The 72089-nt window shown below is 36.5% G+C and overlaps 3 protein-coding genes, 1 long non-coding RNA gene and 1 pseudogene across 4 annotated transcripts; all 5 read left to right on the top strand.

Annotated features, from left to right (window-relative positions):
- The first annotated feature begins 20316 nt into the window (after positions 1-20316).
- LOC114186277 (germin-like protein subfamily 1 member 7) lies at positions 20317-21155 on the top strand. The gene is made up of 2 exons (XM_028074335.2): positions 20317-20441; positions 20530-21155. Exons 1-2 carry the CDS (start codon positions 20324-20326, stop codon positions 21078-21080), a joined length of 669 nt encoding a protein of 222 aa, XP_027930136.1. The 5' UTR covers positions 20317-20323; the 3' UTR covers positions 21081-21155.
- A 15370-nt stretch (positions 21156-36525) lies between these two features.
- Positions 36526-37823, top strand: LOC146886339 (uncharacterized). The gene is made up of 4 exons (XR_014994876.1): positions 36526-36900; positions 37029-37078; positions 37171-37236; positions 37375-37823. It is a non-coding gene; the product is annotated as an uncharacterized LOC146886339 (long non-coding RNA).
- Positions 37824-41663: 3840 nt separating this feature from the next.
- On the top strand, positions 41664-45243 carry LOC146886338 (uncharacterized; annotated as a pseudogene).
- Positions 45244-45304: 61 nt separating this feature from the next.
- LOC146886337 (uncharacterized) lies at positions 45305-45784 on the top strand. The gene has a single exon (XM_085673399.1). It carries the CDS (start codon positions 45305-45307, stop codon positions 45782-45784), a length of 480 nt encoding a protein of 159 aa, XP_085529525.1.
- A 20396-nt stretch (positions 45785-66180) lies between these two features.
- LOC114186186 (germin-like protein subfamily 1 member 7) lies at positions 66181-66947 on the top strand. Its single transcript, XM_028074222.2, has 2 exons — positions 66181-66305; positions 66394-66947. The coding sequence occupies exons 1-2, from the start codon at positions 66188-66190 to the stop codon at positions 66942-66944; spliced, it is 669 nt and encodes a 222-aa protein (XP_027930023.1). The 5' UTR covers positions 66181-66187; the 3' UTR covers positions 66945-66947.
- The last annotated feature ends 5142 nt before the right edge of the window (positions 66948-72089 follow it).

Raw genomic sequence — 72089 nt, 5'->3', positions numbered from 1 at the left:
TTGTCCCCAACCAAGGATGAAGACACATGCTTAAGAAGACTAAGCATGTTTAGAAAGGAAGTTCACTAATCCTTCATCCCTTTCATTTGTGTTTGTTAATTTTGATTCTCTAAGTTGACTTAGTTGAATCAACTTTAGTTGACTTGTTGACCTTTGACTAGGTTTGACTTGTTGACTATAGTTGACTTGACTTAAGCCAACATGCTAATCTATGTTTATTTGCTTTGTAGGTTAATTAGGAGTAAGAAAGCAATGCTAGGTGGCACATGGTGATTGGGGAGCATAAATGATGTGGATGAGAGAGTAAAGCAAAGGCATAAAGCATAAAGTAAAAGGCATAAAACAAGTGTACCTATGTACCTTTGGTCTCTTTTGTTTTTAGCACACTTTGGCCACTTTTTGGAGACATATGAGACACATTCTTTGTCTCCTTTTGTGCTAGAACGAAATTAGCCTTACACACACCATAGTTGGCTCTTTTGTCTCTCATTTTTGTAACCTTATTTGACCTAGTTTCTAGAAGCTAGGGTTAGGTTTTTGTAGAGACATCCTTAGGTATCTTTTATTTGCTTAGAGGCCCCTAAACTCTTCTATATAAGGGGTGCTCCTAGACATGTAAAAGGGTTGAACATTTTGAAGTAAAAATACTCTTGTGTCTCAACCATTTGTGAGAGTTTCCTCCATTGGGAGTGAATACTTTTAAGCCTTATCTTGCATAGCAAGTGACGGCACACATCCACTCATCTTCAAGGTTGCCATGACTTCTAGCCTAGCCTTGTAGTGGCGTGCTTCTCACATTTTTACCATTACTTTCCTTTCCATTTTATGTTTTCTTCTTCCTTTAATTGTTCTTGATTTTCTATGGTTTATGTGTTTTCCATTTCCTTTTTGTTTTGAATCAATCCATCATCTTCTTCTGTTGAGCTTTGTGAAAGGAACCTTCACATCTAGATAACTAGTTATCTTAATGTCCAGTGGGGATTTCACTTAGCTTTCTTAATCAACTCACACCATATTCAATCATCTTAAAAAGGAACAAGATAATCCTTCATCAGGACATTGGGCGGAAAAATTACAATCGAGGCAAAAAAGCTGTCAATTTCACTCATATCCCTATGACCTACACAGAGCTGTTACCAAATCTCCTCCGCGACAACCTCAAAGATATTTGTCCCACTAAACTTGTACGACCTCCGTACCCAAAGAATTATGATTTAAACACAAGATGTGATTACGATGGAGGAGCACCGGGTCATTCAACAGAAGCATGCACGACTTTGAAGCAGAAGGTACAATCCTTGATTGATTCAGGATTGTTGACATTTGAAGACAGATAACTTAATGTTGAGGAAAATCCTCTACAAGGACATGAAAACACCTCGGCATGAAAAACACCATGGCTTTGTAAACATTGAAAATATTATGTTTTTCATATTGTGTTAGATTGTTGAATTACCTTTCATATTGTTATGAATACTTTGATAAGTTGCATCATGTCATCCTTCATGAATTTCAAAGCAGTTGAGATATTCAAGATTTCCTCCACAACAAGTCCTAAAAGGGTGTCAAAAAAAATGACAAATAAAAAAAACACAAAAAGTAAAGGCAAAAGGAGTATGTTATGAGTCATTTGTTTTTCTTGCTAATCATTGAATTCAAGTTTTTCAAATACAAAAAAAAGCAAAAAAAGAGAGAAAAGAATAATAAAAATGTGGGTTGTCATATCTTTTGGGGTCAAAATGCTTAATGAAGAATAACAACTTGATCTTTTCTTTTGAAAACACTTGTACATGTGTGGCTAGAAAGCGTCAACCCTTCACTCTCCCAAAATAAAAAGATTTGCCCTAACACCGTTGGTTTTACTCATATAATAAAAATTATTTTTCACACTGGGGCAAATTTGCCAATATTTATCTGTTTGCACTAGTTGGATGATCCCTGAATTCGTTGAGACAAATAAGAAACAATTTTCAAAAAAAAAGAAAAAAAAGAAAAAGAAGTCTACTAGATTGAAAACACAAGAGGGCAATCTAGGAGAAAAAAGATGAAACAAAGGAAAGAAAGAAAAAGAAAAAGTGACTCGTGTTGAAGTCATTGAGCTTTGTCACAAAGTTAATCTTTTGAAAATAAAGTAATCGAAATTTGAAATGATATGTGGCCATTTTTCTTCGTCCGAAAAAGTAAAATATCCTTTGTTACCCTGTTGAGCCAAAAAAAAAATTCTTTTAAATTGTTCCCACACAAGGGTTATCATCGTCATCGTACTAGAAGTTAGCTTGAGATGCACACAAAAAGCACTCAGTGATCAAATGAAGAAAATTCAATGAAAACAAAGCCAAAAAGCAAAAGTAATCACAAAGTGATGGCAAATGAAAAGAAATTGAAATAAAATTTGAAAAAAGCAAAGTCTTAAAAAAGTCTTGAGAAATAGTTGTTGCAATACCTAGATGGTAGCTCTTGTTTAAAAAAAATTGCAAAAAAAAATTAAAAAATTATTTGGGCCTTTATATCCTTTCTTTCAAAGCCTTTTAGCCCATAGCCACGTTACAAGCCAAATAAAAGTCCACACAAATTAAATATTGATTGTTCTGATTTTTATAAGCTTAATTTTGTGTATTTAACTGGCCAAAGCAAGTGAAAGAAAATCAAACCAACTTGGGCAATTCTTTTAGCCAATTCTTTCCATATCCATTATCTCTTCTGAACAAAATCCATATCCCAAATCTGGGGCAACTTTGTGGGTCTCACATGAATTTTTTCCACCTTGACATTCATAGATCCATTTTCCCATACCTTTTTCCCAAATACCATAACTGGGGCAGCTTTTGGGTCTTTTGTGTATTTTCAAACTGACATTCACAAAGTATATCTCCTTTGAGGAGTGTGTTTGTATCACATCGACCATTCACATGAAGTTATCCATTCTAGGCACACTTGCTATAGGTTGTGTTTGCATCACATCGACCATTCAAGGAATGGCTTGTGCAATGTCATCAGCAAAGGTGTTGGGATTGTCCTGTCTTTGTGCCATTTCCGAATTGTACACATCAATTTCAAACAACAATTATAAGAAAAACAATTCAACCAATTTTACCAATCAAGAGACTTCTTAAAAGAGACTCTACAAGGATTTATAATAAACACAATATCAATCAAAGTTCCACAATAGAAATACAACGAGCTCATTCCCCAAAGCCCCAAAAACCTTTGAAAACCAAAACTTTGACACCAACTGTAACATCTCGTCTAGGACGCCACTGATAATAGTTATTTTCAAATAACACATCCAGTAAGATTTTTCGATACCATCCTATTAAACTAGGAAAATTCAAAACTTTAAAACATAGTACCTGCCAATTTCATGCAAATAAAATCCATGCAAAATAATTAAGAATTAACCTCCATGGTTTATATTTTAAATATAAACCTAAAAATTACTAGTGGAAAACCATAACAATAAAAACATCTAAAAAGCTTTTGGAAATCATTCCAAGAAAAATCCCAAATTCCCACGCGTCTCTACTCCTCACCAAAATCACATGTATTATCCTTTGCTCTTGTATAACACAAGTTATACGTTCATCGCACAAACACAAACCCAAAAAAGGGTGAGCTAACATCAAACTATTAATCATGATTAATTCACATCATCTCACCCAATAAACATCACATTGTACAACACATCAATCAATAACAAATCCCTAGACCCAGAAGGATATGAATTCAATCATGAACTTGAACACACGCATGCATACACCATTATGAATATGCGAAGCCAATTACAAATTATGAAAATCAACATCAATAGAAGATGAATAGTAACCCTCGCACATAAGACTACACAGGATGTCACTTCCCATTACTCTCGTACCGAGCCTCGGTGAAGTATAAAACTTCCCCATACTCGTATCATAAGCGTTGACGAAACATACCACTTCCCATTACTCATCGCATGAGCCCCGACGAACTGTACCTTCCCATTACTCTTTATCGAGAGCCTTGGCCAAGTCCACATCCAAACAATTGTGCAGAGTTACATTGTGTTACCTTCGTAACCACATGTGATGCACCTCCTCGTGCTCATACATAAACACATACACACACACACACACACATATATATATATATATGAACATCATAACCTTACTTTCGTACCTCCCAGAAAATTATAATAAATTCATATAAAACCATCAACACAAAGTGTTATACCCAATGAACAATCTTATACAAGCAAATAATATTTAAACTAGGAAGAACTCAACCATTTCCCCAAAATGTCGAACAGGAAATAAAAATATGATAATATTAAAAATGATAATAATAATAATAATGAAATAAAATTAAACAATAAAAATAAAATAATAATAAAATAAAATAAAGATGGCTTCTCCTTGTCTCTTTTGAAGCTTGTGTAAAGAATGGAAGCTCTGAGGATAGTGTTAGACGTGGAAGCATGAAGGAAGGAAGCTTAAGGTATTTGGTTTGGTGTAGGTGGAAGGATTCTTAAGAGAGATGAGGCTAACTCCTAAGAAGACTAGACTAATTAGAGAAGAGTTTACTCTAAGGTGAGCTCAAAAGAGGTTTGTGCACAAATTTGGGAAGCAATTCATTACTCAATTTCAAGATGAAAAATACATGAGAGGAGACCTTTATTTATAGCCAAAAGGAGACTAAGGAGTCTCCAAAAAGAAGAGGGAAAAATGAGTCTAGAAATTTGAATTTTGGAGCCAGAAGGGAGCATATGGGAGATGTGACTTGCCACCTAAGCAAGTCATACTCTCTTTGCCAAGGTGCGTCGACTTGGAGCCTTGGAGAGCAAGCCTTGAAGCTTCTAGATCCCTTTAGCATTATGTGTTTCGTTCAAGCCCAAATCAATGCCTAATTCCCTTTTTGGTCCAAATTACTTCTAAAGCCCATTTTCCTTTAATGGCCCAATGCATGGCCCAAAGAAAACCGTATTTTATTGGGCCCAAAATACAAAGCCCAAAATAAAATCCTAATCTAGTATTTACAAGAAAAAAGTTCTAGGCTAGGTCTTCATATCTTCCTTGACCCATGTGAAGTTCATCTTGGGCCTTTGATGTAGGATTATCTTGTTCCTTTTAGAAGATTAATGAATATGGTGATGATTGGTTAAGAAAACCAAGGAAATCTCCATTGGACATTAAGATAGCAAGCTATCTAGATGTGAAGGTTCTTTTCCAAGGTTCTAGAGAAGAGAAGAATGGATTGATTCAAAACAAATAAGAGTGGACAACACATAAAAGAGTAAAACCCAAGTTGTAAGACCCGAGCAATTTAATTAATTAATTAATAAATGTGGGTAGTGGGAGCCTTTATGACATTTAATTCTGACTTGTGTGATGTGGAAAAGTACTAGCTTAAGTGGTTGAGAGTACTTAATTGTGTGAGAGGACTTGGGTTCAAGTCCTATGTATGTGATTTATATGTTATTTAATTTATTATTATTTTAATAATGTGTTGGAGCATGATGAGTGATAATGTAATCCTATATTTATAGGAATTATCATGAAACATGAATTCGTTGAATGGTTGTGTAGTGGTTTGACATTAGCATGGTTATGGGTTTGAACCTTGGTGAACCCAAACTAAACTACCTTTTTGCCAAAACTTCTTTTGGCATGAATGTGAAAGGGCAAAGAAACCCCAAGAGGGTTGGAAAAACAAACCATAATGTATCTTGAATAGCAATTAACACAACCTTAATGCTATTTTCGTTTTTTGATTAATGATGGTTGATTAAGTGAGTTTAGAGTGAGGGAGAGAAGAGAAATAGAAAGAAAAAGCATATGGCAGCCTAGGGAAAACATCTAAATTTGTTTTGTGAGCATTAGAGTCGCGTCCAGAGAGGATTGAGGGTTGTTGCAGAAGGTGTTAAAGGAAACCATTGTTGATCAAGAAAAACCTTGGAATTCTCAAGCTTTTAGTAAGGAAATCAGGTTAGGGGAGTTCCTCACGTATATACATGCTTTATGATTGTTTTGTATTGTAATGTATGATCATGATGCCTTGCATAATCCCAAATCATGGTGTTTTCAAGTTTCTGGAAAAATTCCCAAAAACCACCTGACGGCTTTGAATGTGCCGCCAGGCGCATGAGTGATAACCCAATTCTAGGTTTTTCTGTGATGAACAGCCTAGCGGCAAGGGTGACTCCGCTAGGCGATGCGAACACTATGCAAAAAAGCTATTATTTGTACTTTTCGCACAACAAGAACCACCGGGCGCAGGTTTTATACCCAGGCGCCAAGCTCTTCAATTCTGGGTGCTAGGCGCCACAGATTTTTCTAGTTTGCACAGTTTTCGTAAAATTGTGTTTCCCGATTCGTTAACCGTCCGATTTAGGTGAAATTTTGACAAGTGATTCATAAAATGTTGTTATTCACTTTGAACGGTGGAGATTGGTATTGGATATCTTCAGCTAGAGATATACATCACTCATGATTGGTTAATGGATGATTAAGTGTGCTTAAGTGTCGGTATGGCCTTGATTGGTAAATGTAGATATATAATATATAGATGTGTGATTGATGAGTATGTTTTTAGTAGTGCTTGCTGAGCCATGTTGAATATATGAACCTATATATGTTAGCTCGAATGTATGATGTTATAAGTGTGTGAAAAAGGCCACTATTGATGATATCACTATGATCGAGTGTTGCATGATCATGACGGATTTTGGGCAAATATGGGAACATGATAATCATACTTTAAATGTAAGGGGAGATATTCATTGTGTTTGGACTTATGTATGAATAAATGTGTTTTGCCATGTATAATTGCATGAGAGTTTACCCAATTCCACGTCGTTTTTCGTAAGTTTCTGACTTTCCGCCTAGAAACCGCCTGGCGGGCATGATGATGTCGCCAAGCGACGCGTTAGTAGTGACCTAGTTACTAGGTAGCATCATGAACCGCCTGGCGGATAATGAATTTCTGCGAGGCAACACGAAGCTATTTTGGCTTTTTTTGTGTTGTTTGGCGCAGGAGTTATCATGATTTCTGGAAACTTGTTTATGTACGTTGCGTATGATGATTTATGCTTTAATCTGAATAGGATTGAGTGTATAATGAAACTTTGGACCAAGGGTGTATGGGTGATCATGGGATTATGAGAAGGGTTGAAAGCGGACAATTAGGAAATTGATTTCAACGTCTAAGAGCTATTTAAGTTTGGCATTATTCATGCATGTGTAATTTTGGGAATGCGTATGAATTATGTTTAGTGTATGGCGAGACGAGATGGCGGAGGAGCGAATGGGACTCATGCAAGGAAGAAAAGGGGAATTCTTCCAAAATTTGATACACCACTTGGCAGCGCATGATCTACCGCCAGGCGATAGCTGGAAATTTCAGCTTGGCAATGGGCAACACTGGATATCGTGGTTTTGGGTCTGGTCCGTGAAGTGAAAATTGGAGGGATGAGAGTTTTGTGCTTAAGTTTTAATGAATTAAAATGTAGAAATTGATAGTGTATGAAGAATGTTTATATGAGGTGAAGGGAAAGATAGTAAGGATATGTAACTTAAACCAGAATGAAGAATATTGATGATTTGGATGGTAGGATCTGAAAAGATCTGATTGTAGGGTATACTAGACTTCGAGACGTTGGAGAATTTTAATGTTATAGGTTAAGGAACTCATCATGAATTGTGTAACTTAATTGGAAGGCAATGAGTGATAGGTTTGGTATCATTACAGTGCAATAGTAGTAGGTTGCCTATTTTCAAGTACTCGATTTGATGGTGATTTACATATAATTGATTAAGCATTATACAATGAAGGAACACTTGGTGAGTTAGAGTCATTAAATTGAGGAATTTGCAATTGAGAAGCCTTAGGGTATTATTGGCCAAGAACTCACTAGACTAAATTAGTTAGGTAATTGATATTATTAAAGTATGTGTTATTTTTATTATGAGCTCACCCTTTCTGTTTGTGTTTGGTGATGATCGTGTGATTCGTTACATAGGAGCAGATGATATTACAAGTCATGATGGCGATGCATAAAGACGGAGAGAGGGCTAGCTTGGGGACTTGAGCTAGGAAATGAATTATGTTTTCTTCTGTTTTGTTGGATTTTGAAAATTGTAATAAGATTATTACTTTAGCTTTAATCTAATTTTAGCGCATTGAATAAAATTTTAAATTTTCCCGCGTTTGGAAATAATAAAATTTTGTCGTTTGATCTTCATTTCTTATTTATTTATTTTAATTAAGTAATTTCCAGTAGGGACGCTACACAAGTAACACACACAAAGGAAGAAGAAAGCATAAAATGGAAAGGAAAGGAATGATGAAAATGTGAGAAGCACGCCACTAAAAGGTTAGGCTAGAAGAAGCCATGGCAATCTTGAAGATGAGTGGATATGTGCCGCCACTTGAATCAAGATTCAAGATAAGGCTTAAAAGCATTCACTACCTAGGGAGAAAGACTCTCACAATGGTTCATACACAATGGTGTTTAATTTCTCCAAAATTTTCAACCATTGTACAAGTGTTAAAGGTCCCCTTAAATAGAAGTGTCTAGGGGCCTCTTAGCAAAAACAAATAAGCTAAAAAGGATTACAATGAAAATAACAAAACCTAAAGTCTAGAAAGTAGGTCAACAAAGGAGCACATGGTCACATTCTAGAAGCCTTCTTGGCCAAGGCAAGGTGGATGTTCCTTCTAGATGTTTCTAGACTTCTTTGTTGCCAAGGCATGTGGTCATCCTTTCTAGATGTTTCTCCCAAAGCTTTGCTCCTTTTCTTTCCTCCACATGTGCTCTCCCAAAGTCATCTAAATACGCCATTTGTCCTTCCTTGTCTCACCTCTTAATGAACCTACAAAACAAGTTAAATTTGAATTAGCATGTTGGCTTTAGGTTAAGCTAATCCTTTGGGTCAACAAGTCAACCCAAAGTCAAGATCAACAAGTCAACTTAAAAAAAGTCAACCAAGCCTATAACACCCCAATTTTGGGATGTCACGGAACGTTAGAATTTTTAATAGTGGAAAAGGAAGTAACATTGAAAATGTACTTAATAAAAACTTTTAATTTAATTTAAATTACATGGTTCAAAATGTCACTTTGTGAAAAGCTTCCAATAATAATTGCGAACAAAAGAAAATTACATAACTTTTAATATCTTATTTAAAACAACTAAATAATTATAAAAACTCTCGAGTTCACCCCAGTCTCTCGTCGATCTACTCCATGCCAAAAGCTTTTGCATTATCATTTGCTGTCGTATAACACACACGTTATACAATCATCGCACATGCAACAAACATACAAACAAATAAATAGAGGTAAGCTAACCATAAATAATGATATTCATAAAAGAAATTCATAAATAAAATATGTCCAATAATACCCAACATCGCATTCAAGTAACACTTAATAAAAATCCAATCAATTATGCCAAACCAAACATAACATCACATTCATCCCAATTATTCAAATATAGTGATTATAATCAATCTTTGGTTTTTCGCGGCCTCTCACCCCACAACAACATCTAGTTTCCTAGAACAGATAGTTCGATGTGTCCCACTTAAGGCAGTCAGACGGTCTTCCTTATCCCTCAAGGAATTATGAGTAAAAACGTTGATGCATTGCACATCGGGCACTATACTGGCAACGAGTCGAAATAAGGTGAAACATCTATCCCCTCCCCATTGCTTCACACAGGCGAGAGAGTACAACACTCGAACCAATCCTCTACCACTGCTTCAAGCGAAGAGGACCCCTTTCCACTGCTTCACAAAGGCGAAAGAGTCTTCACTGGGTTCCTAGGTACGGAAAAGCTCACACAACATTTAATTCCATCAAGCATTCTCAACAAGGCAAAACACTTCCATCATGCAACCCATGAAAATTACATATTGCCAACCAGATATACACCATCACATCATGCTTGAAAAAATAAAGTCTCACAACCAAACCAAATTCATATATCACCCGTATATTTAATATACACCCAATATTCAATCAATTACAAGGACAATAAAAAAGAATTACTTAATACTCCAAGTGCATGTAAACCCTTTAAAGAAAATAACAAAATATAACTTATCATGCATACAATTTACAACTCGTTGTCCCAATTCTTTTTACGCATAAAAATAAGAGGAAACTAAGGATTGTGTACCCTTCATTCACGTGAAAACTAAGCCAAAAAGAGAAAGGAAAAGTATGGCACGGTCTGCACCAATGTTAAATACTACAACCCCTCAAAAGTGATATGAATGGTTTAAAAGATAAACACAAAAAAAAACATAAAAACAATTTTTATGATTAAGAATAAGAATAAAAAAAGTTTTATAATAAAAAATAATAATAATGAATTGAAAATAGAAAAATAGTTTTTAAATAATCAAAATAGTTTTATAAAATAAATTTGAATTTATAAAAAAATGGAAAAAAATAACGATACAAAAAGCTATAAAAAATATTTTTTTTTAAATATATTAGACTAATAAGTATATAAAAAAAAACTAATAAAAATATAAAAAATAAAAAGATATATAGTGTCTACTAAAGAAAGAAATAAAATTGAAATTAGGAAAAGTAAGAAAAGTCATTTTTTTAAAATAATTTGTTATATAGTACCGTTATTCTTGAATGTTCTTCCTTTCCTCCCCTCAAAATGTTAGTGAAAAGATGATCCTATTCCTTGAATGTTCTTCCTTTCCTCCTCTCAAAATGGCAGTTACTCCCTCTATATTAACGTGCTCTTTAAAAACTGATGGAACTTACACTATTATCAAAACATCAATTGTTCCCTCCCATTAATCAAAATCGTTTTCCTTTTTTTTTAATTTTTAAATTTCAATTAATTAAATAAAGAAAACATAAAGACAAATGAATTTATTTTTATTTTAATTCAATCTTTAATTTGAAAACAAAATCTTTTTTATTATTATTATTTAAAAATAAAATAAAAATTTAAAGAAAAAGTTTTTAATCAATTTATTATTTTTTAAGACAATTTATTACCACTTATTTTTTTTGGATATTTCGGAAATAATTTTTTAATACCCTGGACGAAATTGGGTGTTGACAGCTACACCCTCTTTTTTTAGATTTTACTCGATAATATGAAAATTTGACATTTTCATTTTATCAAAGTAAAAGACAAGAGAAGACAGAAACACTAATTTCGTACGGGTTCTAAAAAAACCACATCAATGCAAACATTAAGAAAAATCAATGACCATTCCATTGGAGAAGGCCTTGATATGAAAGATCGATGACCATTGCTTTTGCAAAGGGCCTCGATATGAGAGCGTATGGAAATCAATGACCATTCCATCAAAGAGGGTCTTGATATAAAAGATCGATGACCATTGCTTTGCAGAGGGCCTCGATATGAAAGATTAATGACCATTGCCTTTGCAGAGGGCCTTAATATGACAGATCGATGACCATTGCTTTTGCAGAGGGCCTCAATGTGAAAGATCGATGACCATTGCTTTGAAGAGGGCTTCGATATGAAACATCAATGACCATTGCCTTTGTAGAGGGCCTTGATTTGAAAGATCGATGACCATTGCTTTTGTAGAGGGCCTCGATCTGAAAACACATGAAAATCAATGACCATTCCATCGAAGAAGGTCTTGATATGAAAGATCGACGACCATTGCTTTGCAGAGGGCCTCGATATGAAAGATCGATGACCATTGCTTTTGCAGAGGGCCTCGATATGAAAGATCAATGACCATTGCCTTTGTAGAGGACCTTGATTCGAAAGATCGTTGACCATTGCTTTTGTAGAGGGCCTCGATAAGAAAGCATATGAAAATCAATGACCATTCCATCGAAGAGGGTCTTGATATGAAAAATTGATGACCATTGCTTTGCAGAGGGCCTCGATATGAAAGATCAATGATCATTGCCTTTGTAGAGGGCCTTGATATGAAAGATCGATGACCATTGCTTTTGTAGAGGGCATCAATATGAAAGCACATGAAAATCAATGACCATTCCATCGAAGAGGGTCTTGATATAAATAAAAGGAAATCGAAGACCATTCCATTGAAGAGGGTCTTGATATAAACTTAAGGAATGTATAATATCTTAATTACACGTATAATATGAAATGCATATGTACATGAATGCATGTTATGCATGAATCACCTAAGACCTTTGTCTTTTCAGTTTTACTTCTTCTTTTTTTTTTTTTTCAGAGTTGAAGGTATCAAAACCTTAATATGCTTAAATGTATGAATTTATGATGCAAAGCATCCATATAGATCCTATATATTTTCATTTTTATTTTTTTGTCTTTTTATAATTCTTATTATTTTTATTTTGATTTAATCTTTAATTTGAAAACAAAATCTTTTTTTTATTATTTAAAAATAAAATAAAAATTTAAAGAAAAAATTTTTAATCAATTTTATTATTTTTTAAGACATTTTCTTACCACTTATTTTTTTGGATATTTTGGAAATAATTTTTTAATACCTCGGACGAAATTGGGTGTTGACAATTGTGAATGTAATTTTTTTAGTAGTGACAACGCTAACAAAATAATTGAGAATTTACATTGATTAATTTGAAAATCTAAGACAATAATTAATTGAAAAATAATCTTTAGATAACCAATGGTGACTTTTCTTTTGAAAAATAAGTAGAGGAATAAACTTATTTTCATTATAATTATTTTTATTTTTTTTTATCTTTTCAATTATATTTCCTTCTTTTATTATTTTATTATTTAAAATTGTCATTTTACCTTTATCTTTTTGTGTTTTTTTATTGTATTTGGCTAACCCTTTTGTTGTATAGATTTTATATGAACTAATTTGTTAGGAAACGATTATGTGTTCGTTGAGAGATGACTTATGGTTCACTTTACCCTTTCTATTTTATTGTCCACTATCTTAGCAATACTGAAGTTGTTATACTTTAGTAGTATTAATTTGATATTGTTAGTGACAACGTTATCAAATTTGGCGTTGTTGCCAGAGAACACGGTTAGAATTTGTATAATTTTGGTTCTTATTTTATTTTTGTTTATCACTAACATTTTATTTTTCTCTATTTTTTATAACATTTATTTTATTTTATTTAGTTATTTTAATTTAGTAACTTTTTATTTTATTTTATTTTAATCATAATTTTTGTTTAAGGATTTCTTTAAAAAATTTATGAAAGTAGTTAGCAAACTCTTTGGCTATGGAAAGATAAGGTACTTAAGTTGTCCATTGAGACTCACCTCTCTTTCCTAGAAGTCTACTCAACAAGCTTTCAACTTATTTCTTTTCAGAAAACCTCTTTCGAAAATACAAAATATTTTTTCATATGAAAATAATCAACAATTTTATTTTCAAGGGAACTATAAGTACTATCCACATCAACGACATGATTCATATGGTTATCAACAACAAATTGTCACATGTACTAGTGTACTTGATATAAGTAGGTTAACTATACGTCAACTAAATAATCTATATCCTAGATCATCCTTTTTTTCGAATATGAGGAACAAACATATTCTACGTATCCACCCCAATCATCATATGTTCCATTGGATTCCTAACAGCAAGATCATGACCAAAACTAGTTGTAGCAACCAATGGATCATCCTATAAGGAATTTGTGTTATTAATGGATGCGGTGAGAGAAAAACTAGAGGTCATAGATGAAATGTTGTGAGTTGATCAATAGTGGAAGAATATTGATCAAGAATGGTATGAAAATGATCAAATATAATACAACATGATCGAGGATGCAAGTAACAACAACTTTGTTGAATTACTTCGAGCTAATAATTTCATCCTCCAAGTCCATCTAAGATTTCTTGAAACTGCAAAATTTAGAATACTTTTTCGGGACAAAGAACATATGCTTCTAAAGTTGGCTATTAGAGCATAACAAATGTTTTCCGAATCATTTTCAAATAGTTTTATAAAGAACTACGTAGCTCTGATTTCTCATTTTTTTTAATAAGAATACATAAGACCAAGGTTAATCCTTGTCGGGTCCTTTTTACTAAAAGAATAATTTTTTCAATATTTTCTTATTTATGGGAAAAATAAATATTTAAAATAAACACATCTCTTTTGCAAATTTTATTAAAGGTACCGCCTTTTGACGGACGTTGTAGGGTGCTAATACCTTCTCTACGCGTAATTGACTCCCGGACCCTAAATTTGGTTTTCGCAGACTTTATTTTATTTTTATGGTTTTCCATAGTTTTCCAGAATAAACTATGGTGGCGACTTCTAATCTCTTTTTCCATACCAATTTAATTTTAGCTCGTCGTCCCATCACAATTTAGGTTGCGACAACAATTAAAAGCAAGAACATTATAGATTAATCATAGTCAATTTAACCAAAGTACATTCTCAATTAAATATTATAATGTCTAATCACATCTATTCTTTTACCTCTTCTATCAAGTAAAAAGCTAATGAACCAAAGTACATTCTTGATTTATTCTTGTTAAAGTTTTCACCTTTAAACAAAGTGCATTCTCAATTATTGGCAAAAACTCATTCAATCAGATAGTGGCCTACTTTTATTCATGAAGCACAAACTGGCTCTTGAACACCAAAGGCAGAAGTTGGATTCTTGTTGAAAGAAAGCAAATTTTGGTTTGACTATTAGTTTCATAACATAAAATTTACTATTTGACAATTATAATACTAAACTAAATGCAAATCATAAACTACAATTTATTTATATAATAAATGCAGATCATATAGGTGAAATCCAAAATTTTCAAAAAATTAAAAATTAAAATCAAGATCACACTCTGATAAATATTTATTAAAGTTTAATAGGTTAAATCTATGAATGACTCTTTTACTTAATTTTATTTAACTTTCTGAAGAAGATTTATACACCTTTCAAAACTTTTTCATAAATATTTATACTTACTTATTTAACTTTACAAAATTTTAAATTCGAAATATATGGTATTAAAATTTGTATTTGAAATTCAAAATCACAAAAAACTATTATAATATGGTAACAAAGTTTGATTAATTGTTTAACTCTTATTTAATTGATTTGGTAGAACATATAACATTAATATTAATTAATTCTCACAGTGGCATATTTTTGAAAGTATGTTTTATGTGAGTAGTATCATCTCTCTATGTATGGCCACTGATTGAAAATGACAATTTCATAATTAAAATTTTAAATTATTTTAATATTGTAGTCGGTTACTCAAGTGTCATATCTTGGTATGTTTTATTTATTTATTTTATTTCTCAGATTGTCCAAACGTGTTTGTTCCTGATAAAGAAAAAAAGAAAGGGCTTGATCATAATTGAGCATGTATATGAGCAGGTACTTGAGATACCTTTAGTTCAAGAGGTTGGTGCATCGAGAGCACAACGAAATTAATGTAACAATTATCAGCAGAAAGGTATGCTTGAAGCTAAGATTTGGAATGATATAGTTGATTCATGGAAGTTGTTCTTTTTCTTCATCTATTAGGAGACAAGTTCTTCTTCATCTTTATTGTTGTTTATATGTACAAGTTTAGTTCTTTATAGTTATGGTTGATTAATTTCACCGCTAATTTGTAGAAGCTGCAAGACAAAATGGAGTCTCAGCCAACAACTTCACCAGATGGAAGCAACTTAAGAGGAAACAACTAGGACAAAAATAGATGAAATTGAATATGTGGAAGATATGAAGAATTGGTGGGTACATGATATGACTAAGACAGTTCCTTAGAAAAATGAATAACTTAATTGCCAATGTTAGCGTTATTACTTTCTGCATGAAGAGGTCATTATGGCAATAATAGATGACAATACGCTTTGGGTCAAGATCATCATGAGAAAATGAGTAAAAGAAGCGAAGTTTTAGGAAGTTGATGGAGACACTCAATTTTACTTTGACATTGACTTCATAAACATTAATCTCACTATCACAAAAGGAGCATTTTTTATTACAAGCTGAATATAGGTGATTCTGAGAATGATAATAATCAATAATGTTTTTTACTTCAGTTATTTCTCAAATTCATAAGAAACTTGAAGATGATATGTGATTCATCTTTTCACGACTATCAAAAAGGACATTTCACGACTATCATTGTCACATTTTTGCTCTTATATTTTGTTGTACTTCAAAATGAAAATAGATTACCGATAATCATGTATCAATTTAATTGTTATTATACATCTTTATATTAACAAATTTACATAAAAAATAATAAATATGTAAATATATATTATCATATAATAACATACTCTATTAAAAAACAAATAAAAAATAATAATTAAGGTCATTTAATTATTACAATTGTTTATTCATATTTCAAATATTTTTTGACACATGTACTTTATCATTTGTTCTAAACTTAACATATTTCTATATTCAAATCACAATACATAAAAACAATTTATATTATTATAAATAAACTTATCATCTTTTTTTATTATTCATTATTTTAATTAATTATTATTTAAAATAATAAATATTTCATAAAATTTACTATTTTTTATATAAAATAAAATACATGTATATAAATATTTAATAAATCTTTATTTCAATAAAATACTTGCAAGGTTGAATTCTTTATTTTCACGAATAACATTAATATACTGTGTATGAAAATAATTAATGTAATAAAATATGAAAATATGAAAAGAATTAAAATAAAATAAAAGATGGAAAATAAATCAAAAGAAGCAATTTCTCATCTATCTTCATGAATAACATTAATAAAAATTTCTTTACACAAGAAATAATAAATAATAACATTATAATTAATGAATATGTAAAGTAATAAATAATAACTTTATAATTAAGAAATACTAAACCTTATTATGTTTTGGTTCTATACAAAATTGTGATTGCAAAATTGAAAAATTATAATTGTATTAATTTTTAATAAAATATTTTTATGATGTATTGCAACTGGATTTTAATAATATTATTATTAATAAAATACTAAACCTTATTATTTTTGTAATTGTATTATTTTTTTAATAAAACAATAATTACTACAATTAGTATTGTCATGATCTAGATGTTTTAGAACTATTGCATTCATTTATAAACATAATAAAAATGATATTTCCTATTTTAAATCATATTTATCATTATTATTATTAATATCTACTTTTAACTTCTTAATTTTTTTCATTTACAAAAAAACAAAATTCATTCATTAAGGAATAACCTGTGCGTTGCACGAGTCAAGAATTCTAGTATTAGTAAAATTGAAACGCATGTCATTGTAAACTAGAAGTTTACAAACAAAAATAAATTCCTTGTTTGGCATGATTAGTTGGGTCATCCTGAATCTATCATGATACGAAAAATAGCTTAAAACTCATGTGAACACCCACTTAAGAGTCCAAAACTTCTTCAATCTAATGATCTCTCACGTACTGCTAGTTCATAAAGGAAAGTTGATAATAAGATCATCACCAGAAACATTAGAAATAAATCAATCTCATTTTTAGAACGAATAAAAAATAATACTTGTGGTCCAATACACCCATCATCTATATTTCATGGTTAATTGATGCATCAACTAGACAGTCACATATTTGTTTATTATCAACTTGCAATGAGAAATTTACAAATTTATCAGCACAATTAATTAAGTTAAGAGCTCTCTACCTAGATTATCTGATTAAGATAATCCATCTTGATACAGCTGGTGAATTTACATCTCATGCTTTTCATGAGTATCGTAGGTCAAATGGAATTGAAGTTGAACATCTAGTAGCACATGTTCAGACTCAAAATGGACTTGCAGAATCATTAATAAAACGTATAAAATTGGTTGCAAGACCACTACTTATAAGAGTTAATCCTTCAATGACTACTTGGGGATGTGCAATTTTGAATGTTACAGTATTGATTTGCATCAAACCAACAAGTTATCATAAATATTTTATTATGTAGTTGGTTTTGGGTCAATAACCTAATATTTCTCGTTTAAAATATTTTGGGTGTGGTGTATATGTTCCAAATTTCCCCACCAAAAGGAACTATGATGGGTCCTCGGAGACGATTGAGAATATATGTTGAATGTGATTCTCCACCAATAATAGAATATTAGGTTTTCCAACATTAAGGGAAGAAAGAAAGCATTGGAAAAAGATATTGCTTGAAATAAATTATCATTATCTTGTCCTGATCCTGGTACAAAATAATATGAACTAGAAGTTCAAAGGATAATTCATTTACAAAATTATTCAATCAATTACCATATGTTTTTATTTACGCAAAAAGAGTAAATAAATTATATATACCAACTGATAATGCTCTGAATAGAATTGATATTAATTTATAACACGCTTGAAGTGTGGTAGGCCTGTTAGTTCCAAAGACACCTTTGAAGCATGGTAGGTCTATTGGTTCCAAAGATAAAAACCTTCAAATGAAAAAAAGAGCTAAAATGTAAGATGACTTGGGGTTTCCACATTTGCTCACACCAAATAATTGGTGATCATTGCAAAAAGGAAGACCACAGAAGAAAACATACACAAGAAAAAAGGTAAGCTAGAGTAAAATAATTTTTAACATAGCATTGAGCAAGCAATATTAAAACAATTTTCAAATAGGCAACACAGAAGGCACTCAAACATGTGATGGCAAACAACGAGACTCTATGACTCAATTATCCAGATACATATAATAAGATCGGATTCACTGGATGCTTGCACTTATGGTGGCCTCTACTGCACTGCAGAGCCATTGCTAATGGGTTTCACCCTACCGCGCACAAGGTTAGCCCATGATCATCTAAGGTCATTATCCTGCCAAAGACTAGGACCTCCAGTTACTTTCACCACTTGAATCAGTCTGCTCTATATGAGACTAAGTAATTCTTTAGAGTTTCATGATGCAACCTTGCTTGAATCCTTATCTAATTATATACACTACAACACCACCATGAAATCACTTAAGGATTTAATTTTCTCAACAAGCCAAATTCCAAAGAGGATTATTCAATAAAATTGAACAAGTTCCTTTATGGATTAAAGCAATTAGGGCATATGTGGTATAATCATCTTAGTGAATACTTGTTAAAAGAAGGGTGTAAAAATGATCATATTTGTCCTTGTATTTATATGAAAATATTACAAAATGAATTAGAAATTGAGTATAAATAAAGGTGTTTTTGTACATCAAGAGTCTTATATAATGAAAGTGCTTAAAAGGTTATAAATGGACAAGTCACATTCATTATGCACTCCAACAGTTGTAAGGTTGTTAGATGTTGATAAAAGTTCTTTTAGACTTCTAGAAAATGATGAAGAACTTCTTGATACAAAAGTATCATATCTTAGTGCTATAGAAGAACTAATGTTTCTTACTAATTATACTGATCTAGTATTGCATTTACTATAAATTTGTTAAACAAGATATAATTCTTCACCTACAAGAAGACATTGGATTGCAATAAAACATATACTTCCTATTAGTAATAAGATACACAGAAAGGTTGCATCACATTCTCTATTCTTCCTTTCTCTTCTTCCCTCTATTAATAGCTTTATTTTATAACAAATTTATTTTTACTTTTTTTTTATATAAAAATGTGTACATTTAACAATAACTATAAATAAATAAATGTCTATAAAATAAAGTAGTATTTTAATTGTAAATTTTAGAAATCATAAATTTATTTTCACTTTCTTTGTTTATAAACATGTGTACAATTAGCAATATTTAAATTTTAGCCTATTAAGAGAAAATAAGTTAAGGGTAGAAATTTTATATATTATAAGAAAGAATAAGAACTGTAAAGCTTACAAGTTATAAAGATAAATAGTAGAAAAGAATTAGAATACAATAAGTAATTGTTTTATTTACATTTAAAATAATTATCCGGATGAAATGAGTAATGTTTTAAAATTATTAAGAATAAAATTAAAAAATAAAATTGTTTATACGGGAGCAATTTTAGGTAAAAAAATTCGGAGAAATAAAAAGAAACAAAAACGGTTAATATATAAATATAATGCTTGTTGTTAGCCTTGGATTGTAGGCATTGGAAGGAAAAGCAAAGAGAAGTTGAAAGGCTCCTAAGCCACGAAAGCCAAAATTGTTGATGAAAAAATAAAGTATTCCCGCCGTGGGAAACCATTTTATGTTCGAAAAAGAGAACAAGTCTAAACTTGCCGTTGACGTGGCTAATGGCTTTCTCATTAATTTATAATTTAAGAAGATTACAGAAGAACAAGTACTAATAAAGAATGGTTCTTCACCTAATAAATAATTAACTCTAGGTAAAGATGAATAACAAGTTAAACAAAGGGTTCATCCTTATAAATACCAAAGATCAATTAGCCAAAATCATAGAGAAAAAGAGTGCAAAAGAAAAATGAAAGGTGTGTATTTCCTTGTGGCCATCTTGGCTTTCACGTCGTCCATTGCCTCTGCCTATGATCCAAGTCCTCTGCAAGATTTTTGTGTAGCTTTGAATGATACCAAGAATGCTGGTACGTATATAGAAATAAATTATTTACATGAACATGATTCTAAGATTATTACGATTAGAGATTGATTTTGCACTATTTATGGTTATAGTATTTGTGAACGGAAAACTTTGCAAAGACCCAAAAGTAGTGAAAGCACAAGATTTTTTCAGACACGTGGAAGCTGGTAATACATCGAACCCACTTGGTGCACAAGTGAGTCAAGTGTTTGTGGATCAGCTGCCAGGATTCAACACACTTGGCATATCGATGGCTCGTATAGATTTTGCACCAAAGGGTTTAAACGCTCCCCACACTCACCCTCGCGGCACAGAGATCCTTATTGTTGTTGAGGGAAGTCTTTATGTTGGATTTGTGAGTTCCAATCAAGATGGAAACCGTCTCTTTACCAAAGTCTTGAACAAGGGTGATGTCTTTGTCTTCCCAATTGGTCTCATTCATTTCCAACTGAATGTCGGTTATGGCAATGCAGTTGCCATCGCTGCTCTCAGCAGTCAAAATCCAGGAACTATCATTATTGCCAATGCTTTGTTTAAGTCTACTCCATCTATTTCTTCTCAAGTTCTTACCAAAGCTTTCCAAGTCGACAAGAGCATAATTGATTACCTTCAAAAGCAATTCTGGACCGACAACAACCACTAGTCATTCTCATTCATTATCCATTTCCTCTTTCTACGGTTATTTAATAGATCAAAATTCGTGTGAGTTCTATTTGTATGTGGTTTTTGTTGTATTTGGAGTTCAATTTAATTTATTATATAAGAATAACATTATACTTTGCTCAATAAAAATATATCAACTTCAATGACCGTAAAACCATGTATAGCATTACAATCATTACATCTGACATTTGTTTGTATTACACCTGTGCGTTGAATAGAAATCAACAAAATATATGGCTACAACTCCAATTGAATAGGAAAGTTAAACTTACCCAGGACTTCAATTGTTGAGAGCATTTTATTTGGGATAAACTTGTAACATGTTCTTGACCAAATCTTCGGCATTACTTGAAATGGAAGGCTGATGCAACATCAATATGTCCACAAAGAATATCATCCAAGATGGAAAGGCACATACACAATTATGTCATGAGGTATCAACAAATAATGTAAAAGGAAAGGAAACCTCCATACTTAAAAAACAATCAGCTAATATCAAAACCTTTAAATCTAAACAAAAAAAAAAACAAATGAACAACCATCCAATTTTCAAAATCTAACATAGTCATAAAATGTGCATCAATGTTAGCAAAATGCAAGCTTAAATTATAATGCAAGACAATCTAAATCACAAAAGGAAAATCTTAAAAAAATATATGAAATTGGTTAAACTTACACAAGGGAAGCACACCGAAGAGTCGAATTAACAATATAACCCCAACACTTTAGAAGCAACATAATACGCACTCCTAGAGAGTTCAGAATTTACTTTAACATGTGCATTATTCAGAGCAGTAGTACCATGAAAATTCTAATCATTCTTTGAGAACTGAATGGTTTCTACTTGTACCTAACTATGGCCAGACTTATGATGGATGATTTGCCCACTTCAGTAGCTTTTGAATTAAGAGTAAGCATAGAGATGGAACCTGTCTTTAAGAAAATTGTAGCTTGTGCATCTGAAAGTGGAAATTTCACTAGCAGTGATCCATTAGCTTGGGACAACCCTCAAATTGTAGCGCCATAAATCTTCAAAAAAGTTAAAAAAAGTAAGCCTTCCTTCCAAGAAAAAATAAAAAGCTTGACACCAATTTAGAATCATAATACCTTTTTAGGGTTATAAACACCTTGGTAACCTTGAATCTCAAATGAAATAAAACATTTCTGAATTATGCCAAGAAAATCATTTAATACTTGTTCAAAATACATAGAAATAGTACTAATTTTATTACAACAATAACAAAACTTTAGAAGGACACACAAACATGTGGTTGTTCACATAACCTACAATAATCAGTCTATGCTTCCAACCTCACCTAACGAAAAACAAAATATTGGGCTTTAAATGATGATAATAACAACAGTAGGAAAGAAAAATTTTGGTATGGTACTCCTTAAGGAACAATTGAGAATGTCATAGAATTTTGGTAGTGCAATTCTTAATAAACCTAAATCTCATATGAAAAATGAAGTTGATGTATAAAAGAAAACTCTTGAGTGTGTGAGTTAGGAACATGAAGATGTAAATTTCAAGAAGAATTCCTTAAGCTGGGAGTAGATGTCAAGAAGCCCCAACTTGGATATAAGGGTGTCGAAAAGAGCTAGAGAGAAAGCCTTTGTTAGTATATCAACTTATTGATGGTAAGGAGCTTAATGAGACCTTGTTTAACTTTCTCTCTAATCAAGTGGCAATCTATCTCTATATGCTTGGTCCTCCCACAAAATACTTGATTGATGGAATTTGTATAGTAGAAAGGTTGTCATATTATAAAAGTGAAGGTTATTGATGGTGAACCCTGAGATCTTGGATAACATGGTGGAGCCATTGGATTGCATACCTTTTGGATATTGTTTGGTTCTTCATGGACTACCAACAAATAGGAGACTTACCAATGTACATGATGTAACCAATTATAGATCTCCTAATGTTTGTATCTTACATTTGACGTTGACAATCATTGCATCTTACATTTGTTTGTATTACACCTATTCGCTGAATAGAAATCAACAAAATATGTGGCTACAACTCCAATTGAATAGGAAAGTTAAACTTACCCAGGACTTCAATTGTTGAGAGCATTTTATTTGGGATCAACTCGTAACATGTTCTTGACCAAATATTTGGCACTACTTGAAATGGAAGGTTGACGCAACATCAATATGTCCACAAAGAATATCATCCAAGATGGAAAGGCGCATACACAACTATGTCATGAGGTATCAACAAATAATGGAAAAGGAAAGGAAACCTCCATACTAAAAAAAATGAGCTAATATCAAAACCTTTAAAACTGGACAAAAAAAAAAAACAAATGAACAACCATCCAATATTCAAAATCTAACATAGTCATAAAATATGCATCAATGTTCATTCAATCATAGCAAAACTCAAGCTCAAATTGTAATGCGAGACAATCTAACTCACAAAAGGAAAATCTTAATAAAATATATGAAATTAGTAAAATTTACACAAGGAAAGGACACCAAAGAGTCGAATTAACAATATAACCCCAACACTTTAGAAGCAACATAATACGCACTCCTAGAGAGTTCAGAATTTACTTTAGTAGGTGTATTATTCTAAGTAGTAGTACCATGGAAATTCTAATCATTATTTGAGAACAGAATGGTTTCCAGATATAAAATTGCAAGTATTTTTTAAAAAAATTTCTATAAAAAATATTTTGTGCATAACATTTTTCAAAAAAAAAAAATTAATAACAATTTCTTACAAATTCTTATTCATAACCAAATTTAGAATTATTTCCAAAGAAAAAAAAATTAAAAGAATTGGGAAGAAATATGTGCTTTTTTAATAACGATTATTGTCCACTATAATTACTTTGCACTTGAGGTTATGTATGATAAGTGCTCTAATATAAATTGATTTTGTATATGAAATACTTTCAATAACATGCTTAAATTTTTATTTTTAATTTAGTTCGGAGTTTGTGCATAATAATATTTTTTATCTACATGTTTATTTGAAGTAATAATTTTAAAGGAGCCCGATTTAGATTTTATCTTTTCTAAGTTTGATACTTTTATGTCTGTTGTTGTCAAGACTCTGTGAAACACTTTCAATTTGAAAGGTATTTGGCTCTTAAATTATTTTTATGTATATAATTTATTTGATTTTTATTTTAAGGTGAATTTGGCTATAGTGCTTATTATAGTCTCTTGATGTTATTGATACTCTAAACTTGATTTGGTATTGTAATATTTTAGGTTTGGACTTTCCTTCAACAGCAAAATAGATAGAACCTCCAAAATATTCAACTGAATCAAGAGGTAAGACTCTCAAAAGAATGTAAGATAATTTAAATGTCTTATACCTAGTACTCCCTGTATAAATCTATTTTGTGTGGTTATACTATTTAGTATCTTTGTTTAAGTTGTGCTCCAAACAATAGTTATATGGTTATGATTGAGTTTAAATTAAATTGGTAAGCAAGTCTCCTTTTCAGGATCCTGAACACCAATTCCCCACTGATGGAACGAACATGGTGATGTTATTGAATACAATTACTAAGCAAGAGTTGTAGTAATATCTAAATGTTTATGACACTAATAACATCTTTTTACAAAGTTCGTACAATCATCACGCACTGTCGGCCAATAAAAGCTTACCCTTAAACCCTTGTAATAATAGAGCCATGCTCCCTAGAAGACTTCCACAAACTTCTACTTGTACAAGTATGACCAACTTGCGCTTTTTCTAAACATTTAACGCTAGCCAGATTACCATGTAGCTTATTGAGTTTCTCCGCACTATTCTACCTCTTATGCATTGTCAGTCTCTTTCCCTTTATGTTATAAATATGAGTATGCCTTCATCCACGAGTTTCCCGCCTGCACCTGCATGACAACCTCCATTGATGATTCCATTTTCAAGAGTAAGGAAACCAAGGAGAAGCCATGCGAAATTGATGAGGCTTCCATGGAGAAGGATGAAGGTGCGGAAGCTAGAAGATGAGAGGAGCAATGAGCGACAATGGTGTTTGGAGAAGCTCTCAAGTGAGGTTGGGCCAACACTCAAGGAAGGGGGCTAGAGGAAACAAAGAAGGAGAACTCTAGCCTAAGTTGATTCACAAAAAGATAGGAGTCTGGAGTCATCTCAAAAGAGTTAATCTACTATATTCATGAATGAAAATACAAGGGTCCTAAGCTCTCTATTTATAGTAGAAAAGGAGAGCCAAGTGGTCTAGAAAAATCGAGGGAAAAAGGATCTAGAATGTGGTATTTGGAGCCAAAAAGAGAGCATGAGACAAGTGTGACTTGCCACCTAAGCAAGTCACAAGGAACTTGCTTCTAGGCGCATAAAAGAAGCTTGGTGACCAAGCTTGGAGCAAGAAGGATCTAGATCCTCTCACAAATGCGTTCTCCCTCTTGTTGGGCCAATTTCAAGCCCAACTCTTCTTTGGTCCAATTCTCTTCAAAGCCCAAAAACCCTCCAAGGCCCAATACATGGCCCAAACAAAAACCCTATTATACAAAGCCAAAATACAAGGCCCAAAAATAAACCCTATTCTAATATTTACAAACAAAGAGTCCTAGGCTAGGTCTTCACATCTTCCTTAGCCCATGTAAAGTTCATCTTGGGCCTTGTATGTGCATTGGAGGCCCATTCCTCTTGTATCCTCCTAGCCATTGCTCTTGTTGTGGGTCCTTTGGTTAGAGGCATCTCAATATCCCCTCCCTCTTGAGAAGGATTTATCCTTAAATCTTAAATTTATGCCTCATCATCTATACCACCTGCAAAAGGTATTAAGTCAGCAACATTAAAGGTGGCATGTACATCATATTCCTTAGGCAACTCTAGCCTATATGCATTATCATTGACTCTTTTCAGCACTTTAAAGGGACCATCACCTCGAAGGCTAAGTTTAGACTTCCTTTTCTTAGGAAATCTATCTTTTCTAAGGTGTAGTCACACCCAATCCCCTTCTTCAAAAATCATTTCCCTCTTCCCCTGATTGTTGTACTTAGCATACCTCTCGATTTGTTGTTGGATTTGTCTTTTAATCCTCTCATGCATTTTCTTAACAAAATCAGATTTTGCCACCCCTTCTTTATGAATGAAATCAAAAGATGTAGGAAGTGGTAACAAATCCATAGGAATGAGAGGATTAAAGCCATAAACAACTTCAAATGGAGAGATCTTATTAGTCCTATGAACTACTCTATTGTAGGCAAACTCAATATGGGAAAGGTAATCATCCCAAGATTTGTGGTTTCCTTTCAAAATTGCCCTTAGCATAGTAGACAGAGATCTATTAACAACTTTAGTTGGCCCATCAAATTGTGGGTGACATGAAGTAGAGAAATTAAGTTTAGTTCCTAGCCTTGACCAAAGAGTTTTCCAAAAATGGCTAAGGAACTTAGTATCTCTATCAGAAACTATGGTGCGGGGTATACCATGAAGCTTGACCACATCTCTAAAGAAAAATGGAATCAAATCTCAGAAGCAATGTTGCTAGCATCATCCACTTTGTGGCAGGGTATAAAGTGTGTCATTTTGCTAAAACGATCTACCACCACAAAAATGGAATCAAAACCCCTTTGTGTGCTTGGGAGTCCTAAGATAAAATCCATACTTATATCTTCCCAAGGGGCTGAAGCAACGGGCAAGGGGGTGTATAATCCATGAGGCATTGCTTTAGACTTAGATTGTAAGCATGAAATACATCTATTACAATGCCTTTGGACATCCTTCCTCATATGGGGCCAAAAGAATTTCTCTTTTAAAAGACCTAGGGTTTTTTCTACCCCAAAATGACCCATTAATCCCCCTTCATGTGTTTCTTGAACAAGGAGTTTTCTTTGTGAACCTTGGGGAATACAAATTTTTCCTTCTTTAAACAAATACCCCTCATTCACATATAAACCTCCTTGAGGTCTTTCCATACATTCAGCATAAGTAGACGAAAACTTAGAATCTTGATTATACATTTCTGGAATGTGATCAAATCCAAGAATTTGGGCTCTTAATTTTGAAAACAAAGTGTGCCTTCTAGACAAGGCATCAGCCACCACATTACTTTTGCCCTTCTTGTACTTTCATAAGGAAATTGTTCCAAGAATTCCATCCACTTAGCATTTCTTTTATTCAACTTGTGTTGGCCCTTCAAATATTTTAGCGACTCATGGTCACTATGAATGACAAACTCTTTGGACACAAGGTAGTGTTCCCAAGTTTGAAGGGCCCTGACTAAGGCATACAATTCCTTATCATAGGTGGGATAGTTGAGGGAGGCACCATGAAGTTTTTCACTGAAATAAGCAATTGGGTGACCACCTTGCAACAACACAACACCTATTGCTACACCGGATGCATCACACTCTAGCTCAAAAGTTTTTGAAAAGTTTGGTAAAGCTAGAATGGGTGCATTGGTGAGCTTTTCCTTGAGTTGCTGAAAAACAGACTCTTGTTTTTCACCCTAATTAAAAGATACATCTTTCTTGACAAGTTCATTGAGGGGTGAAGCCAAAGTAGAGAAGTTAGGAACATACCTCCTATAAAAGCTTGCCAAACCATGGAAGCTCCTAACCTCTCCAACATTTTTAGGAGTAGGCCATTCTTCGATGGCCTTTATTTTTGTAGGGTCAACATGGACCCCATTTTTATTTACTACAAAACCTAAGAAAATAATACTATCTACACAAAAAGTGCAGTTCTCTTTATTTGCAAACAAACTATTTACCCTAAGGATGGTAAGGACAAACCTTAGATGGTCTATGTGCTCATGTAAGCTCTTGCTATAGATCTAAATGTCATTAAAGTAGACAACCACAAACTTTTCTATGCACTCTGTAAGAACGTGATTCATTAGCCTCATGAATGTGTTAGGTGCATTAGTAAGCCCAAAGGGCATCACTAACCACTCATATAATCCAAATTTGGTCTTAAAAGCGGTTTTCCACTCATCACCTTCTTTTATTCTTATTTCGTGATAACCACTCTTTAGATCAATTTTAGAAAACACGAGGGACCCATGCAATTCATCAAGCCTAGGAATATGATGCCTATATTTAATGGTGATGTTATTTATGGCTATACAATCAAAACACATTCTCCATTTACCATCCTTTTTAGGTACTAAGAAAACAGGCACATCACAAGGGCTATGGCTCTTTTGAACCCAACCCTTCTCCAATAACTCTTGGACTTAAGACTCTATCTCCTTTGTTTCTTGAGGATTTGTCCTATAGGCTGGTCTATTTGGTAGACTAGCCCCAGGCACTAAATCTATTTGATGTTCAATTCCTCTAAAGGGAGGAAGCCCAACAATCCCTTCTTTAGGGAATATATCCTCAAACTCTTTCAAAAGATTTTCAATTTTAGGAGGTAGATTCTTAAGCTTAAGAGATGTGGCAGTACATGTGAGTGTTCCTTTACACAACAGGAGGCATGAAGGTTGTTCAATATTGAGAACTTGATTTAAAGATTTCATGGTTAAAATGTTTTCATTTTGAATGACCTTGGGAGACGGAACACCAATCTCTCCCGCCTCAGATTCATCTTTATTTAGCTTTTGGACTTTTTGAGGACTTCTTTTTGTCCTCATCTTTCTCTTTTTCTCTTTTGTTCTTCATTTGAAGTTGATCCTCAGCCACTTGTGATGGCAAAAGAGGATGAAGAACAAACTTTTTAGCCTTGTGAGTAAAGGTAATCTCGTTGGTGAGACCATTGTGCATGGTTTTCTTATCAAATTGCCAAGGTCTCCCCAATAAGATATGACAAGCTTCCATAGGTACTATATCACATACCACACTATCTTCATATTTCCCTATGGAAAACTTGACCTTTACTTGATGATTGACTGCCAAATCCCCATCTTCATTAAGCCAATGAAGTTTGTAAGGTTTTGGATGAGGTAAGACAGTCAAAGACAACTTGTCAACCAACCTAGTACTGCAGTAGTTACAACACGAGCCACTATCCACAATTAGAGAACAAGTGTTTTCCAAAATTTTACACCTTGTGTGAAATATGTTCTCTCTTTGTGTTAGTGCTTGTGGACTAGGTTGATTGTTGAGGATCCTTCTAACCATTAAAAGGTCCCCATCACAAAGGTGAGCATCTTCTATATTAGACTCATCGGATTCCTCACTTCCACTCTCACTTTCATTTTCATCATGGCTACTATATCTATCAACACCCCTAAGAATCATGGTCTTTTTGGTGGGGCATTGAGATGCTATGTGACCTCTACCAAGACATTTGATTTCACTTGTGCGAGTGTGTGATGATGCACTCCCCTCTTTATCTTTTCCTAGATTCCTAGGTGGCTCCTCCTTTTTCTCTTCTTTCTTAAAATCCTTTTTAACATAAGAGTTAGTTTGAGCTTGATTTCTTTTTGAAAAAGATTTTCTCAAATTTTGTTGTTCTACCTTAATGCATATTTGCGCCAAATCATTCAAATCTTGGTAAGGTGGAAGCTCAACTCTATCTCGTATATCAAGGTTTAAGCCATTTAAGAATCTAGAAATGGTAATGGACTCTTCCTCAATTATTCCCACCCACATCATAAGTAACTTCATTTTCTGTCTATATTCTTCCACAGACATATTTCTTTGTTAGAGTCTTTGGAGCTTGTTCATAAGCTCCCTATTGTAGTATGAGGGAATGTGTCTCCTCCTAAGGGTTGACTTAAGATCATTCTAATATTCAATTGAAGGTCCATTACTTCTTAGCCTCTCTTGGACTATAGAAGTCCACTAATACATAGCATACCCTTAAAAGCTTAGGGTAGCAAGAGACACTTACCTTTCTTCACTAACTTGATGGAAAGCAAAGAGTTGCTCAACCTTCATCTCCCAATCCAAATAAGCTCTAACACCATCTTTTCCTTGAAAGTGAGGCAAGTATACTTTAACTTCTCTAGGAGTAGGGACTTTTCTTTTTCTCTGGGAAGGTTGTTGATAATATTCTCCTAATCTTAGTCCTTCCTCTTCCCCATATATTGAAGCTCCACTTCTAGACCCTTTGATAGAATTACTCCTACTTTTTAGCTTATTTTGGATTTTCTCATATCTTTTCTTTAAAGCTTTGATTTGTTCCTCCAAGAGAGCAATTTGGCCATCTCTTTCCAATTGATCTTTCACCTTGTAAATTGCCTCTTGTTGTCTCCATAGTTCAAGTGATTTGAGTTGTTGAGAAACATGTTTTAAACTATGAATTGAATCCTCATAATCACTTGCACTATGTAGGGAGGGTTGACTAGCCATGATTACTAAGAGCTAACTGAGAAATTCTAAAGAGGAAGTAAATAACAAACTTCTTGAATTATCTTCCAGGAAAAAGAGGTGAATCACTTGGATTGCTTACTTACCAAGTCTTTCCTTGCCAAAGTAATTCAAAGAATATTGCACAAAACTTCTAAAATAGAATTAGACACACACTAACAATTAAGCAACAAAAACAAAAAATATTTGGAGTCTAACTATGCGGCCTACTTTGGTGAGGCTTGATGTTGCAAGACACACTCACCGTCTACAAGCGCTTTTACTATTTTAGAAGGTTCTAACTAAGAGATGAGAGAACACCTAAGGCTCCCCCAAGACACTTAATTAGTCCAAAGAGATACAAGAAAGAAAACTTGAACAAATACAACTCAAATGACTACAATCACAAATTTGCACAAACTTTAAAAGTCTTAGAGTGTTTCACTCCACTCTTTTCTTTTTTCTTTTGTCTCAGTCAAGTGTTTGCTTTGAATTTTCTTCTTTGTGAACTTCACTTGTAGCTTGGAGTTCCACTTTGGTTTCCAACTCCTAGGATGCTACCTTGAGTATTTGGTTACCTCCAAAGAAATCTTCCACCAAGAATGTAACACCAAACCAAAGAAGCCAATAAGGAAAAATATGAAAAGCTTAAATGAAAGAAGAGCTAAACTTAAGCGGAATATAGATGAAACATACTCAAAGATTTAACAAAGAAAGACAAACTAGAAATAACGCAAAGAAACAAGTTAAGCACTCAAATGAATTACCTAAAGAATGACACTAGAATGGATTAAAAACAACCAAAAACAAGCTAGAAATCTGCATAGAATTTGAATTTTCAACCACTGCCAGTCCAAAAATGTGAAATTCAGCCTCTACTTCAGCGATTTATCATTTTTTTCATTTCTCAACATTTTTCAATGATGTTTGTTTTCTTTTCTTCGTCTATTTTTAGCTAAAAGAGGCAAAAATCAGATCTGGATTTGCAATAGCCAATTTTTTTTTATAAAACAAATACAGAAAGTGTGCAGACAAACAGAAACTGGAACAGCAGTAAAATGCAACAAAAAAAATGCTCTCAAACTCAAGTGATGGTAATGATTCTAGTGTACTTCTTTTGTCACTTTCTTTTGATATTTTCTTTTGATTATTTTTGGCACTTACTTGTACTCTGCTTGTGCTCTTTTTTTGTCTTTTTTTTATAGTTCTTACAATAGCTAGTTTCCACCACAAATCAGAATCACCACCACACTATGCTTGATCATTTGCATTTTAATAGAAACAAAAGAGAAGGAAACTTAAAGAAATCAAAAGAAGATTATGAAATTCAAGGAAACACAATGGAAATTAACTCTAAAGAACTTGCCCAGAACTAATTAACAAGTATGAACTCAAATGTGAAAATTAAAAGCATACACAACACACTAGAAACGAAAATGAAACTTAGGTGATTAAGCTAGCACGAGGAAAATTCCCACTAGACATTAAGATAACAAAGGTTATCTAGATGTGAAGGTTCATTTCCAAGGCTCCAAAGGAGAAGAGAAGGTGTATTTATGAACCAAAAACAACAACAATACATAAGCAAAATAGTAGCAAAATGGAAAGCTAAACAAAGGAATGTAAGACATAATTGAACTACACATTACTCTAGACAAAACATATGGATGAGAAAAGTAAAATGACTCAAATAGATGAAATAGAAAATGAACAAAACTCAAACGAAAATGTAAAAGGCACACAAATTCACCATGGTTGAGCTCTTAGGCACAATGGCTGAATGGTTCCAAAGGAACAATGATAAGAACCATATAACCAATGAGGTGAAAAGAAGAAAAACAACAAGACAATAAAAGGAAGTAATGAACAACACGGAAATTGAAAGAAAAACCACAAGGAAGATGAACTTATCTCTTGACGTCAAGCTTGATCAACCAAGGCTCTAGATACTACATGATGAGTTTGATTACCATGTAGCTTATTGAGTTTCTCAGCACTATTCTACCTCTTATGCATTGTCAGTCTCTTTCCCTTCATGTTATAAATACGAGTATGCCTTCATCCACGAGTTTCCCGCCTGCACCTGCATGACAATCTCCATTGATGATTCCATCTTCAAGAGTAAGGAAACCAAGGAGAATCCATGCGGAATTGATGAGGCTTCCATGGAGAAGGATGAAGGTGCGGAAGCTAGAAGATGAGAGGAGCAATGAGTGACAATGGTGTTTGGAGAAGCTCTCAAGTGAGGTTGGGCCAACACTCAAGGAAGGGGGCTAGAGGAAACAAAGAAGGAGAACTCTAGCCTAAGTTGATTCACAAAAAGAGAGGAGTCTAGAGTCATCTCAACAGAGTTTCTCTACTAAATTCATGAATGAAAATACAAGGGTCCTAAGCTCTCTATTTATAGTAGAAAAAGAGAGCCAAGTGGTCTAGAAAAATTGAGGGAAAAAGGATCTAGAATGTGGTATTTGGAGCCAAAAAGAGAGCATGAGGCAAGTGTGACTTGCCACCTAAGCAAGTCACAAGGAACTTGCTTCTAGGCACATAAGAGAAGCTTGGTGACCAAGCTTGGAGCAAGAAGGATCTAGATCCTCTCATAAATGTGCTATCCCTCTTGTTGGGCCAATTTCAAGCCCAACTCTTCTTTGGTCCAATTCTCTTCAAAGACCAAAAACACTCCAAGGCCCAATACATGGCCAAAAAAAAACCCTATTCTACAAAGCCCAAAATACAAGGCCCAAAAATAAACCCTATTCTAATAATTACAAACAAAGAGTCCTAGACTAGGTCTTCACATCTTCCTTTGCCAATGTAAAGTTCATCTTGAGCCTTGTATATGCATTGAAGGTCCATTCCTCTTGTATCCTCCTAGCCATTGTTCTTGTTGTGGTTCCCTTGGTTAGAGGCATATCATCATCCATAGAGACACTTGGCATACATTAGGTTTCTTGGATGACATGTTTGTGATATTTCAAAAGCTTACTACTTGCTAGTTGTGAGAGGAGATCAAGCCTGACATTCGGATCTCTAGGCACAAAAGATAAAGAAATATTTTCAAAATGCATTAGTGCAAAAAGATCTTTTGAAAGTGCCTAATAGATTTCGGTTTCAAGAAAAATGAAGTCTTTTAAAACATAGTGGAATTTTTGAAATTGTTTTGCATAACTTTAGGCTTTGTTTCTAAAATAACCAAAGTTTATACTAGTATAGGCTTCAATTCTTTAAATAATTGAAGCCTATAATACTATAGACTTCGATTCTCTTACATCCCCACCAAAGCTTTTCCATTCCATCATTCTACACCCACCCACTATTAAACACTCTTTGCAACTTCCATTTGCATCACTCCTCCATTGTAAGAGCCACACTACTCCACTCTTCTCTCTTCCTTGTTGCCAAACGTGAATCACGTTGTTGCTTTCGCTGCCACTCCTCCACTTTGCTCTCCTACCTCCCTTCCTTTTGTCCAATGTCAACTGATGTTGCTCCCTTCCCTTCCCTTCTCCAACTGAAAAGAGGTTGATTCTATTGCTTTTTGAAATTAGAATTCACCAATAACTATCTAAATATTATTTTTCAATTAATTATTGTCTTTGATTTTCATATTAATCAATGTAAATTCTCAATTTATTTGTTGGTGTTCTCACTATTAACCAAAGTACATTTTGTTGCATATTCCCCTTTCTTGTTGTGGTTGTTAATTTGATCTTTGAATTTGATGTCTTTCACATCGACTATCTGATTCTGCAACTCTGGTTCATGTCCTCCATCATCTGCTTCATTTCAGAGTAATGCTTAGTCATCATTTTCATAATCTTTTTAAAATGGCCTCCTAAGCTTTGTCATTCATTATCTGACTTAAATAATAAGACATTTGTTATGCTCTAATAGCCAACTTTAGAAGCATATGTTCTTTGTCCCGAAAAAGTATTCTAAATTTTACAGTTTCAAGAAATCTTAGATGGACTTGGAGGATGAAATTATTAGCTCGAAGTAATTCAACAAAGTTGTTGTTACTTGCATCCTCGATCATGTTGTGTTATATTTGATCATTTTAATACCATTCTTGATCAATATTCTTCCACTGTTGATCAACTCACAACATTTCATCTATGACCTCTAGTTTTTCTCTCACCCCATCCATTAATAACACAAATTCCCTATAGGATGATCCATTGGTTGCTACAACTAGTTTTGGTCATGATCTTGCTGTTAAGAATCAAATGGAACATATGATGATTGGGGTGGATACGTAGAATATGTTTGTTCCTCATATTCGAAAAAAAAAGGATGATCTAGGATATAGATTATTTAGTTAACGTATAGTTAACCTACTTATATCAAGTACACTAGTACATGTGACAATTTGTTGTTGATAACCATATGAATCATGTCGTTGATGTGGATAGTACTCATAGTTCCCTTGAAAATAAAATTGTTGATTATTTTCATATGAAAAAGCATTTTGTATTTTCGAAAGAGGTTTTCTGAAAAGAAATAAGTTGAAAGCTTGTTGAGTAGACTTCCAGAAAAGAGAGGTGAGTCTCAATGGACAACTTAAGTACCTTATCTTTCCATAGCCAAAGTGTTTGCTAACTAGTTTCACAAATTTTTTAAAGAAATCTGTAAACAAAAATTATGATTAAAATAAAATAAAATAAAAAGTTACTAAATTAAAATAACTAAATAAAATAAAATAAATGTTATAAAAAATAGAGAAAAATAAAACGTTAGTGATAAACAAAAATAAAATAAGAACCAAAATTATACAAATTCTAACCGTGTTCTCTGGCAACAATGCCAAATTTGATAACGTTGTCACTAACACTATCAAATTAATACTACTAAAGTATAACAACTTCAGTATTGCTAAGATAATGCACAACAAAATAGAAAGGGTAAAGTGAATCATAAGTCATCTCTCAACGGACACAAAATCGTTTCCTAACAAATTAGTTCATATAAAATCTATAGAACAAAAGGGTTAGCAAAATACAATAAAAAAACACAAAAAGATAAAGGTAAAATGATAATTTTAAATAATAAAATAATAAAAGAAGGAAATATAATTGAAAAGATAAAAAGAAATAAAAATAATTATAATGAAAATAAGTTTATTCCTCTGCTTATTTTTCAAAAGAAATGTCACCATTGGTTATCTAAGGATTATTTTTCAATTAACTATTGTCTTAGATTTTCGAATTAATCAATGTAAATTCTCAATAATTTTGTTAGCATTGTCACTACTAAAAAAATTACATTCACAATTAAAAGGAAGAACATTATAGATTAATCATAGTAAATTTAACCAAAGTACATTCTCAATTAAATATTATTATGCCTAATCACAGCTACTCTTTTCCCTCTTCTATTAAGTAAAAAGCTAATGAACCAAAGTACATTCTTGATTTATTCTTGTTAAAGTTTTCACCTTTAAACAAAGTACATTCTCAGTTATTGGCAAAAACTCATTCAATCAGATAGTGGCCTACTTTCATTCATGAAGCACAAATTGGCTCTTGAACACCAAAGGCAGAAGTTGGATTCTTGTTGAAAGAAAGCAAATTTTGGTTTGACTATTAATTCCGTTAATGTGCACGTTCAATTCGTGATTCATTATTTTTGTTATTTCGTATGTTCTAGCTGTGAATTTGTGTTGTTTTTATGCTTTATTTGCTCCCATGAACCTCTAGAATTCATGTCGCACAGATTATAAGTACAAATTAAAGGATTTCATAGTGTTAGTTAATTATGTTAATTAGGGGTCAAAATTTGGGGATTTTTTTATTTAATTAATCTTTTGTGAAATTTTTAGTTAAGTTTATTGCTATTAGTTATGCTTAAGTGTTTTTAAATGTCCAGTACATGAAATGCATGTCACTGTAAACTAGAAGTTTACAAATCAATGGTTGAATAAAACAAAAAGTGTATTTGAGAAATTATCAACCTTCTCTTGTGGCTTTTATTGCACATATCTATTAATAATACAAATGAAGGTAGCACAAAATGCAAGTTTTTAATAAAATAATATATATGGAAAACTTGAATTTCAATTTTTTGTCAAAAAAAGCAAAGAAGCTAACGTGTCAAATAGATAAATTTTTTAACTAACAAAAATTAAATAAAAAATCAAATTTTGAAACTTAAAATGAACCCTGAAACGCTCATTTCGCATCACCCACTTCCTCTCACTCCTTTCCTCTCACAGATTCCTACTTTTTCTCACAAACTTAGTATCTTTTCATTTTCTTCCTCTCTCTTACGCATCACTCACATTATTTTCTCTCGACACAACCTCTACTTCACCCCAACGTTTCAGTAACGTTTACTTTATCCTCTACAAGGTTATCTTTTCTCGAAGTTCTCCTTCTTCTACACGAGTATGTAATTTTTTTTTTCATGATTTCTTTCTCAAATGAAAGTTTTGATCTTTACTATTAAACACATTCAACAGATAAAAGTTTCTGTTGGATATCGGTTTTGCTCTCAGATCTACTATTTTTTGTTTTATCTTTTTGTTGGATTGATGTTTTGCTCTCAGAATCATGAGCAATGTCAAGAACACCAAACAGGTAAAAAAATTTATACGATTTTTTGTTCTTCTACCACCATATTTAACTAATCTTTTTTGTTGTATTTATCTGTTTGATGCATGTTTTACTCTTAGATCTATTTTGTATTTCTTTTATTTCTGGTTTAGAGTGATGTTTTGCTCTCAAAATCATGAGCATCGTCAAGAACATAAAAAAGGTAAAAACTTTTCTGTTATTTTTCGTTCTTTTACCATATTTAACTTTTTTTCTTTGTTGTATTTATTTGTTCGATGGATGTTTTGCTCTCAGATCTACTTTTCTTTGTATTGATGTTTTGCTCTCATATTCATGAGCATCGTCAAGAACATAAAAAAGGTAAACAAATTTATGATATTTTCCATTCTTCTACCATATTTGTTTTTCTTGCAGAACTTTTCTTGTTCTCCAAGATCTGAATACTTTGAATTCTTTTTTATGTTTGTTTGTCTCTAATGAATGAATGTTTTTTGGCAGATAGATGAAATGTGTCAAGATAACAATAAAGGTTGAAACTTTTGTTCTTCTTGCGTGGTTCTTCTCGCGGATCTTTTGTTCTTCTCCCAGATCTGAATATCTTTTTTATGTTTTTATTCTCTGATGAATGGATGTTTTGTAGCAGATGGATGAACTATTCCAACAACACAATAAAGGCCGAAGCTTTTTGTTCTTCTTGCGAATTTTTGCTTCTTCTCCATATTTGAATACTTTTTGATGTTCTTTTTCTCTGATGAATGAATGCTTTCTGTCAGATGGATGAACGGGTTGAGGAACACAATAAAGGTAGAAGCTTTTGTTCTTCTCGCGGATCTTTTCAGCTTCTCCCAGATCTCAATATTTTTTTGTGTTTTTTTTTCTCAAATGAATGCATGTTGGAGATGGATGAATTGTTTCAAGAATGCAATAAAGGTATAAGCTTTTGTTCTTCTCGTGAATCTTTTCTCCTTCTCCTGGATCTAAATACTTTTTTATGTTTTTTTCTCTGATGGATGATTTATTTCTATCAAATTGATGAAATGTTTGAAGAACAAAATAAAGGTACAAGCTTTTCTTCTTCTCGCGAATGTTTTTTCTTCTTCTCCCATATCTGAATTTTTTGTGAATCGTTTTTGCTTCTACCACATGTATATAATGTTGTATGTCTTCTTTCTTCTTCTTTTTTATCAATGCAGTTTTTCTTTGAAATAAATTAATTGTTTCAACAAGACAACAAACCTACAATTTTTTCTTCTTCTCTTAGATGTTTTCTGATTCTACTACATTTAAGTAGTTTTCTGTCTTTCCTGCACTTTAAAAATGAAAATTTTCTTTTATATGAATGAACTCTTCGTTTGTTTTTTCTTGACAAAGTGTCAAACACATTCATGTTTTTTTTTAATGATTTTCACTTTTGATTTTTTATTTATGGATTTTTGTATTTTTGGATTCATAGTTCTACTGAAATTTTTGTTCTTTTCTTCATTTTCAAATCAGATATGTATTTCTTTTTCGAAAGATTGCATTTCAAATATTTAAATTTAATTTATTTTTTTATTATGCAATCCATTTTAATAACTCTAATGTTATTATTTACATTTACCGTTAGAAGAGCCATGATCAACACATTTATAGTTTTGTCGTTATATTTGAATTAAAATTAATTTATTTTTGTTTATTTATTTAACCATAATTATTGCTATTTAATAAATAATGTAAGTGCAAGATAAACAATAAATGTGAACCATCATGACGTACAATTGTGACTCTTGGAATAACTATTATTATCATATTCTCTTCATATAAATTACGAGTGTTGATTTTATTTGTATCTCTCGATCTATGAGTAACAATCTTCTCCCATTTCATTACCCATCTATAAGTAACAATCTTTTTCGTTTTCTGTTAAAAATATTCTATTATTATTCTTCTTCATTACCAATATATTGTTATGGTTAAATATTAGTTAAAATTGTTTTCTATCACTTTTTCTATGTTATATAATTTCTTAAAAGTAGTAAATTATGAATACATTTATCAACACTTATCTGTATCCATTATAATCAAAGTAATGCCAAGAAATAAATATTTAAATTTAATTAACTTAATTAAATATTACAAATGAATAAAACAAACTAAATAATTAATAAAAATAAAGTTTGGATGAGAAATATTTATAACAAAATAAATACTTAAGAAGAAATAAAGATTGGAGAAACATTATTATAATATATTCATATTTGTCAAAAATGTTTGTTGGTCAATAACGTTTACAAAGTTTGAACTTGAGGAGCGAGAATTACTTATTTTTGAAAGTGATAAAGACAAAATCAACAAGGATATCATAATTATCTATCCGTTTGATTAATTTTTTCTATTTCATTTCTTTTTCATCGCAAGTTTTTTATTATTATTTAAAAGACCTTTATGTTTACAATGTTTCATGTTTTCTATTTTATATTTTAAAATAATATTGTTTTGAAATCTAATTTTAATCATTATTAACTATTTTATATTACTTAGTTTAAATACATTTATTTACCAAAATAAAAATTAAGACTTTTATTTTTTGTTTTACCTAGCTTACCGAAGAAGTTTTTTATACTTTTCAAAACTTACTTTTCATCCTCCAAAAATTAAAAGAGGTTGAGAAGAATAAAAATAACTTTTGAGTTTCTACCTACACAACTTCCAAGATAAACTTTTGTCTCTTCCAACTCGTTTTTGTCATTAATTAACATTAATTTTGAAGAAACAAACAACTTTTTGTGTGTCTCAATGCAATGTTATATTTGAATTTATTGTATTATAATTTTAAATGAAAAATGTTTAAAAAAAATCTACCTACCTTCTTGAAAAAGTTTTAGACTGGTCTCAAAAATCTTCTCACCTACCCATAAAGTAAAAGTTATTTTGAATTACCAAATCTCTAATGATATCTAATCTAATATATAATACATAATATTATATACAATTGCAAAGCTAACAATATTGTTTTGAGTTCTAAGTTTAACCATTATTAAACGTAAATATTAAAAATAAATGAATAAATAGTGAATAGTAGACAACAATTAACTTATAACAAAGAACAAAGATAAAAAGAGAAATAACAAAAAATAGATAACAAAATAAATAAATATATACTTATTATATATAATATATAATAAATACATATACTTTAGATTTTATGAATTTGTCAATAAACAAATAATAAAAGTAAAGAACCTGATTGCACACATTTATCAATAAATTTATTCTATATTAAATGAGTGTACATCTTTTCATGCATTGATTTTAAATAATGAAATGAATTTCATAACATAAAATTTACTATTTGAGAATTATAATACTAAACTAAATGCAAATCATAAACTACAATTTATTTATATAATAAATGCAGATCATACAGGTGAAATCCAAAATTTTCAAAAAATTAAAAATTAAAATCAAGATCACACTCTGATAAATATTTATTAAAGTTTAATAGGTTAAATCTATGAATGACTCTTTTACTTAATTTTATTTAACTTGCTGAAGAAGATTTATACACCTTTCAAAACTTTTCATTTTCTCATACCTACTTTTCATCTCCAAAAATCAATTATATTGTCAAAAATAAAAATACTTAAGATACATGTTCTCAAAGATGATGGTTTGCTTTTTTTGTTTCCATACACTTAAGATACATATTACAAAATTTTAAATTCGAAATATATGGTATTAAAATTTGTATTTGAAATTCAAAATCACAAAAAACTATTATAATATGGTAACAAAGTTTGATTAATTGTTTAATTCTTATTTAATTGATTTGGTAACAAAATCACAAATATGAATGATGTATGCACATCCTAATCCATCCTACCTCTCTGACTATATGTAGTGGGTTGTTTTAACTAAGAGACTTACGATATATAAAATAAAATTTGGTGTATTATTATTACATAATGTTAGTACATGGCCGAGTAGTACTCGGCCCAATGAGAAGAAACTGGCCGGGATCATCCCGACCCAGATAGGGGCGTCCCCACGTGATGGCCCAACCGCGAGGGCTTGGTTCCAGCGCAGCGCTGGCAGCCCAGTAAGCGCAGCGGCCGTGTACTTCCCGGCCCTCGTGGCCGAGTACACCCCGGCCCAAGGGGCAGCGGGCTGAACATGTGTTACAGAGGGGCATCATGCCATCAAACCTCAAGAAAGGAAGGAGTTGATATTGGAGAAGTACAGACGGCCAAGAAAGGAAGGAGTTGATATTGGAGAAGTACAGACGGCCAAGAAAGGAAGGAGTTGATATTTGAGAAGTACAGACGGCCAAACCCTAAAAAGGAAGGAACTGATATGTGAAAAGTACAGATGGACAAACTCTGGAATGGAAAGAACTGATCTTTATTAAAGGCACAAAAGAACAATTCCTGCCAATAAGGAAAGAGCCGATGCGTGCAACCTCAATCGGAAAAGAAGGAATCGATCCTCAAATACAAACGGCCCGCAAATATTAATAACAGGTCCATTAAGAAATTAGTATAAATTAAGGCCTAGTGAACAGGTAAAGGTACGCTTTTCTGATTAACATATCACTACCCATATCAATCACTCTCTAACTTGAGCGTCGGAGTGCCTGCAGGTACCCCCACCCCCGGAGTGTAGACGGCTGGGAGTCTCAGGAGGAGTCCAGGGAGGAACAGGAGGAGGTTCGACACAGAGGGTTCTTGAGACCGTCTGGTTCCGCACCTAAATAGTATCGATCAGGTACAATTGGCGCCCACCGTGGGGCCAGACAATTCTCAAGTAGGATGGTATCGACAAGAGCAGCAGTCGATCATAATTCAGTAGCAGCAGAGATGCAACGAGAGATGAACCGCCAGTTGGAAGAGTTAGGGCGCAAGAACCAGGAAGAGTTGAATGCCCTAAGAGAGGAGAACCAACGGATGCGAGCGCAAATTGAGCAGAATCCCCCCCACAGGGAGGAATCCTGCAGCAATGAAGAGGGAGGGGATGGTACCGGACGAGACGAGTCCCGAGCACAAACTACCACCAACCAAACAGAAGCAAGGCCCAGAGCAGCCAGACGCCACCCCTTTGTGGACGGGATCATGGAAGCAGAACTTCCCGCGCGCTGGAAGGTGTTAACTGTGAGCCAGTACGATGGCACTACTGATCCAGAGGAGCACGTGGACGTCTTCACCACCCAGGCAGGATTGTATACTTCGGACGACGCAATCCTCTGTCGTGTTTTCCCAACATCCCTGAAAGGGCCAGCACTCAATTGGTTCACACGATTGCCACCCAACTCTATCGACTGTTTCGATACGTTGGCCACCCGTTTCGGCATACAGTTTGCCACTAGTAAGCCATACCACCTTACTTCTCTGGCATTGGTAAATATACGACAGGAAAAAGGAGAGTCTCTACAGGAGTTTGTGGAACGATTCAGAAAGATATCCTTGAATATCTCTAATTTGAATCCTGAGGTCGCCATGCACTACCTCATCACAGCACTAAAGCCTGGCCCTTTTGTTGACAGTCTATGCAAGAAGCCCGTGAACAATCTAGACGAACTTCGGACCAGGGCCACTAAATTCATGCAAATGGAGGAATTGAAAGAATTTCGCAATACAACTCGATCGGATGCACAAGAGAAAAGGCACCATGATAGGGAGCGATCGGATGCACAGGTTCAAAGACTCTAGGCAGCCGAAATACAACAGGTACACACCACTCGTGTCCAACAGGGCAAGAATTCTGGAAGAAGCACTGAACACCGATCTAATAACAGCCCCTCGAAGGGCCCCGACTCCCCCGAACACCGACACCACCAAGCATTGTCGGTATCACCGAAATTATGGGCACACAACAAAGGAATGCTTTACCTTGAAAGACAAAATCGAGGAATTGATACAGGCAGGACACCTAAGAAGATTCGTAAAACGGGAAGGCGGGGGATTCTCCTCAAGGGGAGAACGAGAAAAGCGCTATGAGGAGCGACCACGAAGGACGTCAGAGTACCGAGATAGGGAAGGAGACCGCACCCGCAGAGGGGCCGAACCCAAAAAAGATGATGAGCGGGATACGAGAGAAAGGCCATTGAGAGGAGTAATCAACTACATCTCCGGAGGTTTCGCAGGAGGTGGGGCCACTACGTCTGCAAGAAAGAAGTATGTACGAGCAATCCATAGTGTCAACGCCGTGACAGTATGTCCCAGACGGCACATGCCACCCATCACGTTCCGAGACGACGATTTCCAAGCGATCGACCCCCAACATGACGACCCAATGGTGATATCAGTAGAGATCGAGGACTTCGCGGTCAGGAAAACTCTGGTGGACCCAGGTAGTTCGGTGGACATCCTATATTGGGGCAGTCTCAGGAAGCTGAAAATTCCAGAAGAAGAGATCCAGCAATACTTAGAGTCGATCGTGGGCTTCGCAGGGGAACGAGTGAATACGAAAGGCTACGTCGATTTATTCACCAAGTTCGGGACAAGAATGGTAACACGAACGGTAAAAATCTGGTACCTTATTGTTGATGCTCACACCTCTTATAATATTTTGCTAGGGAGACCCTCGTTGAATACGCTTGGTGCAGTAGTCTCCACATATCACTTGGCCATGAAGTTTCCATCCGCCTCAAGAGACATAATCACGGTGCATGTAGACCAACCGACTGCTCGCAGGTGTTACGCGGACAGTTTGAGAGAAAGATCCGAGTCTCCTCCCAGACGAGCAGTGAATAACATTGAGAAGGTCCCAGGGGAAGTAGAAGTAGAACTAGATCCTCGGGTCAGCAGCGAGGAGAGGGTGGAACCGATCGAAAGCACAGAGGAATTCCATTTCGATGAACATCGATACACCCATGTAAGCAGGACACTTGTAAAGACCCCCGAGATGCGGGAAGTGTTACAGAGGAACGTTGATTTGTTCGCCTGGAGTGCGGCCGACATGCCAGGCATCGACCCAAGAGTAGCCAGTCACAAACTGTCTATTTTTCGGGAAGCTCGGCCCATTGCACAGAAGAGAAGAAAGATGGGTGGAGAAAAAAGTGAAGCAGCCAGAGCAGAGGTACAGAAGTTAATTTCAGCAGGCTTCATCAAGGAGGTCACTTACACGACCTGGTTAGCCAACGTAGTGTTGGTAAAAAAGGCAAATGGAAAATGGCGGATGTGTACAGACTACACCAACCTCAACAAGGCGTGCCCTAAAGACACATACCCTCTCCCAAGCATCGACAGATTGGTAGACGGTGCAGTTGGACACAGGGTGCTCAGTTTTCTGGATGTGTACTCTGGGTACAATCAGATTCCAATGTATCCTCCCGACAAAGAAAAAACGGCATTCATCACGGAAGAAGCTAACTTTTACTATGAAGTCATGCCTTTTGGACTAAAGAATGCTGGCGCCACATACCAGCGGTTAATGGACAAGGTGTTTCGTCATCTCATCGGTAAATGTATGGAGGTCTACGTCGACGACATGGTAGTCATGTCAGATTCACTCGAACAACACGTCAAAGATTTGGATGAGGTCTTGGCAGCTGTACGGAAGTATGACATGAGACTGAATCCAGAAAAGTGTGTTTTCGGGGTTGCAGGCGGAAAGTTCTTGGGTTTCATGTTAACCCACAGGGGAATAGAGGCCAACCCCGATAAGTGCCAAGCGGTTGTCAACATGAGGAGTCCATCCAACATTAAAGAGATACAAAGATTGGTAGGGAGGCTAACTACGTTGTCACGTTTTATGCCTAAATTAGCAGAAAGAATCCAGCCGATGCTGAAGCTCCTGAAAAAAGCACAAAAATTCGTATGGGATGAGGCTTGCGAGCAATCTTTCCAATCACTAAAGGAATATTTGTCTTCTCCCCCAATACTACAGAAGCCTAGCAAGGGGAAACCCCTGTTAGTATATCTAGTCATCTCTACCAATGCTGTCAGCGCGGCCATTGTACAAGATCATGCGGGGGACCAGCAACCCGTATACTTTATCAGCAAAGCCCTACATGATGCAGAACTGCGGTACCAGACAGTGGAGAAGGTAATCCTAGCACTTGTGATAACAACCAGACGACTGCGACCGTACTTTCAGGGGAACGAGATAATAGTCAAGTCTGACTACCCCATACACAAAGTCTTGAGGCGACCCGACCTCGCCGGCCGAATGGTTGGGTGGTCCGTGGAACTATCTGAGTATCATCTTCGATGTGAAGCTCGAGGGCCGATCAAGGGGCAATGCCTGGCAGACTTTGTCAACGAATTAACGGGAGATCCTGACGTACGCGAGGAAGGTGGGATCCTGTCGGTGGATGGCTCCTCAAACGCGAAAGGCGGGGGCGCTGGGATTATTTTGCAAGGACCGAATGATTTTGGGCTTTGGCTTTAAACCCTCTAACAATCAGGCAGAATATGAGGCATTAATCGCAGGGTTGACCCTCGCAGCAGACATGGGAGCAGATACGGTGACATGCCGAACTGATACGCAACTGGTCGTAGGACACTTGGACGGCACTTTCCAGGTAAAGGACCCCCTCCTATTACGATATTATCACGTTGTGCAGGGCATGTTAAACAGATTCAGAACAGCAAGCGTAAAGCATGTTGATAGAGCCCAAAATGCCAGAGCCGACTTGCTCTCGAAGTTAGCAACTACCAAAGTCAAGGGACAACATCATACAGTGATCCATGCCACACTCGACCGTCCTACTGTAACTTTGGCAGAATGCAATACTACTGAGATAGTCGCACCAGAGGAGAAAGGGTGGATGACTCCTATTATACAGTTCATTCAACACGGTGACACAGATGGAATTGATGACCCTATCATGCGTAGGAAAGCTTCTCGATTCACTTTGGTTGGTGAAGAATTGTACAAACGGGGTTTCTCCAACCCTCTGTTAAAATGCGTCACAAACCACCAAGCCTAGTATATTATGGAAGAGTTACACACGGGAATTTGTGGCTTACATTCAGGATCGAGAACCATGGCAGCTCGGGTATTACGAGCACGATACTATTGGCCGACTGTTAAGGAAGACTACGAGAAGTACGTAAGGAAGTGCACCCAGTGCCAACAGCATGGTAACATGATATATCTCAAGTCAGAGGAGTTGCACGGTATTACCTCCCCTTGGCCTTTCGCCAAGTGGGGCATGGATATTCTAGGGCCCTTCAGCCCAGGGAAAGGTCAGGTAAAATTCTTGTTGGTAGCTATAGACTACTTTACTAAATGGATTGAGGCAGAGCCACTGGCCCTGATCACGGCCCAACAGGTACAAAAATTTGTCTGGAAGAATATAGTGTGCAGGTTTGGCATACCAAGCATCGTCATAACGGACAATGGTAGACAGTTCATCGACAAGGGGCTAGCTGAGTTCTATAGGGGACTCCATATACAACATATAACCAGCTCAGTCGAACACCCACAAACAAATGGGCAAGCCGAAGCAGCGAACAAGGTCATACTGCGAGAACTTAAAAAGAGGTTGGGAGATGCCAAAGGAAGGTGGGCTGACGAGTTATTAAAAGTCTTATGGGCATATCGCTGCACCCCTCAGTCAACAACACAAGAGACACCCTACTGCTTAGCATATGGAGTAGACGCAATGGTTCCGGTCGAGATTGGAGAGCCCTCTTTACGGCGCCGCCTGTTCGACGCGCGTCTTAATGAAGAAAGTATGCTAACAAGCCTGGACCTGGTTCAAGAGCTCCGAGATCAAGTTCGCATTCGGGAGGAAGCATCTAAACTAAGGGCCCAGCGCCGCTATAATACTAAAGTCAAACCCCGATCTTTTCGCCAGGGAGATCTAGTATGGCGTATGGCAAGTGCCGCTCGGAAGCACGAGGGGAAGTTCTCGCCCAATTGGGAAGGACCATTCCGAATCAGCGAAGCCGTGGGGAACAGCGCATACAGGTTGGAGCACCTATCCGGTGCCCCTGTCCCGACCACCTGGAACGCCTCACATCTCAAGTTTTATTACAGTTAGTTTGCCAAACATTTATTTTTCAGACTCTTTTGTGATTTTGATTGCGCAATAAATGATGTACTCTTTCCTACCTTGATCTTTTTTCCCTAAGGAGGGTTTTTGGTCAAGAAGGTTTTAACGAGGCATCATAGTCATAAATAAAGCATGATCATTTCATTTTCCTATAATTATCTTATCTATTGTCAACAAATGCATATATCTTGATCAAGAACAAATAACCGGCAAGATTTCACACTCTCTCATGGGAAAGGAAGCTTCATCGAACTAGATGATCCCCCCATACCTATACCAATGGGAAAGGAAGCTTCATCGCCCTAAATGATCCCCCCATACAAGCCAAAACCTAAGGTAAATACACAAACAAAAGCTTAAGGAGCAGATAACGTAAAAGAAAACGCAATCCTGGCCAGAAGTGGCCGAGTACATCCCGGCCAGGTACGGCTGAGCACATCCCGACCAACAGTGGTCAGCCACATCACGGCCCAAAGTGGCCGAACGCATCTCACCTTCACCTGCAAATACAAATAGCAACATACAAAGAGGCACACGCAACAGATGCAAACACAAAAGTCTAAAAGAAAGTTCAAAGCACCACATCCAAGCATATAATGTGTGTTAATACATGTCCAACAAATAGAAAAGTAAAGCTCGCGAAACAGTTTCTAAAAGTACGAAAATACAAAGTAACATATCAATCCTCGGGGGTAGGTTTCTGTTGCCCAGCCACACGAATGTCCTCCACAGCCATGACGGAACCCTGGTACACATCCTCATCAATATTGAAACGCCCATCTCCCGCGTCAAAGTTAAAGTAGTGAGCAGCCTGGCGCAGGGCCTTGTGGAAACCTTCCTCGTGCTAGGACATCACGTACCCCTCTAATTAGTAAATCCGGCCAGCCTTCTCAGTGTTATCCCTCTTCTTAGCGGCTAGCTCCTCCTCTAGACGCTCCAAAGCCGCCTGGGAATCCTCATCTTTCTTCTCAAAATCCCTGCAGCGCGCCTTCAAGATGTTACGCTCTGCTAGCAGCTGAGATCGTTCATTTTTTACACTTCCCAACTGAAGTGAAACCTTTTGCCTCCTGCTATTGGACTCGGCCAAATCCCTCTGTAAACTCTCTATCTCAGCAGCCAGTTTGCTTGTCTCTGGCAGTTGGCTTAGCACTGTGTTTAGATGGCGACCCATCACCATCGCCCTGGCGTGAAATTCATTCAGCGCGTACAACACAGTCTCAGGACGCATGGCTGAAACAATCTCAGCCTCCTCCAACGATAAGGAAACCTCTATGCCTTGGTTAATTTTGAGTTGTGCATCAAACATCGCAGACAAAGCATCAGCCGCACCGTCAACAGAGGAAGTGCCTCGAGACTTCTTGGGGGAGGATGACCGGGGAGTACTCGGCCTTGCGGCACAATCCCTATGCTTGCTTTTCTTCTTCGCCGCGGCCGGAGGCATCATGTCGCCCTTCTGGGAAGGCGTCTCCGCGGGAACACGGCTAGCACTTTCACCCCCTTTCCTCTTCTCCTCCTCCAGGTTTTTCCTCCTCAGCTCCAGAAACACTTCTTTGCCAGAAGGACCAGCAGCAGCCATGATATCTACAGAAAACGAAATAAGTGTTAGACCAAACATACCAGACGCATCTCTATGGGGAGTCAAACGAACATACATACCGAAAAGGTCGTCGCGCGTACGAGAGGAACTAAACACACCAATAATTTTCTTGGAGGAGAGTTTCGTGGGCAATTGGTCCAAATAAGACAGCACATACAGATCCTCCTGGTAAGGGATGCTCTCGGCCAAACTCGATAGGGGGTGGGATGTTTGGTCCAGTAGAACGGAAATTTGGGCTCGCCATTCTCAAAGTAAAAATATCCAGCCCCAGCGGACCGGATGACAACCTTAAAGAAACCAGTCTTAAACCTTTTAAAAGATTGTGTATAAGACGCAAGTAGACACTGGTGGCTTTGACCCACTAGAGACAACCAACTAACCAGATCCCCCGGACGCGTACAGTAGTACTGCAAGAAAACCTGAGGGGAGGGTCTCAAATGGAACACTCGGCAGACCAGTCGGAATGCTTGAAGGGACGCCTAACTGTTAGGATGCAGCTGGGTGGGAGCTACATTCAGCACCCGTAGCACTCCCATTGTAAAATCATCGAAGGGAAGACGCACATGCAAATCAGAGACTAAGGTAGAATACATGTAGAAAAAGTCATGCGAATGACCTTCTCGACCGTGACACACACTATCCCCACTCCTGGCTCGCTCTACACTAATAACACGATCGTCTACTGTATCAGCTAGAATATCATACTTCTTACGAAAATCAACTATGGTGGCAGATTTACTAAACCTAGACAGCGGGAGTTTCACCTGGGGATCTACCCACTCGTACCCCGGGTGACGCAGCGCCGAGAACTCCTCGGCACCCACAGAGTCCTCATCGTCCCTCTGCACACTATTACTACACGGGGAGTCAGACAAGGTCCCCTCCTCCTCAGAGTCGCTATGCCTACTAGAAAGATAATAAGCAGAGGAGGACGACATACCTGAGATGGCGCAGACGGGAAAGGCTCGGCTGGTGGTGGCTCACTTCCTAAATGACTCCTTTGTCTCACAATGTTAAGACCCCACCTCTATTTATAGTGGACCACTCTCACAAAAGTAGCCCCCTCATCACCATGAGATCTCGCTGCATCCAACGGTTGTCGGCACATCTCCTTTAAAACTTCCCACCTAAACCACCTCATTATGACAAGATAACCTCGAACGACGAGCCAAGTTAATATTTTATCTTTCCCCATAATTAAAACAAGACTCATAAATGCATATGGTTAGGAACGTCTCGGCACCATTTCCAAAGGCAGCACATCATAGTCTCTTGTGAACTTCGTTCACTACGAGCCTAGGGGGACTGGTGTTAGTACATGGCCGAGTAGTACTCGGCCCAATGAGAAGAAACTGGCCGGGATCATCCCGGCCCAAATAGGGGCGTCCCCACGTGATGGCCCAACCGAGAGGGCTTGGTTCCAGCGCAGCGCTGACAGCCCAGTAAGCGCAGCGGCCGTGTACTTCCCGGCCCTCGTGGCCGAGTACACCCCGGCCCAAGGGGCAGCGGGCTGAACATGTGTTACAGAGGGGCATCATGCCATCAAACCTCAAGAAAGGAAGGAGTTGATATTGGAGAAGTACAGACGGCCAAGAAAGGAAGGAGTTGATATTGGAGAAGTACAGACGGCCAAGAAAGGAAGGAGTTGATATTGGAGAAGTAGAGACGGCCAAGAAAGGAAGGAGTTGATATTTGAGAAGTACAGACGGCCAAACCCTAAAAAGGAAGGAACTGATATGTGAAAAGTACAGATGGACAAACTCTGGAATGGAAAGAACTGATCTTTATTAAAGGCACAAAAGAACAATTCCTGCCAATAAGGAAAGAGCCGATGCGTGCAACCTCAATCGGAAAAGAAGGAATCGATCCTCAAATACAAACGGCCCGCAAATATTAATAACAGGTCCATTAAGAAATTAGTATAAATTAAGGCCTAGTGAACAGGTAAAGGTACGCTTTTCTGATTAACATATCACTACCCATATCAATCACTCTCTAACTTGAGCGTTGGAGTGCCTGCAGGTACCCCCACCCCCGGAGTGCAGACGGCTGGGAGTCTCAGGAGGAGTCCAGGGAGGAACAGGAGGAGGTTCGACACAGAGGGTTCTTGAGACCGTCTGGTTCCGCACTTAAATAGTATCGATCAGGTACACATAATAAAAAAATGTTGGATAGAAAGGATATACACATAGACAAGAACTTGAAAGTCTATGTCTACTTAAACCATAAAATAAAATGAAAGATAGTTATAACATAACTATCATTATCACATTTTTGCTCTTATATTTTGTTGTACTTCAAAATGAAAATAGATTACCTATAATCATGTATCAATTTAATTGTTATTATACATCTTTATATTAACAAATTTACATGAAAAATATGTAAACATATATTATCATATAATAACATACTCTATTAAAAAACAAATAAAAAATAATAATTAAGGTCATTTAATTATTACAATTGTTTATTCATATTTCAAATATTGTTTGACACATGTAGTTTATCATTTGTTCTAAACTTAACATATTTTTATATATAAAAAGAATTTATATTATTATAAATAAACTTATCATATTTTTTTTATTATTCATTATTTTGATTAATTATTATTTAAAATAATAAATATTTCATAAATTTTACTATTTTTTATATAAAATAAAATACATGTATATAAATATTTAATAAATCTTTATTTCAATAAAATACTTGCATTGGAAGGTTGAATTCTTTATTTCCACGAATAACATTAATATACCATGTATGAAAATAATTAATGTAATAAAATATGGAAATATGAAAAGAATTAAAATAAAATAAAAGATGGAAAATAAATCAAAAGAAGCAATTTCTCATCTATCTTCATGAATAACATTAATAAAAATTTATTTACGAAAGAAATAATAATCAGTAACGTTATAATTAATGAATACAGAAAGTAATAAATACTAACTTTATAATTAAGAAATACTAAACCTTATTATGTTTTGGTTCTATACAAAATTGCGATTACAAAATTGGAAAATTATAATTGTATTAATTTTTAATAAAATATTTTTTTTATGTATTGCAACTGGATTTTGATGATATTATTATTTTTTATTGAGAAATGAATTTTAATTATATTAATGTTTAATTTAATTAAGTGAAAGGTAGTTGGGTGACTTAGAACATGTTCCTGCAGAGAACAAATAAGAGGTTAGACACGAGCGTCACCTTACCATGTAGTCCGCTATCTCCTCAGTTGGCCTCTTCCCATTCGATACATGTCGGCTTGAACCCAGGAGGGGTTACCTGCAGAAGAATCTCCGAAGCTCAAGTAAGTCAAAGCTCTCAAAGAGTCAAATCAGCGATTAATGAATGCATACCTTTAAATGATGGGGTCCACGTGTATTTATAGAACATTAATGACGTTTGACCATTGCATGGGCTGGGTTTTGACTTGGGCCCCAACTTGGGCCATGAGTGGGCCTGGGCCCCAAAATAGGCCCTGGAGGCCTATTGAAGGCGGGGCATTGATGTTAGTTGACTTTCTAGACAAGTAGTCGGTTTCGACCAGCTACCTGCCTAGGTGGCTTATGCCGGTGGTGTCCGGGTACTAGATGCTAGGCGGTTTTGATGTGTATATTGTTTACTTGGTTGAGTTTGGCTAGGTACGGTACACCAGTCCCCCAGCCTTGTCCGATATGAGTTGTCGGTCAAGGATTACATGTGTTGGTGAACTGGCAAAACCGGCTAGGTGTGATACACCAGTCCCCCAACCTTTAAGTGTGGTAAACAGTGTTAAGGCTTGGGATTTGCAGGTGTCAGAAGGTAGGTGCAATGGCGTCAGGTGGTCACATCGTTAACTTTTGGCGCCGTCGTTTTTTGTGTCATATCCTTCATAATGATGGTGTCGATTGGTATGGGGTTTTATTTTGGCGGGAAGAATTTTAGTCGTTTGGGATCGTGGACTATAAATATGGGTTTGAAAGCAGCAGAGGGTTTACTTGGTTCATTTGCGAGAGTTTCGAATTCAGAGATCTTGTGCGCATCATATTGTCCGACTAGTTCCCAAATTCAACCGACATCTTTCCGTAAAAACGAAAACAGGTATGTCTAGTAGCGATAGCACATCGTTATCTGCGTCTAGTAGTAGTCAAAGTACTGAGTCGGATAGGAGTAGGGATGAACGGCTTCGTGGAGAGGGTATGAGTGCTGGAGTTGGCACAAGCGGAATGCCAATGGAGGTGGTGAGGGAAGTTCGAGAAGATCCTCCTGAGGAGCTGGAGGAGAGTAACTGGCCGGCCAAGGGCGGTTATGCGTGGGTCGCATCTGATGTTCGTGACCAGTCATCACTGTTTAGGTGGTCTCGCTTGTTGAATTCTTGGCTAAACTGTACACCCGTCATGTCTAGAGGGGTCAGCGGAGATATTGTTTCGTTGGAAAGGGTGAGCGCCATCGACCAGGTATGCCACGGGCAAGAAGGGGCTACCGAGAAGTTCTTTTATATGTATATGTGCCATTTTTCTCAGCTTCACATACGACTACCCTTCGACGACTTCACTATGGGTGTGCTGCGGGCGTTGAATGTGGCGCCTACTCAGCTACACCCTAATAGTTGGGCTTACTTACAGGCCTTCCGCATTCTGTGCGAGTCGTTGTACTTGGAGCCTTCCCCTTATGCATTTTTGTATTTTTATGATACCAGACCCCGGAGGCCGGCTACTTGGCTTTCTTTAATCAGTCGTCCTAGCATTAGCAGGTTGGATGCATTCTCCCAATCTTTCAAGCACTTCAAAGACGGGTACTTCAAGGTCGTAGTGAAGGAGGGAGGTGAGCCGTATTTTCTGAATGCGGATGGGAGTACCAAGTTCCCTTTTAGTTGGACCAACAATCCTTCTCGTTACAAGGACATGGAAGTGGAGGAGTTGTCGGCTGGAGACAAGGAGGTGGTGAGGATGTTGTTAAGATTTGTGGATAAGTTGCCCACTAAGGGCTTAGTTAGGGTTTATAATTCGGTGCATCCGATAATAGATATTGAAGGTATCTGTTTATTACTTAAGCTGTGTTAATGATGCTAAGTTGTTTTGATCCGAGTTGTGATATGTTATTGCAGGGCATATGGCGCAATCTGGTAAGAAGAACTTGGCGCTCTTTCAAGCATTGGGGAAGGAGATGGCCGCCAAGGCCAAGGAGGCTGGGAAAGCTGGTGTTCCCAATGAGCTCCCGCCTCGACCTGGGAAGGGTAAGGATGTGAAGAAAATAAGGGCAGCTATCCTCGGGTCAGCTGATGGGGCGGGATCGGCCAGCGGGGAGAAGTTGCCGGAGGCCGGGCTGATTGAGTTGCCAGAGATATCCGTGAGGAAGGACATCTCGATCAACCTCCCAGATACTGTTGTGAACTCTATCGATAACATGGAGGTTGATCATATCGTGAGAACAATGGTTGAGTTTGGGAGCAAGGCGTTAGTCTTGGGTCGACGTGTGGGGTCCCTTTACAGAAGGGAAGTGAAGGAGGTGGGGGAGTTGCAGGGTAAGGTGGACAAACTTGCGGAGGAGAAGGCGACGCTAGAGAAGGAGAAGGAAGGTTGGGAAGCTGAGAGGAAGAGGTTGGCGTCATGGAAAGTGCGTTGTTTAGATTCCGAGGAGAAATTGAACAAGCGTATAGGGGAGCTGGAAGAAGACTATGAGGACTTGAAGGACAAATATGACGGGGCTGTTGGGGAGTTGGATGACTTGAAGAACAGCGTTATCCAGGAGCATATAAATGGTTTCGAGAAGGGGTTGCGGTAGACGGCTTTCTTCTATAAGGATGTGGATGCCCTGGATTCGAGGTTCGATATGGATAAAGATGTGGTTGGCGGAAAGTTGGTAGGGGAGGATGAAGAGGGTGGGGAAGAGGTTGGGAATGAGGCGGCCGAGGAAGAGAAGGATGTGGACGCGACCGTGGAGGGTGATGACAACAAAGTAGCTTAGGATGTAGTTTTTATGATGTTCTATTTCGCACTGAATCCTAAGTCTGTAATAACTCGTACAATATTTTAACTTGTTTTTAATGTGATGCATATTGTGGATATATATGTTTTGTGGTTGTTGACGATAGCATATGTGATAGGAACGTGTTTGTTGGATAATGATGTTATGTATGTGATATGTTATGTTATATGCGTATTTACCTAGGGGAGTATTGCTGACGTTTGTATGTTAAATTAGAGTACTCGACCCGGGCCGCTTACGTGTGGTGGAGGTGATGAACTAAAAAGATTTCAAATTAAGTAAAGGGTGTCCGACCCAGGCCGCTTACTTGTGGTGAGGGTGGGGAACTTAAACGAATTAAGCACGAGTTAAGGGTGTTCGACCCAGGCCGCTTACTTGTGGTAAGGGTGGGGCACTTAAACAAATTAACCACGAGTAAATGGTGTTCGACCCAGGCCGCTTACTTGTGGTAAGGGTGGGGAACTTAAACGAATTAACCACGAGTAAAGGGTGTTCGACCCAGGCCGCTTACTTGTGGTAAGGGTGGGGAACTTAAACGAATTAACCACGAGTAAAGGGTGTTCGACCCAGGTCGCTTACTTGTGGTAAGGGTGGGGAACTTAAACGAATTAACCACGAGTAAAGGGTGTTCGACCCAGGCCGCTTACTTGTGGTAAGGGTGGGGAACTTAAACGAATTAACCACGAGTAAAGGGTGTTCGACCCAGGCCGCTTACTTGTGGTAAGGGTGGGGAACTTAAACGAATTAACCACGAGTAAAGGGTGTTCGACCCAGGCCGCTTACTTGTGGTAAGGGTGGGGAACTTAAACGAATTAACCACGAGTAAAGTAGTATAGAGTCATAAAGTAGGGAACCACTCATTTTATTTATTCAAATGGGGGTGCCTCGTTAAAACCTCCTTGGCCAAAACCCTCCTTAGGGAAAAAAGACCAAGTGAGGAAAAAGAGTACACCCGTGGTTACAAGTATGGATCCGCTTATGGTGTATGTTCAACTGAAATAGAACTTGAGGTGGGATACATTCCATGTGTTGGGGATTTCCTCCCCAGATAGTTGTTCTAGGCGATAAGCCCCACCTCCTGTGTCTTCTCGTATGCGGTATGGGCCGTCCCAATTGGCGGAGAACTTGCCATCCTTCTTTCTAGCACTGCTGGCCATTCTCCATACTAGGTCTCCTATGACAAACGATCGTGGGTGCAGGTTTGCGTTATATTTCCTGGCAGCTCGTTGTTTGGCGGCGAGATTGCGTATTTAGGCTTTTTCTCTGAGTTCGGGAAGGAGGTTGAGATGTAAGGCCATGTTTTGGTGGTTGTGAGTTGGGTCGTACAGTTCTCGGCGCAGGGATGGTTCGCCAATTTCTACTGGTATCATGGCGTCTGCGCCGTAGACCAGGCTGAAGGGGGATTCATTTGTTGACGATTGAGGGGTGCATCTGTAGGCCCATAGTACTTCAATTAACTCTTCTGGCCATCGGCCTTTAGCGGTATCCAATCTTTTACGCAGCTCCACGAGGATAACTTTGTTTGCCGCTTCCGCCTGCCCATTGGTCTGTGGGTGTTCTACAGAACTTGTGATATGTTTGATGCCTAAGCCTGTGTAGAATTTTGCTAACTCCTTGTCAATGAATTGTCGGCCGTTATCTGTTATGATGGTATGCGGTATACCATATCTGCATATGATGTCCTTCCACACAAACTGCTGGACTTGTTGGGCCGTGATAGTGGTCAATGGCTTGGCTTCAATCCATTTGGTGAAGTAGTCAACGGCTACGATTAGGAACTTAACCTGTCCTTTGCCGGGTGTGAAGGGGCCTAGGATGTCCATTCCCCATTTAGCGAATGGCCAGGGGAATAATATGTGGTGTAGCTCTTCTTGTTTTTGATGTATAAGGCTGCCGTGCTTCTGACATGGTTTGCATTTTTTGACGTAGTCTTGGCAGTCCGCCTCTATTGTGGGCCAGAAGTACCCGGCTCTGAGAATTCTTGTGGCCATGGTGCACGCGCCTGAATGATAACCACAGATTCCTTCGTGTAGTTCCTTAATGACGTACTGGGCTTATTCTGGCGTGACACATTTAAGTAGGGGCTGGCCGTATCCGCATTTGTAGAGGTCGTCGCCTACCATAGTGTACCTGGCGGCCTTGGCCAGCCAAGTTTTGTCCGCGTCGGCAGGGGGGTTGCCAGTTTTGAGGTACTGAATGTAAGGGGTGGTCCAGTTTGGGTTTTGGGTGAGGGTGAAACTGTTTGATGGGGTGTGGGTTAATGTTTGGCAAGTGTGTGCAACGGAGGGTGTGGATAGTGTTTGCCGTAGCAAGGACCGGTTACGGTTTTTGAGTTTGGTACTGGCTAATTTGGAAAGGATGTCGGCTCTGACATTGTCGGTTCTGGGTATGTGTTCGACGCGGACTTATTCAAAGGCGGATTGGATGATTGCGCGGACTAGATGGTAATATTGTTGGAGGATGGGGTCTTTGATTTGGAACTCGTCGTTCAGATGACCTACTGTGAGTTTGAAGTTGGTTTTACATGTTAACTTTTTGACGCCGACTTCACAGGCTAGAGAGAGCCCGGCCAGGATAGCTTCGTATTCGGCTTGATTATTCGACGTTTTGAAAGCGAAATGAAGAAATTTCTCAATGAGGATGTCGTTGGGGCCTTCCAGTACGATGCCGGCACCGGCACCCCTTGGGTTCGAGGAGCCATCTACATGAAGCGTCCATTGGTCCTCAGCAGGTGCTTGCTGTAGGTCGATGACGAAGTCTAAGAGACATTGGGCTTTGATGGGGCCGTGTGGTTCATAGCGGATGTTAAATTCAGAGAGCTACACGGCCCATGATGACATGCGCCCGGCTAAATCTGGTTTTTGTAGTATTTTTTGAATTGGGTAATCGGTCTTGACGGTTATGGTGTGGTTTTGGAAATACGGGCGTAAGCGGCGTGCGGCGTGGACCAAGGATAGGGCTAGTTTTTCTACCATTTGGTATCTGGTTTCAGGATCTTGGAGTGTCCTGCTTACAAAGTAAACAGGATGCTGGGTGCCTTCTGCTTCTTGGACAAGGGCAGCGCTGACGGTGTGATCGGTGGCCGTGATGTATACTAGCAGGGGTTGGCTGATGTCGGGTTTGCGAAGGATGGGGGGTGAGGTTAGGGATGCTTTGAGCTTGAGGAAGATTTGTTCACAATCTTCAGTCCACGTGAACCGGGCGGATTTCTTTAGGAGCTGAATTATGGGTTGAGTTTGTTTTGCTAGTGTTGGTAGGAAGCGAGATATAGCCGTGAGGCGGCCAATTAGTCGCTGGACTTCCTTGATGGTGGTGGGGCTACGCATCTCGATGATGGCCTTGCATTTTTCGGGGTTAACTTCTATGCCGCGCTGGGTCAACATGAAACCGAGGAATTTACCCCGGTCGACGCCGAATACGCACTTTTCGGGGTTTAGCCGGAGGTTGTACTGGCGCAATGCGGAGAAAACTGCCTCTAAATCTATAGCGTGTTGATGATGGCTTGGGGACTTGACGACCATGTCATCAACGTAGACTTCGACACAGTGTCCTGTGAGGTGGCTGAAGACTTTGTCCATTAGCTGCTGGTAGGTTGCCCCAGCGTTTTTGAGGCCAAAGGGCATGACTCTATAGAAGTAGTTGGCATCATCTGTGATGAAGGCGGTCTTGTGCATGTCTGCTGTGGCCATGGGTATTTGGTTATAACCTGAGTATGCGTCCAAAAAACTAAGTACTTTATTTCCTGCCGCGCCGTCTACGAGGCGGTCGATGTTGGGTAGGGGGTAGGCGTCGCGAGGGCACACCTTGTTTAGGTCTGTGTAGTCCACGCACATCCGCCATTTACCATTGGCTTTCTTCACCAAGACAACATTAGAAAGCCAGGTGGTGTACTGCGCTTCATCTATAAATCCCGCGCTCAGCAACTTCTCGGCCTCTATCTTGGCTGCCTGTCTGCGTTCTTCCCCAAGTTTGCGTTTTTTCTGGGATACGTAGCGGGCTTCTTTGTATACCGAGAGCTTGTGGGATGCGATGTTAGGGTCTACCCCAGGGAGGTCGGCGGCTGACCAAGCGAAGAGATCCGTGTTGTTTGTGAGGATGGGTGTAATTATGGCACGCTCATCAAGACTTAAACCAGTGCCCAAGTTGATGGAATGGCTATTGGGGAGTTCCAGGGGGGTTGTGTCCTCGACTGGTTCGAGGCGGGCATCCCGGCCTATTCTGGGGTCAAGGTCCTCGCCGGATAAGGCTATGCGTGAATTAGGTGGTTGCTCGATGTGGTTTGTCTATTGGATTGGGAGTTGGGGTCTTAAGCTTGCCATGTAGCATTCGCGTGCCAAACGTTGGTCACAGTGGATGGTTAGGATGTCACCGGATGGTGCTGGGAACTTCATGGCCAAGTGCGGGGTGGAGACGACTGCACCAAGGGTGTTGAGGGAAGGACGGCCCAGGAGTATGTTGTAGGATGTGGGTGCGTCGACTATAAGGAAGCGGATTGGGATTGTTTTTGTTTGGGTTCCTTCCCGAAAGACGGTATGGAGGTCTATGTAGCCCCGGGTAGATACTTGTTCGCCAGAAAAGTCGTATATGGGCTCGTCATATGGTATCATAGCGGTGTCAGGGAGTTGTAACTTTTGGTAGGTGGCCCAGTAGAGGATGTCAACTGAGCTGCCTTGATCCACCAGGACTTTTTTAACGGCATAGTTTTCGATTTCAACTGTGATGACCATGGGGTCGTCTTGCTGGTGGTCGAGGCCGTGGAAGTCGTCATCTGTGAATACGATGGGGGGCATACGTCGTCTGTGATGGGATTGAGTGATGTGGTTGATGGATTGTATGTGGCGGAGGTGTTTCTTTCTGGCAGACGAGGTGGAGCCTCCGCTTGCGAAGCCACCAGAGATGGTGTTAATGGTGCCTCGCAAGGGGGGGTCGGCAGGGGTGATGTTGGTGTGGGCGGGCTGTGGTTGTTGGTCATTGGTTTGGGTGGGGTGGTTATTGTGGTTGACACCGCTTGGTTGTCGTCTGTGGTCGTGTCGTGGAGGGTGGTGGGTTCGGGAGGAGGTGTGGTCATCCTTGCGGATGAAGTGGCGAAAGTGGCCGGCGCGTACCAGTTCTTCGATCTTATCCTGGACCGCTTTGCACTCTTCTGTAGTATGACCATGATTGCGGTGGTATCGACAATACTTGGTCATGTCAGCGTTAGGAGGGGTGGTTGTTTTGCGTGGTGGGGGGAGGAGGTCAGCCTGTAGGGCTTCGTCTAGGATGCGGGAGCGGGCTACTGTGAGTGGGGCGTATCTAGTGAAACGTGGTTGGCGGGGTTCACGTGGACGGGTATCAGGGCGCGGGTGAGGCTGTGGGGTGGGATTGGGATTAGGGTTGGGATTGGGAGTGGAGGTGTTGGCGGCATAGTCGTTACAGAATTTGGTGTGAAGAGTTTGCATTTCTTCCATGCGAACGTAGTCAGCTGCGCGCAGCTTGAGTTCGTGCATGGAGGTGGGTGGGTGGAGGTAGACATTGTTAGCGAAGGGTCCGGGTTGTAGGGTGAGGGTCATGCATTGAAGTATCATTTCCTGGTTAAGGTGTGGTGTACGAAGGGCTGCTTTACTGAAGCGATCGATGAATGTTCTGAGTGGTTCATTGGGCTCCTGTCTGATGCCCAGTAAGGACATGGTGGTGGTTTGGTGTGGGCGGCTGCCGGCGAAATGTGTGGAAAACATGTGGGAAAGGGTGTCGAAGTTATCAATGGAGTAGGGTGGGAGGGTGGTGAACCATTCTAGGGCGGGGCCTTTGAGTGTTGTGGGGAAAGCTTTGCAGAAGACTGCGTCTTGGGATGTATACAAAGCAACGTGTGTGATGTAAATTTTCAGGTGTTCATCGGGGTCGGTTTCGCCAGTGTAGCGATCGAGGTTGAATGGTTCCCACTGGACTGGGAGAGGGGTGTTAGCGATAAAATCTGTGAATGGGTGGCGGCGTCTTGGCTGGTACGGGGGGAGAATGTGGGGTGGGGGTGGGTGGTTGATCATGGTAGGAAAGGTGGAGGTGATGTTATGAGGAGGGATGTGGGTTGTGGGAAGATACGGGGGGTTGTACGGTGGGACGTATGCGGTGTGGAGAGTATTGGGTATGTTGTTGGGAACGTGGGTGGTTGAGGGTGCTGTAAGTTCTGGGTGACCGGGTGGGAAGTGTTGGGGGTGTGTGGTGGTAAGGGGGGTTTGTTGGGTGGAGGTGAAGGTATGGGGGGTGGGGTTGTATTCACTTTCTTCCTCTGTAGGTTGGAAGGCCGGAGACTTCACAGCTTCAGAAGTTTCTTTGGCTTTTCCCTTCAGGTTGGCGTCGGCCTCAATCCTTCTCCTGAGGTGGGAATTTTCTTGTTTTAGCGCTTCCATTTCTTCAGCACTGCGCTTCTTCAGGTCTGCGAGCTCCTGTTGCATCTTTACCTGGCCGTCTAAGATGGCGGCCAAGTCAGGGGTGATGCCGGAAGGTCTAGAGGGACCAGCGTCTACTTGCTTGTTAGCTCCAGCTTTGCTACGGGTAGAAACCATCTTCAGAGAAGAACGAGTACTAAAGGTGTTCGTCTCGTGCCCCACGGTGGGCGCCAATTGTTCCTGCAGAGAACAAATAAGAGGTTAGACACGAGCGTCACCTTACCATGTAGTCCGCTATCTCCTCAGTTGGCCTCTTCCCATTCGATACATGTCGGCTTGAACCCAGGAGGGGTTACCTGCAGAAGAATCTCCGAAGCTCAAGTAAGTCAAAGCTCTCAAAGAGTCAAATCAGCGATTAATGAATGCGTACCTTTAAATGATGGGGTCCACGTGTATTTATAGAACATTAATGACGTTTGACCATTGCATGGGCTGGGTTTTGACTTGGGCCCCAGCTTGGGCCATGAGTGGGCCTGGGCCCCAAAACAGGCCCTGGAGGCCTATTGAAGGCGAGGCATTGATGTTAGTTGACTTTCTAGACAAGTAGTCGGTTTCGACCGGCTACCTGCCTAGGTGGCTTATGCCGGTGGTGTCCGGGTACTAGATGCTAGGCGGTTTTGATGTGTATATTGTTTACTTGGTTGAGTTTGGCTAGGTACGGTACACCAGTCCCCCAGCCTTGTCCGATATGAGTTGTCGGTCAAGGATTACATGTGTTGGTGAACTAGAAAAACCGGCTAGGTGTGATACAGAACACATATAACAAAAGACAAGGACAAACTCTCTCTAAAGTTGGATTTTATCTTTCTCGCGCCATATTCACTCATGGACAACTATATGTAACAGTTTCTAGAGTGAAATAGAAAAAAAGATTGGATTCAAAATACTAATTATGGATGAAGATGAAAATGTAAGTAACCACTACAACTACAAATGTGGTTTACAAATAAATATTTAAAAATATTTGATAAGAGGTATACAAATTAATCTTATACTATTCCAGTTATTTGTCAATTATTGTATTGTATTCTTTTGTTTTTTTAATCCAATTTTAAATTTAATAAAGTTATATCGATTTTATATTGCAGATTGTAATGGTCTTCTGAACAATGAAATCAATAAAAAGTTTTGTATAGATGTTCATAACAAGTACATCTATAAATGTTTAAAAGATTATAACTTTATATTGAAAAAAAAATAATTACTACAATTAGTATTGTCATGATCTAGATGTTTTAGAATTATTGCATTCATTTATAAACATAATAAAAATGATATTTCCTATTTTAAATCATATTTATCATTATTATTATTAATATCTTCTTTTAACTTCTTAATTTTTTTCATTTACAAAAAAACAAAATTCATTCATTAAAGAATAACCTGTGCGTTGCACGAGTCAAAAATTCTAGTATTAGTAAAATTGAAACGCATGTCATTGTAAACTAGAAGTTTACAAACAAAAATAAATTTCTTGTTTGGCATGATTAGTTGGGTCATCCTGAATCTATCATGATACGAAAAATAGCTTAAAACTCATGTGAACACCCACTTAAGAGTCCAAAACTTCTTCAATCTAATGATCTCTCACGTACTGCTAGTTCATAAAGGAAAGTTGATAATAAGATCATCACCAGAAACATAAAAAAAAATCAATCTCATTTTTAGAACGAATAAAAAATAATATTTGTGGTCCAATACACCCATCATCTATATTTCATGGTTAATTGATGCATCAACTAGACGGTCACATATTTGTTTATTATCAACTTGCAATGAGAAATTTACAAATTTATCAGCACAATTAATTAAGTTAAGAGCTCTCTACCTAAATTATCTGATTAAGATAATCCATCTTGATACAGCTGGTGAATTTACATCTCATGCTTTTCATAAGTATCGTAGGTCAAATGGAATTGAAGTTGAACATCTAGTAGCACATGTTCAGACTCAAAATGGACTTGCAGAATCATTAATAAAACGTATAAAATTGGTTGCAAGACCACTACTTATAAGAGTTAATCCTTCAATGACTACTTGGGGATGTGCAATTTTGAATGTTACAGTATTGATTTGCATCAAACCAACAAGTTATCATAAATATTTTATTATGTAGTTGGTTTTGGGTCGATAACCTAATATTTCTCGTTTAAAATATTTTGGGTGTGGTGTATATGTTAGAAATTTCCCCATTAAAAGGAACTATGATGGGTCCTCGAAGACGATTGAGAATATATGTTGAATGTGATTCTCCACCAATAATAGAATATTAGGTTTTCCAACATTAAGGGAAGAAAGAAAGCATTGGAAAAAGATATTGCTTGAAATAAATTATCATTATCTTGTCCTGATCCTGGTACAAAATAATATGAACTAGAAGTTCAAAGGATAATTCATTTACAAAATTATTCAATCAATTACCATATGTTTTTATTTACGCAAAAAGAGTAAATAAATTATATATACCAACTGATAATGCTCTGAATAGAATTGATATTAATTTATAACATGCCTGAAGCGTGGTAGGCCTATTAGTTCCAAAGACACCTTTGAAGCATGGTAGGTCTATTGGTTCAAAAGATAAAAACCCTCAAATGAAAAAAGGAGCTAAAATGTAAGATGACTTAGTAAAAAGGTGGAAACCCCAAAAGATTTATTTAACATAATTAATTATTCGGTTCTAGAAGAACCTCAAGTACCTGAAATTTTTCAAAATGATGAGATCTCAATAAATTGTCATGAACAAGATAATATGGAATCAAAATGAAGTCATCATTGATGAAATTTTTTTCATATAATATAGCGATGAATGTTATGAGTGACAATGAGGATCAATAACCAATGATCATTAAAGATTGTCGACAAAGAAATGATTGCCTAAAATGAAAAGATGCAAAATAGCATAACTAGATTTGCTTGCTACACGAAAGGTTTTTGGACCTGTAGCTCGCACACCCGAGGGTGTGAAACCCATTAGGTACATATGGATTTTTACACAATTGTTAGATACAAAGCACAATTGATTGCTCAAAGTTTTTCACAAAAGCTTATATTGATTTGTGAAGAGACATATCCACTAGTATTGGATGCAACAACGTTTCGATATTTGATTATCCTAGTTGCACAAGAAGGTTTGCATTTACATCTAATAGATAATGTTATGACCTATTTGTACGATTCTCTTGAGAATGATATTTATATGAAAATCACTTGAGGATTTAATTTTCTCAACAAGCCAAATTCCAACTATACTGCAGCATTCCCATCATCCTAACGACTAATTGGGGTTTCCACATTTGCTCACACCAAATAATTGGTGATCATTGCAAAAAGGAAGACCACAGAAGAAAACATACACAAGCAAAAAGGTAAGCTAGAGTAAAATAATTTTTAACATAGCATTGAACAAGCAATATTAAAACAGTTTTCAAATAGGCAACACAAAAGGCACTCAAACATGTGATGGCAAACAACGAGACTCTATGACTCAATTATCCAGATACATATAATAAGATTGGATTCACTGGATGCTTGCACTTATGGTGGCCTCTACTGCACTGCAGAGCCATTGCTAATGGGTTTCGCCCTACCACGCACAAGGTTAGCCCATGATCATCTAAGGTCATTATCCTGCCAAAGACTAGGACCTCCAGTTACTTTCACCACTTGAATCAGTCTGCTCTATATGAGACTAAGTAATTCTTTAGAGTTTCATGATGCAACCTTGCTTGAATCCTTATCTAATTATATACACTACAACACCACCATGAAATCACTTAAGGATTTAATTTTCTCAACAAGCCAAATTCCAAAGAGGATTATTCAATAAAATTGAACAAGTTCCTTTATGGATTAAAGCAATTAGGGCATATGTGGTATAATCATCTTAGTGAATACTTGTTAAAAGAAGGGTGTGAAAATGATCATATTTGTCCTTGTATTTATATGAAAATATTACAAAATGAATTTTCCATAATTGTTGTTTATGTAGATGACATAAACATCGTTGCAACTCCTAATGAGCTCACGAAGGCAAATGATTACTTAAAGATAGTTGAGATGAAGGATCTTAGAAAGGAAAAGATTTGTTTGAAATTAGAAATTGAGTATAAATAAAGGTGTTTTTGTACATCAAGAGTCTTATATAATGAAAGTGCTTAAAAGGTTATAAATGGACAAGTCACATTCATTATGCACTCCAACAGTTGTAAGGTTGTTAGATGTTGATAAAAGTTCTTTTAGACTTCTAGAAAATGATGAAGAACTTCTTGATACAAAAGTATCATATCTTAGTGCTATAGAAGAACTAATGTTTCTTACTAATTATACTGATCTAGTATTGCATTTACTATAAATTTGTTAAACAAGATATAATTCTTCACCTAAAAGAAGACATTGGATTGCAATAAAACATATACTTCCTATTAGTAATAAGATACACAGAAAGGTTGCATCACATTCTCTATTCTTCCTTTCTCTTCTTCCCTCTATTAATAGCTTTGTTTTATAACAAATTTATTTTTACTTTCTTTTTATATAAAAATGTGTACATTTAACAATAACTATAAATAAATAAATGCCTATAAAATAAAGTAGCATTTTAATTGTAAATTTTAGAAATCATAAATTTATTTTTACTTTCTTTGTTTATAAACATGTGTACAATTAGCAATATGTAAATTTTAGCCTATTAAGAGAAAATAAGTTAAGGGTAGAAATTTTATATATTATAAGAAAGAATAAGAACGGTAAAGCTTACAAGTTATAAAGATAAATAGTAGAAAAGAATTAGAATACAATAAGTAATTGTTTTATTTACATTTAAAATAATTATCCGGATGAAATGAGTAATGTTTTAAAATTATTAAGAATAAAATTAAAAAATAAAATTGTTTATACGGGAGCAATTTTAGGTAAAAAATATTCGGAGAAATAAAAAGAAACAAAAACGGTTAATATATAAATATAATGCTTGTTGTTAGCCTTGGATTGTAGGCATTGGAAGGAAAAGCAAAGAGAAGTTGAAAGGCTCCTAAGCCACGAAAGCCAAAATTGTTGATGAAAAAATAAAGTATTCCCGCCGTGGGAAACCATTTTATGTTCGAAAAAGAGAACAAGTCTAAACTTGCCGTTGACGTGGCTAATGGCTTTCTCATTAATTTATAATTTAAGAAGATTACAGAAGAACAAGTACTAATAAAGAATGGTTCTTCACCTAATAAATAATTAACTCTAGGTAAAGATGAATAACAAGTTAAACAAAGGGTTCATCCTTATAAATACCAAAGATCAATTAGCCAAAATCATAGAGAAAAAGAGTGCAAAAGAAAAATGAAAGGTGTGTATTTCCTTGTGGCCATCTTGGCTTTGACGTCGTCCATTGCCTCTGCCTATGATCCAAGTCCTCTGCAAGATTTTTGTGTAGCTTTGAATGATACCAAGAATGCTGGTACGTATATAGAAATAAATTATTTACATGAACATGATTCTAAGATTATTACGATTAGAGATTGATTTTGCACTATTTATGGTTACAGTATTTGTGAACGGAAAACTTTGCAAAGACCCAAAAGTAGTGAAAGCACAAGATTTTTTCAGACACGTGGAAGCTGGTAATACATCGAACCCACTTGGTGCACAAGTGAGTCAAGTGTTTGTGGATCAGCTGCCAGGATTGAACACACTTGGCATATCGATGGCTCGTATAGATTTTGCACCAAAGGGTTTAAACGCTCCCCACACTCACCCTCGCGGCACAGAGATCCTTATTGTTGTTGAGGGAAGTCTTTATGTTGGATTTGTGAGTTCCAATCAAGATGGAAACCGTCTCTTTACCAAAGTCTTGAACAAGGGTGATGTCTTTGTCTTCCCAATTGGTCTCATTCATTTCCAACTGAATGTCGGTTATGGCAATGCAGTTGCCATCGCTGCTCTCAGCAGTCAAAATCCAGGAACTATCATTATTGCTAATGCTTTGTTTAAGTCAACTCCATCTATTTCTTCTCAAGTTCTTACCAAAGCTTTCCAAGTCGACAAGAGCATAATTGATTACCTTCAAAAGCAATTCTGGACCGATAACAACCACTAGTCATTCTCATTCATTATCCATTTCCTCTTTCTACGGTTATTTAATTGATCAAAATTCGTGTGAGTTCTATTTGTATGTGGTTTTTGTTGTATTTGGAGTTCAATTTAATTTATTATATAAGAATAACATTATACTTTGCTCAATAAAAATATATCAACTTCAATGACCGTAAAACCATGTATAGCATTACAATCATTACATCTGACATTTGTTTGTATTACACCTGTGCATTGAATAGAAATCAACAAAATATATGGCTACAACTCCAATTGAATAGGAAAGTTAAACTTACCCAGGACTTCAATTGTTGAGAGCATTTTATTTGGGATAAACTTGTAACATGTTCTTGACCAAATCTTCGGCATTACTTGAAATGGAAGGCTGATGCAACATCAATATGTCCACAAAGAATATCATCCAAGATGGAAAGGCACATACACAATTATGTCATGAGGTATCAACAAATAATGTAAAAGGAAAGGAAACCTCCATACTTAAAAAACAATCAGCTAATATCAAAACCTTTAAATCTAAACAAAAAAAAAACAAATGAACAACCATCCAATTTTCAAAATCTAACATAGTCATAAAATGTGCATCAATGTTAGCAAAATGCAAGCTTAAATTATAATGCAAGACAATCTAAATCACAAAAGGAAAATCTTAAAAAAATATATGAAATTGGTTAAACTTACACAAGGGAAGCACACTGAAGAGTCGAATTAACAATATAACCCCAACACTTTAGAAGCAACATAATACCCACTCCTAGAGAGTTCAAAATTTACTTTAACAGGTGCATTATTCAGAGCAGTAGTACCATGAAAATTCTAATCATTCTTTGAGAACTGAATGGTTTCTACTTGTACCTAACTATGGCCAGACTTATGATGGATGATTTGCCCACTTCAGTAGCTTTTGAATTAAGAGTAAGCATAGAGATGGAACTTGTCTTTAAGAAAATTGTAGCTTGTGCATCTGAAAGTGGAAATTTCACTAGCAGTGATCCATTAGCTTGGGACAACCCTCAAATTGTAGCGCCATAAATCTTCAAAAAAGTTAAAAAAAGTAAGCCTTCCTTCCAAGAAAAAATAAAAAGCTTGACACCAATTTAGAATCATAATACCTTTTTAGGGTTATAAACACCTTGGTAACCTTGAATCTCAAATGAAATAAAACATTTCTGAATTATGCCAAGAAAATCATTTAATACTTGTTCAAAATACATAGAAATAGTACTAATTTTATTACAACAATAACAAAACTTTAGAAGGACACACAAACATGTGGTTGTTCACATAACCTACAATAATCAGTCTATGCTTCCAACCTCACCTAACGAAAAACAAAATATTGGGCTTTAAATGATGATAATAACAACAGTAGGAAAGAAAAATTTTGGTATGGTACTCCTTAAGGAACAATTGAGAATGTCATAGAATTTTGGTAGTGCAATTCTTAATAAACCTAAATCTCATATGAAAAATGAAGTTGATGTATAAAAGAAAACTCTTGAGTGTGTGAGTTAGGAACATGAAGATGTAAATTTCAAGAAGAATTCCTTAAGCTGGGAGTAGATGTCAAGAAGCCCCAACTTGGATATAAGGGTGTCGAAAAGAGCTGGAGAGAAAGCCTTTGTTAGTATATCAACTTATTGATGGTAAGGAGCTTAATGAGACCTTGTTTAACTTTCTCTCTAATCAAGTGGCAATCTATCTCTATATGCTTGGTCCTCCCACGAAATACTTGATTGATGGAATTTGTATAGTAGAAAGGTTGTCATATTATAAAAGTGAAGGTTATTGATGGTGAACCCTGAGATCTTGGATAACATGGTGGAGCCATTGGATTGCATACCTTTTGGATATTGTTTTGTTCTTCATGGACTACCAACAAATAGGAGACTTACCAATGTACATGATGTAACCAATTATAGATCTCCTAATGTTTGTATCTTACATTTGACGTTGACAATCATTGCATCTTACATTTGTTTGTATTACACCTATTCGCTGAATAGAAATCAACAAAATATATGGCTACAACTCCAATTGAATAGGAAAGTTAAACTTACCCAGGACTTCAATTGTTGAGAGCATTTTATTTGGGATCAACTCGTAACATGTTCTTGACCAAATATTTGGCACTACTTGAAATGGAAGGTTGACGCAACATCAATATGTCCACAAAGAATATCATCCAAGATGGAAAGGCACATACACAACTATGTCATGAGGTATCAACAAATAATGGAAAAGGAAAGGAAACCTCCATACTAAAAAAAATGAGCTAATATCAAAACCTTTAAAACTGGACAAAAAAAAAATAAATGAACAACCATCCAATATTCAAAATCTAACATAGTCATAAAATATGCATCAATGTTCATTCAATCATAGCAAAACTCAAGCTCAAATTGTAATGCGAGACAATCTAAGTCACAAAAGGAAAATCTTAATAAAATATATGAAATTAGTAAAATTTACACAAGGAAAGAACACCAAAGAGTCGAATTAACAATATAACCCCAACACTTTAGAAGCAACATAATACGCACTCCTAGAGAGTTCAGAATTTACTTTAGCAGGGGTATTATTCTAAGTAGTAGTACCATGGAAATTCTAATCATTATTTGAGAACATAATGGTTTCCAGATATAAAATTGCAAGTATTTTTTAAAAAAATTTCTATGAAAAATATTTTGTGCATAACATTTTTCAAAAAAAAAAATTAATAACAATTTCTTACAAATTCTTATTCATAACCAAATTTAGAATTATTTCCAAAGAAAAAAAAATTAAAAGAATTGGGAAGAAATATGTGCTTTTTAATAACGATTATTGTCCACTATAATTACTTTGCACTTGAGGTTATGTATGATAAGTGCTCTAATATAAATTGATTTTGTATATGAAATACTTTCAATAACATGCTTAAATTTTTATTTTTAATTTAGTTCGGAGTTTGTGCATAATAATATTTTTTATCTACATGTTTATTTGAAGTAATAATTTTACAGGAGCCCGATTTAGATTTTATCTTTTCTAAGTTTGATACTTTTATGTCTGTTGTTGTCAAGACTCTGTGACACACTTTCAATTTGAAAGGTATTTGGGTCTTAAATTATTTTTATGTATATAATTTATTTGATTTTATTTCTCTTACTTTGTACATATTTATATTTATACTAATTTGATTGTTATTTTAAGGTGAATTTGGCTATAATGCTTATTATAGTCTCTTGATGTTATTGATACTCTAAACTTGATTTGGTATTGTAATATTTTAGGTTTGGACTTTCCTTCAACAACAAAATAGATAGAACCTCCAAAATATTCAACTGAATCAAGAGGTAAGACTCTCAAAAGAATGTAAGATAATATAAATGTCTTATACCTAGTACTCCCTGTATAAATTTATTTTGTGTGGTTATACCATTTAGTATCTTTGTTTAAGTTGTGCTCCAAACAATAGTTACATGGTTATGATTGAGTTTAAATTAAAATTGGTAAGCAAGTCTCCTTTTCAAGATCTCGAACACCAATTCCCCACTGATGGAATGAACATGGTGATGTTATTGAATACAATTACTAAGCAGGAGTTGTAGTAACGTCTAAAAGCGGTTTTAAAAGCGGTTTTCCACTCATCACCTTCTTTGATTCTTATTTGGTGATAACCACTCTTTAGATCAATTTTAGAAAACATAAGGGACCCATGCAATTCATCAAGCATGTCATCAAGCCTAGGAATGGGATGCCTATATTTAATGGTGATGTCATTTCTGGCTATACAATCACATCACATTCTCCATTTCCCATCCTTTTTAGGTACTAAGAAAATAGGCACATCACAAGGACTAATGATGAAGGATTATTTTGTTTCTTTTTAAGAGTGTTGAATATGGTGTGAGTTGATTAAGAAATCTAAGTGAAATCCCCACTGGACATTAAGATAGCAAGCTATCTAGATGTGAAGATTCTTTTCACAAAGTTCAAGAGAAGAAGATGATGGATTGATTCAAAACAAAAAGGAAATGGAAAGCACATAAACCATAGAAAAATTAAAGGAAGAAGAAAACATAAAATGGAAAGGAAAGAAATGGTAAAAATGTGAGAAGCATGCCACTACAAGGCTAGGCTAGAAGCCATGGCAACCTTGAAGATTTGTGGATGTGTGCCGCCACTTGCTATGCAAGATAAGGCTTAAAAGTATTCACTCCCAAGTGAGGAAACTCTCACAAAAGGTTGAGACACAAGAGTGTTTTTTTACTTCAAAATGTTCAACCCTTTTACATGACTAGGAGCACCCCTTATATAGAAGAGTTTAGGGGCCTCTAAGCAAATAAAAGATACCTAAGGATGTCTCTACAAAAACCTAACCCTAGCTTCTAGAAACTAGGTCAAATAAGGTTATAAAAAATGAGAGACAAAAGAGCTAACTATGGTGTGTGCAAGGCTAATTTTGTTCTAGCATAAAAGGAGACCAAGAATGTGTCTCATATGTCTCCAAAAAGTGGCCAAAGTGTGCTGAAAACAAAGGAGACCAAAGGTACAAAGGTACACTTGTTTTATGCCTTTTACTTTATGCTTTATGCCTTTGCTTTACTCTCTCCTCCACATCATTTATGCTCCCGAATCATCATGCACCACCTAGCATTGCTTTCTTACTCCTAATTAACCTACAAAGCAAATAAACATAGATTAGCATGTTGGCTTAAGTCAAGTCAACTACAGTCAACAAGTCAAACCTAGTCAAAGGTCAACAAGTCAACTAAAGTTGATTCAACTAAGTCAACTTAGGGAATAAAAAATGACAAACACAAATGAAAGGGATGAAGGATTAATGAACTTCCTTTCTAAACATGCTTAGTCTTCTTAAGCATGTGCCTCCATCCTTGGTTAGGGTCAATCCTTCATCAACTAAGGCTCTTTTGAACCCAACCCTTCTCCAACAACTCTTGGACTTAAGACTCTATCTCCTTTGTTTCTTGAGGATTTGTCCTATAGGCTGGTCTATTTGGTAGACTAGCCCCAGGCACTAAATCTATTTGATGTTCAATTCCTCTAAAGGGAGGAAGCCTAACAGGCCCTTCTTTAGGGAATATATCCTCAAACTCTTTCAAAAGATTTTTAATTTTAGGAGGTA

The sequence above is a fragment of the Vigna unguiculata genome, chromosome 5, assembly GCF_037176805.1.
Source record: "Vigna unguiculata cultivar grain cowpea cultivar isolate G323 ecotype 2 chromosome 5, ASM3717680v1, whole genome shotgun sequence".
Lineage (NCBI taxonomy): Eukaryota > Viridiplantae > Streptophyta > Magnoliopsida > Fabales > Fabaceae > Vigna > Vigna unguiculata.
Note: the sequence above shows the minus strand (reverse complement) of the source record. Positions and strands in the feature narration are given on the sequence as shown.

Bases quoted from the DNA above. Each gene is read 5' to 3' on its own strand.
- LOC114186277 (XM_028074335.2), top strand. From the start codon at position 20,324: ATGAAAGGTGTGTATTTCCTTGTGGCCATCTTGGCTTTCACGTCGTCC. The intron at 20,442-20,529 runs GTACGTATATAG...TTATGGTTATAG, and splicing joins GAATGATACCAAGAATGCTG to TATTTGTGAACGGAAAACTT.
- LOC146886337 (XM_085673399.1), top strand. From the start codon at position 45,305: ATGGGAGCAGATACGGTGACATGCCGAACTGATACGCAACTGGTCGTA.
- LOC114186186 (XM_028074222.2), top strand. From the start codon at position 66,188: ATGAAAGGTGTGTATTTCCTTGTGGCCATCTTGGCTTTGACGTCGTCC. The intron at 66,306-66,393 runs GTACGTATATAG...TTATGGTTACAG, and splicing joins GAATGATACCAAGAATGCTG to TATTTGTGAACGGAAAACTT.